This window comes from Phaethon aethereus (genome assembly GCF_964289735.1).
Source record: "Phaethon aethereus genome assembly, chromosome: 12".
Lineage (NCBI taxonomy): Eukaryota > Metazoa > Chordata > Aves > Phaethontiformes > Phaethontidae > Phaethon > Phaethon aethereus.
The window spans coordinates 11,490,027-11,562,115 of record NC_138588.1 but is presented as its reverse complement, the minus strand read 5'-3'; the positions used below and the strand labels follow the sequence as shown (position 1 = coordinate 11,562,115).

The window sequence follows — 72,089 nt, the reverse complement described above, 5'->3', positions numbered from 1 at the left end:
TCAGGAACAGTTTTCACAGAGCAGCTTTGCACAAATCCTATGTAAGTTCTGCGGGGGGAGAAAGTTCAGGTGGAGCAAAACGAGCAGAAAGTGGCTTCAGATTTTTTTTTTTTTTTAAAGTAGGCTGTGATAAAATCTTGCAAAGGGTCCCCATTATGGTGTAAATGTCCCCATGCTGTTCCTGGCAGCTACTGGTTTTACGCATGTAAATGGAGACATTTGGAGACACACCCTTGGCAGTTTTGTGCAAGGCTTCGGCCGGTGTTGGTTAAGCTCTCAAACACTGTTTTCTGAGCAGTAAGTAATGTATCATATTCCCAAATACAGGATATGCTTACATTATACTTTAGATGATGGGTTGGGTAATGTATCTTTTTTTGTACACTTATGGAGCATGTAGAAGGAAAGACCGCGCGTTCACAGCTACTGCGTGCACTCAATTATCTTATTAACTTGAATATTCCTTCCTATTAATATGGAATATCTTTAATGCGGATTTAAGAACTGGAAAACCCACAGTCTCATTTGCCTAACTTGGCTGTGACAAGATGCGCTGCAAAGCCAAACCCGAGTTACTGGTTTTGCACCCTGAGCTTGGCGCTTTAGGTCATCGGGCCCTTGGCGCTGCCACCAGAAAGCCGCTCTCCTTTCCTAGTGCTGCTGGCGATTTGCCAGCCCCAGAAGAACGGGGAAGCACTGCAAAACTGAGGAGCCTCACATAGCTTTCCCTGCATCTGCATTGCAAAGTAAATGGCTGACTTTGTAAGTGAAATGAGTGAAATAATGCTCTGGCCCTAAGTTAACAGGCTAAATGCAGTGGAAACACCCTGGTGCTGTTGTGAGGGGCCTCGGGTTAGAGGGGAGCTGAACTGCACTGGTTCCTTTGGGCGATATCAGCCGGCTCCCTTATCCCTGAAAGCATGCCACCTCCATGTTCCCCTCTTGTAGTACAGTAAGATGTCAACGCTACTTTGCCAATTTTAATGCATGAGCGGTTCTGTTACTTTAAAGATGTGCATTGCTTGTGAGATTGGAATCTAAATCAGTTACAGGGGATAATTTGTTTTATGCAAAATTAACTTTTTGTACATTATTTTTCTCTACCTAGATCTTAAATTTGCACTAGATTTTATGACCTATTTCTTGAATGTCCAGCTGAGGCACTAGTTTCCTTTGAGGGAATACATACCTTCTCAGCTGCTAAAAGTGAACCCATTGCTCAGACTAACTACTGGGTTTTGAAGAACCCTGGTGATAGTGTAAAAAGATTACTAAACCTATGGGAGCTCTTCAGAAGGTGTGTAACAGTGGAGTGTACCACATACCAACAAAGTAACCAAAATTTCTAAACAGTTGAAAAACTGTGACATTACAGATTTTTTTTTAGTTTTATTTTCCCTGGCTTCAATGGAAACAAGCCTCTTCCTTGTAGGTTGTACTTCCTAAGTGTTGTGATTAACAGCAGTAAGCTGTTTTCTACTCCATCCCATTTTGAAATAGCATATTTTGAATTGCTGACAACTTGTGTGTGTTTAATGTTATTTGGTGTATTGTCCGAGGAGGTATTGGGCAAAATATTTTCACAGAAACTCTGCAACTCCAGCACTAGAAAAACCTTTCACAAATAATGGAGGGGACTTAGAGATCCCATTAACCTGTGCTACCCTACACTTTTTTTTGCCCTACTTGACAAATTTCATGTTGAAAAAATGAGTATCTTCAGTGTTCAGGAGTAGCGGTCAGAATGTAAACTGGTGAGTTGCCAATTTAGCTAGACCACTGGTTTGCCTAGATAGATCAGAAATGGACAAACCAGAGGGTGTGTGGGTGAGAATTCACCCTTGTTGAAAGCATACAAAAAGTGAGTCAATAATACCTCTTTTCTGCCAAAGGTGACTTTAGTAAGGGACAGAAATGGTTTCTACACAGACTCTGTTTGATCTAGAGTAGGACATTAACTAGATGTCCTTATCACTTGGCATTTGCATCTGATTTAACTATATGAACGCCAGCATTATTTTGAACAACTTTAAAAGAACAGCTGCAGAATAACAGAGCAAATCTCTGGTAAAACTTATTACAGAGTCAAAAAAAGTCAAAACATTACTTTTATTTAATGGTAACTCATTTAATTTCTTATAAAGAGGAATGCTGTATTTTAATTTTTTCTTTCTGTGCATGAGTCAGTATTTCATCTACATGAGGGTGAGTGAGTAATCAAACAGCCTCATCCTGGCTACTGGATATTGCAATATTGAGATAAGGGCTTCCTTAGAGAGGTTTCTTGTAATCCTTTAGCACTTATTGCAGTGAGATCAAGTTACAGCTGGTTTAATGCAATGTAAAACCTATTAAGGTTGACATCACAAATTTTACTAGTTCTGGTGATGATTACATAACAAATAATTACTCAACATAAAGTGCCAGTGACAGACTGATAGTTTGCTTTGAGATATAAAAATGAGATACAGGAACCACATAGCAAAAGGAGTTTTGTTTAAACCAGTTATATTCCATTTCAGATAACAGAAGCTTGCTTCAGGTTAAAGGTCCTTAAATGCAGTAAGGTATAAAATAATGCTTCATTATTTCCTTCTAATTCACAGCTGACAGTTGTTGATCTGGAAGAAGATACCGGAGGAATTTTGAGTTGACTATTGGTGTGGTTGGAAGGTAACAGTTAAGGTGACAAGTAGCAAATACTTCTACTGCTTAGCCCTCTAAGGTTGAGGTACATTGATGAAAACAAGATTTAGCATCTGAATGTACAAGAATTCACTCTTTTTGGATGACTAACTCTGCTAGCTTAGGGTTAAATTACGTCATGTTCTGTATGGCTGATCAGCGTAATAAAAGGATATAAGGTGATTTCCTTATGCCATGTGCCATCAGTCCCAGGTCATGGGGATGTATTTCACTGTGCTGCTATGTCCTGCCCCCCACTTCACAACGCTCTTTCTGAAGGCTGACACTCCCCCAGACAGAGTGAGGCAGAGAGGATGTTGATGACTCATTTTCCCTTCATTTTCTTCACAAGCTGTTCCAGTGAAACAATGTGCTGTCTCTCCATCTAAGCTTATTACAAACAGTTTAACTCTCAAATAATTTGATGTCGACCTCTTTACATTTTTGCATGATCAACAGGAAAAAAGGCATGGAAAATTCCTCACCTCAAGCATGTTCTAAAACAATAGCTTGTACCAGAGAAGTCTCATGCCCAGGCTGGCCTCCAGCTAATTTTTTCCAATTCCTTTGCTCCTTCTAGCTCTTGGACTTACACATACTGGAGGCCAACATGATAACCATGTGAATCAAGTCAGTATAGCCCAAATACTGCTGTGAGATGAAGGACCTGGACATAGAATGACTTGCTCATTAACTTGATGTGGGATGTGAGGAGGTTTAGATTAATTGGAAAAAGGATGGGAGGAAGCAGGAACATGGTAGTTTGTCAGAAATACTTTGTAGTGTTGGAGGAATTCAGAAATCCCCCATTTTCTCTGCTTTCCTTTGGAAAGTTCTTGAACCATCTCCAGAAAAATCTTACTGGGCTTCCACTTCTCCTTCTGTTCCTGCTCTGTAAGTCAAGAACTAGCGCTGGCACAGGGGAATCCAGGTGGGAACAAGTAGCTGTGGATCAGCAGACTTGGGATTTCTTCTGCAGTAAGACAGAGAATTTAGCCAGTTAGTTTATTCAGAACTAATTTAAGTTTTCCCTGAAAATGCCTGATTTTCCTATTCTATGGAAATTAGAGAGGCCTGCGAGCCTAATTTTCATACCTGCGTAAAATAGCACAAATTCTTATGAAGTTAACTAAAAACAAGCATCACAAGCTCCCCTGCAGCTGAGGAACTCCCTGCAGCAAGTCTCTAATGTGGAGCTGAATGCCTGCAGTTGCATGGGTCTTCTCAAATTTGCGCCTATTGTTTGCAGCTACATGGGTTCTGCAACCAGAATTTACTATGGGACTTGCCCTGCTGAATGGCTGTTAATGCGAGGACGTTTTGTTTCTTGGTGTCTACAGTTCAGTTTAAACTAGCAGCTGCCTATTCCGCTGGGGTTTTTTCTTTTTAATGCTTGGTTTGACTTTTTTTGATCATCCCTTTCTAGTCGTTGGAATGGGTGTAGTAAATTTAGTAGCGTATTGAGCCTTAGACTCTCTCTTAAGAGACTGTTTCCGTCATGCTGTGGCTCACGAGTTTTCGGCTGTGCGCACGTGTTACCCAGCGATGGTTCAGGTGTGAGCACACACTCGCACGTCTATTGGCTTAGCCCCGCGCTGCACGGAGCTAATGCTGGCTTTTTGCAGAAAGGGGAGACAGACGCTACCTGGTTCAGAATAATGTCACAACAGCGCAGACAAATTATAAGGTCTGACCAACGAAAAACAAAGCCTTTAAATGAATTTGAACGTTCTGATTGAGTTTATACAAGATTACCGCTCTTGTATGGCTATGGTATTTCAGAAATTGTACCAGGACCTTTGAGTGAGATTTAACTCACTTTTGAACCATGTTTTTATTGCAAAGGAAACACTGAAATATGTCACTCCCTGTGTCTTAAATAAAAATTAATGATGTAACATCAATATTGAACATACATTTTTAGAGGAAAGATTTTTCTAGGAATCTTAGTTTTTCATATTTAGGGAACACCAATAATTTGAGCCAAACTTAATAATTTTTTCTTCCCTTAGAACTGCAGTTTATTCTAGCAAACAGTTTGTGGCAAAATACTGGAATAGGTAGCAGGAATTATTGTACGACACTCTTCATTAGTGATACCGATTCTCAGGTTTTGCTGACAAAAGCAGTCAAGGTTCCTGCCTTGGATCCCGGGTTACTGGGACCGGAGCTGACTGCGCTGTAAGAAATGCGTCCGAGCCCGTGCTAATGGCAGCACTACGCAAGACCGGCAAGAAAAGCTCAAGCGAATTTCAGCTACTGCTGTTCCCGGTTACGTAGTTTGCATCACGAATAACGCCGGGTTACTTCCTCGAGGCCCCGGCCCGCCGTGGCCCGCCCGTGCGCGGAACACTAGCGATACCTCCCGAAGGGACCCCTCCCTTCTCTGGGAAGCGGAGACCCGCACCCGGGCCCCCGCGCCCGGCTCTGCTCGCGCCTCTGGGGAGTCGTGAAGGCCGGTGCGAGGGCCGATGTTGTAGCAGAGCCCGGGCTGGCGGGAGCTGAGCCTCCCTCCCTGAACCACGCGTTTCCAGTCGGGACTGGTTTCTCCCCCGGAAAGCTCCGTTTCTAACGTCTCGTCCCTTCACCTCACCAGCAGCACGCGGGGGCACGGCCGCCTGCCCTCTGGCCGCCATTTACCCCTCTCCAGGGTGCTCCGGGACGCCGCGCGGGGGTCGCCCGGCCCCCTCGCCTCCGCCCCGCCCTGCGGCGCGGCACGCGGCGGGCAGGCAGGAACGGGCAGCGCGGCGCGGCCCCCTCCTCCCGGGGGCGGTGCGCGCTGACGCGGCAGCGCCGCGGCTCTCCGCCGGCCCAGTCGCACAATTATGAGAAAGAGCCGCCGGGCCGAGGCCGCCGCCAGCGCTAGGTCCCGGTGCGGAGTCGAGCCAGCGCCGTCCTCCTCGCCTCGCTCACCCCTTCGCCCCGGGAGCGCTGTCCTCGCCCGGTTTCTCCCCACCCAGCCCTCCACTGCTGCCGAGCTCAGCCCCGATAGATGGAGACAGGCCCCGCCACCGCCGACGCCGAACCACGAGCAGGAGCTGCCCGGCGCGAGGAGAGCCAGAGTCGGCGCCGAGACCCAGCCCGGCCCTGAGGAGAATGGTGAGGGCGGCGGCGGGGTGCCGTGCCGGCGGGGCTGGGCTCGCCCCGCCAGGGAGAGGGGGGAAGGGATACGGGCGCCAGCCGCCGGATCAGACCTGTCCCAGCCGGCTATTCCCGTGTCCCGGCTGCCGCGGCCGCCCTCCTCCGCGCCTGAGCTCCTCTCCCGCTGCGGCGGGTGCTCCCTTGCCCGTCCCGGCCAGGGTGCCCCGGCGGCGGGGAGGAGGGACCCCGCTGGGCTGTCACCTCTGGGCCGGAAGGGGAGGCGCGGGCTCGGGCGCCTCAGGCCCGTCCGCGCTCCGTGCCCCGGCCCCTAACGGCCGGCGGGGCGCCCCGGCGTCGCCCCCCCTCGGCGCCCTCCCGCCGCCCTGCCCGCCTGGACCTCCCCCCCCGGCCGGGGCTGACCCGAGCCGCCGGGGCGAGGCTCCCGCCGCCGCCCGGCCTTTCTAGAGCCTCCCCGCGTGGTGCCCGCGGGGCCGAGCAACGCCCTGCTGCCGCCGGCCCCGCGGAGGGGCGGCCGCTGCCCTTCGCACTCCTCCGCTCCTCGGAGCAGCGCGCCGAGGAACCGGTCCTGCGGCGGAGGGGACCTCGCTGCTTAGAAACGTGACCTTTCGTTTAGTGCTCTTTGAGTGCTGCCGTAAGCCCTCGTTATGGTTTTGTCGAATCCCGGAATTTATAGGGTGGACTGTGTAGTTCTCTGGGATACAGCTGTTCTTCCCTTCTAATCCCTCTATTTTATTTTTACCATTTCTACACGTTGTTGTATACAAAGGAGTGTATAAACTCTTACAAAGAGGTGTATGAGCTTCTGCAAAGAAAACACAGTTTTACTTCCACTTCCTCCTCCTTCGGTTCTTTATCCCTATAAGTTTATTCCTTAATTGATATTTACAGAATTTAGAGTGAGCCATCACATCAAGTAATTTCGAAAGTCTTAAGTGTGGAATGTAAATCTGTGCATTTTACCAGTCTGCTTGAATTTCTAGTCAGATGCTTTGTCATTTTAAATAAAGGACTTGTATTTCACAGTATATTGTTCAAAACCACAGCGATTCATACCCATGAATTTTCTGTTTCTGACTATATCTGTGAACTGTGTAGAAGTGTGGGCTGTCTTTTTCTAGAGTCTGTAAATCCAGCACTCTTCTAGGAAGAAGCAGAAAGTGCAACCTTCCGTTCTGACTTGATAGAGTGCTTGGCATCTCCCACTTGTGTGGTGCTTGCTCTTCTCAGCTGAAGTGTGGCGGTTTTTTTTATTTTTGGGGGTGTGTGTATTTTGGTTGTGTTTTTTTTGTAATTCTGGTGTTTTGTAGCCTAGAAATGTACAGATTGGTTTTAACCATTATAGATTTGTAAACTGATTGTTGCTTAGCAGTTTTTCTGCAGTGTAGCATGTTTGCAATGTTTTACACTTACTATGTGGTTATCAAATATTTTGAAACCACTATTTGACAGGTGTTTTGCCTGAGTTGAATACAGGACATTTTATGCAAGTTGATTTTGCTAAATATCTCCTTGCTGCTCCATGACTATTTAGCAGTTTTGAAGAATTGCTGGACACTGTCCAACATTCAATCAGGAATTATTCTAAAGAGTGAGTTGTTCAGTGTGGCAATTCCGGGAGTTGAGTCTTTTTTTTTTTTTAATGTGTCTGTGTGGGTGAGATAAGTGTCTGCTAGATCATCCTTCATACCTTCTGGTATGAGGCCATTCTTGACTGCTTTGCTATTTAAAGTGGGGGGAAAAAACCTTTGTGCATGTGGAACTGTTTAGGCTGGTTTTGGACTGTTTGTACCTTAGTTTCCTGATGTTTTACTTTGATTTGAATTTTTTTTTTTTTTTTTTTTGCTTGCCCGGGCTCAGGAGTGGAAGGGTAATTTTTACTTGTCATACAAAGGCACCTTGAAACATCACCTTACATTTAACAGCTATCTCACTTATATTTAAAGATGCTTTATCAGATTGTCTACCTCCCACGTGGACTATGTTGGAGACAGGTACTCTGTTGTGTTTTAAACTTTCACTTTTCTTGTCCCTTGAGGCTCTGTGTAACTCTAGTCTTGCTGCCTTACCTTTTTGCCTTATCACATCAGCCCTGCTTTCTTTGCTTTGCTGGTGATAGACTGGAGCATCCAAACTCCTCTCTTTTTCTCAAAGTTATCTTTACCGCTTGCTTTGCTTCCCTTTCCTGGAAGCTTTGCACCAACACCCAAACTTTTCCTGCTTCTCTTTCATGTCCCTTCATGAGGTGCATTTCTGTTAACTGTTTGATCCTTGTGGACAGTCATGACAGATCAGTATTTTCTAAATAAACCAATGTTGTTTTGAACTTAAATAATTGATGCTGACACAATAGGGCTTGGCCATATTGGTTTGTCAATTTTACACCAGTAATATTGCAAATAATCTCTAAGCAGACTTGTCAAAATGCGTGTGTGAAGGGAGACAGATGTTTTTATAGTCTGTGATCTTTCCCAGAAAGACGCTGATTAGCCCAATTAGGAGTTTAATACATAGTTATACTAGCAATGACACTTCCACTAAACTTCTGATACTGTCAGTGCATTGTCTGAAACAAGCCCCAATTTGAAGTTCCAATCTTTAAAGACTTGGTGTTGGATTTTAAAATTGTGGATTATGCTTTGAAAAATCAAGACAATGAATTGATACTTGTCATGCCGGTATATTTAACCTGAAAAACGTGTCTTTTTTTTTTTTTTTAAACAGATACTTATTTCTTTTGGAATCCCTCGTTTCCTTTAGCCCTGTCTACTTTGGCCACAACATTTGCATGCCACATTAATTTGCTGAAACAAGTAACATTAGTTCTGTTTTTTTGTCCCACTTTTTTGAAGGCAAACTGACAGTAAAATCAATGCGTGTGTTTTCCAGAATTGAAGTTTGTCTTTGAGGTCATGTTTCTTGTTTCTAATGTGGATAATGCTGTCTTGGTGCATTTTAGCTTCACTGGTTGAAATTCTGGCAGCTGGCTTTTCAGCAGATAAATTACTGAATAATCTCACTCTGTGTATTTGGATAAAATACTTATATGATTATTAAAGATAATGTCACTTCTTACGTCTGATATTCACAAGTAGTGGTGGCCTCTGACAAATGAGTCCATATGTTTCATTATTTCTACAAAAAATATTCAGTGATACTGAATTGACCTGTGGTAGAACTTGAATGAAGTTTGGCGCATGCTTTCTTCATGTTCCCTGGCCTGAAATCTTCTTTCTCCTCGTATTTTGTTCCTTGCAATCTTGTTACTGTCCTTTATTTGATTTAATTCCATCTTTTTTGCTCACATAATAAGAAAGTACAGGTAATGGTGTCATGTTAATGTATCATGACAGAACTTATACTGAAAATGATCTAATTAATCCTTGTATTTTTTGTATTTTTATTACTTTAAGCTTAGCTCTTCTTTTACTTGAATTGTAGATGTTTTCATATCTCAAGTAATAGAAAGCTCATCTAACAAAAGAACAGAAAAAGTAAACCCCAAAACCTTTGTACTGGCAAGCTTTGCTTCCTGACCTGGCCCAGCACAGGATTAGCTGGGCATAAGTGCTGCTACTCAAGGGAGGAGGTAGGATGTGCAGCTGGTGACTTGTCTTTTTGGTAACAGCCAGTCATTAAACCAGCGTCGCCTGGCACGCCACACCGTTGCATCTAACTGGATGGGACCACAGGCCTGAGCAGCAGTGTTTCAGAGACCAGTTTCCATCACAGCCATTGCACTGACAGAGAGAATGCTATTTTTTTGAGGAGTGGTGAGGTTTTTTCAGCCTTCTTTATGTCTATATTTTGCTTAGCATTAAAGTGGATGTGAGCTGTTTTAAAGTGGGAGTGTGAGCCACCTTCTTTAACTACCAGGTTTGCTGGAAGCGCAGTACAGCTCGAGTTTCTTTTTCCCTACAGCCACTGTAATTCTTGCATGGAAGTAGGGACAGCATAGGTTGTCGAACTGCCGTTAGGCAAGTAGGGGGAATTTCTTACCCCTCTGTTCTTTCCAAGAAGGAGTGGCCAGTGAACTTCTGGGATAATGAAATACAAAAAACAAGAGAAACTGGGATAAATAACATTGTTATCCTTAACTGTACAATTTTCCTTCCCAAGAATTGGGTGGAAAGTGTTCTAAACCTATGGGAAATACAGGCAGAAAAAGAACTGTGTTGCTGATTGTGGTGCTTATAGTTCCAAAAAGCTGCCTTATGAAAGGACTAAAATATTTCTTTGTGGAAAATGTTTTTACAACGTATGGTATTAGGATGTTGCAGGAATAATCTGTAAGATAAATGTAGTGGTTGATTGCGAAGGAGAGTTTAAAGTATGCTAACAAACTGACAGCACGTTAGAGCGGATTGAACTTGCTTTATAAGTTATGCAATTTTTCCCTCTTAACTAAAGCAAAGTTCAGATGTTACTGAGTTGGTAGTCTTGAATTAAACCTTAATTCTGGGAATTTCTGTGCTTTTTAAAAAAATCCCAGAAGTCACATCAAAGTTACACATTATTTAATACTTATGTTACTAAGAGCAGTATAATTTTTTTCATAAAGACTCTTAAAAATTCATTTTAACTCGAGCTGTTTCACGCACATTCTATTGTCAGATTTTCTGAAATGTTTGAACGCACTGTGTTTACAGCAAATGTACAGTTTCTGAGGTAGTGTATCCCAACCCATCTTTATTTTAGCTGAAAGAGGATGGCGTGTGATACGTGTGGTAGCACATCTGTTGATTTTCTACTGCTGCAAAGTCAGAATTTTACAGGCTGATTCAGTAATAAAGTTGGTACCCTGTGTAGTTTGACAACTGATGTTTTCAGAAGATGATCCAACTTGAGAAACAGCTATTGTAAACTCTTGGCGAAGCTTTATTGCTACTTCATCTTCAGCCTGTCCCTGGAAATCACTAGTTCACATTTAGATACAGTCCAACATAAAGTGCTTATTTTGCTTAAATGCACATAATGTGTTTTGCAAAGAGCATGCAACTGGCTAACACACAGTTTCAAAGAATAGGTGTGTGTGTATAGTTTGTCTACATCTGAAAATCATGCACGTGTGAATCTTATCAATGCCTAGACTTACTGCTAGTAATTGTAATAACAACAATTTGGGGAGGCCTCTTTCCGAGTTGGAGAGCTTTGGAGCTGTTTCAGGGTCTGTGGCAAACCGATCAGGCTTTTTGCTTCCTAGTCGTGGATCCCAAAGCCTGGTGTGGGTGACTCCCACTGCTATTGGATTCTGCCTTTAATTGTTTACTACTAATCAAATGAGATTTTAAAAAAAAAAAAAGGTTCTGAGAATTGACATATTTCTATTAGGTTCTGGCTTGCTGATTTCTGGTTTTTGTTTTTATTTTTTTACTGACAACCTTTTGGGTGATTATTACAGTGTATTTTTGCTGTCATACACTAACACGTTCCTGCTTGCGTGTACTTTCTCAGTTACAGCTCTAGATTAATTTAATCTAGCTGTTCAGTCTTCCACTATAATATAACTCTGTAATCTTCAAAGCCTGGGAAAGTGTCTGTTACAGCTCAGTCAGTCTTGACACAATGGTTATTGCAATTGAATACCAGCCTTTGTTCCATGCATTGTTCCCACTTACCTTACCCAAAGAGGTACTTATTTTCTTAATCTTATCTGCTTGATTCTTGTCACCTTTGCTAAGAGACAACAGAAATTATGTTTTCACTTTGTAGTCCCTTGACTTGTGCTGGGTGGAATTTTGCAAGCCAGGGGCGTCTTGCAAAAAGAACTTGTTCTTAATCTATATACCTGCTAAGTTTTTCTCCTCCTAATACTGCAAAGTGATAATCAGTTTTTGTGAAATGTGACTTGACAAACTTGACTTGTAAAATTTAAAATTTAAATTTAATAAATTTACATTTATGCCTTCTGCAAATGAATTTCTAGTTGCTCTGTTAGGAATACTGTATTTCACAAGCGCTTATTGCCTAAAAATTTCTAGACTCAGGGAACTTTAGAACTAGTATCACTTAGCAGTCCAGGTCTTGCCACTTACTCGCTTCATTGACAATGTAACTCCCATGACTGACCTGGAGTGCTTGAGGTGTGGATGTGTATGTTGCAGGATAATAGCCTCCGATACAGGGCAGGGTTGATGTTCCAGTCCATAGCATCTTTTACTAGCCGCTCCCGAATCTGCCAGAACCCTTCTTAAAGGTGTGGTTGTAATCCAGTCTAAACTCACCTAAGTCCTGGCTGCACTCTTCCCTTTGTGCTTCCCTCTGTGCTCAGTCACTGTTTTGGGGATCTGAATTGAATAAACATCTAATCACTTCTTTTTTTTTTTTTTTTTTTTGGATTAATTATTTTGTTGGTCATTTCCCCGAATCCCCTTTCCACATGGCTGCATAAATGCCAGTGCTGGTATGAGATAGAGTGGGATCATATGCGAAGACTTAGGAAGATGGGATTGTGTGACTCCAAACTTCACATCAGCTGTGAAGCTGGTTTTGAAGCTTGCTCCGAGGTGCTTGAGAGTTTACTTGTGCCATCATATGAGTAAGTGTTCAGTTATTCTGTGTATCACCTGCTCTACATGAGTGTTTTTGAAGTCTTACAGCCTTGCATGCAGGCATGGATGGAGCTGCGCCATCATAAGTCAGGTTCTGTAAGCCTCTTCAAAGTCTAAACCAAATTGCATTGCAGGCCTTGTCTAATTGTACTGCAGGCACGTAGCAGCTATGCTTGAATACTTTTGTATCTAAATTCGTGTTTACAGAGGATGGTTTTTCTTGACCATCTCGTCTGAATGTGTGCTACCAGATGTGAAGATAACTTTTTTTATGAGCTATGCTGTGCTGTAGTCTGTCTTTGTGAACTGAGCTGCATCAAGATGAGTTTGACCCCTCTCATCAAGTTATTTCTGTTGGCAAATGATGTGCTGCTGGTAACTTGTCTCGCATAACAAAATATTGCTAGATTGTTTTTGTTTTCTCCATGTTCTTAACATGTTTCTTGTTTGCTTTTTAGTGCTAGTGCCATTCCTGTTTAACTTTCTCAAGAAGCTGAACCTGTGCCTTTGGGGTAGGAGAGAGAGAGTGAAGCTGTGTTCTACTGCTGTATCTGCTAGAGCTCAGCACAGCGGCCATGTGGCCAGGTTCAAAGACGGTTGTGCTGATGTACAACATAGCTAAAATTGCATGTATACTGGCTTTGTGTCCTAAGCGCAATGTGGTACGCTAGTTTGTGGCTAAAGCCAGTCTGAAAAAGCTCAGTTTCCTTTCAAAGCCTGTCCCAGTGGCTGCTGCAGGCATGCAAGTATTTAGTCAGGTATAACTTCAGTCACCTGAATAGGTTAAATTATGCATATGCTTAAGTGACACATGATTGGAGCCTAAAAATACCAGTTGTGTAATTACAGAACTGTTAATCAACTTTCTCTTCAATTATAAAAATCAGTTAATCTACAAGAGTAGGTGCAGTTAATGATGTTTTAAATGCCAAAGTCTTACCGGTTTCTCCTGTGTTCCCTGGCTGCAGCATTGCCTGAACTGTAGTTTGCCGAACTCTGCTGAACAGAAAATTTATTAAATCTTCAACTGAAGGCATTAGAAGAGGGCATGGCTGAAGGTGATCTGGCCAAAAAGTTTGAGAGTGATCTTGAAAGAATTCCTGCTCTTGGTAGTAATCTTGCACTAGGGAAGAGTAATGAATCACCGATACCATAGCTGACAAATATCCTAGAAAACTTTCTAGGAACTTAGCATTGTCTGGTGTTGCAATGCCTCTGGATGCAGAACTAGTTGGAAGAGGTTTTGCTACTCCTAATTTCACAAGCTATAGTTTACTGACTCCGTAATTGTTCTCCTGAAGATGTTCATGGGGTTACACTGCAGATGAGTCCATGGGGCAGCCCTGCGAGTGCTTACCTTGGCCTGCGTGACGGGCACTAAGCAAAGATGTGGAGGTTGGGATGGACATTAACCTCTTAAACTGGCATTAACTGGCTTCGCAGCCAGAGGCATTGAAAAGCAGAAATACCCTCTTAACTAACCTTTGTACTTTTAATTTGTGCCAACTTCGGAAATGCTGTTGATGAGGATTTATGCCTTTGCCTCGTTAAGCAATTGGTCTGTCTTATTCTTGGTTTCTTTTATAAAAATCTTATCCAGAAAACCCCTTTTTAAGTTTTCAGCTGTAGTAAAAATGTGGTTTGTATGCATGCAGTTTTCTGTGTAAATCCTACCTCTGTGTGCAGAACTGGGGGCTTCTTCACTGTTAAATTCTCTATAATTGTTTCAAATTCATTAGTGAAACAATGTGGTCATTTTATGTTGCTTATATAGGGAAAGAGGGCAGAAAACATTCATCATCCTTGTCCTGGTTTGGGCTGCGAGCTAGTGTTACAGGTGAACTTTTGCTGTGATGATGAAGGCTGATAACAAACGAGTCATTGTTTGAATGCATCAGTCTGGTTGTGCTTTGTAGCTCATGAGAGAAGTACTTGGTATTAGTATAATCATAGTAATTTGCTGGACAACATGATACAGTAAACTTTGGGCTGTGCTTTCTTTCTCTTACAGAAAATGTGCAACACTGAAGCTTTTCTCTGCCTTCAGAAAAATCCTGGGTTTGGGTTGTAGAAAAATGTTTTCTGGTCACATGCGTGTAGACAATCTGCAGAACACAGGTAGACGTTGCAGAGAGGGGGAGGATTATTTGCAAAAGTCAATTAGGCAGTGAATCCCTAGGCTTGCTCAGTGGAGACTGAGGGGGATTCAGAGCAGCTCTTTTCTCGCTGCAGAGAGGATGTAGAAAAATTAGCACTGCTAAGATAAGGTTAGCCTTTCTGACTATCCTCTTGGGTGTCATTATTGGGTTTTTCAGGGGTTTTCTGACAAGTGTAAAGATCTTGCATGTAGGACAGGAAAAATCTTTTGTAATTAGTGCGTTAGGAGTTAGTTGGGTTTTAATTATACCATGAACTAGGAAAAAACATCCTCAGTGGTAGATGAGAATGGATGCTATTCTCAAACCCAGGGTATCGGCTCACCTAAAATGTGACCTTAGGCAATACGTTCTTGCTTCATTGGCAGCTCTCCAAGAAATGAAGAAGTACCGTCTTAGCTTCCTTTCCTTCCTGAAAATCAGGATACAGGTGCTTAAAAAGAATGCCTTTTTGTGTGACAGATCTGTAGTCTTTTCCTGGATGCCTAGAGCAAGTGTGCTTTGGGGGATTATTTTTATGTATCTTGACAGTATGCTTAGATCAGCTCAGCTGTTTTGCTAACCCAGAATCTTACTGCTACTAAAGGGGATGTCCTGCTTCCCTTGCTCCCACCCTGATCATAGCCATGTGGTCCTTTCCTGTGCCTTAGTTTTCTGCCCAGTTTGTATCTGAATCAGTTCATTCTGACATCAAAGCTACCTGCTCTTTTTTTTCCTGGAAATAATGTGCTGGTTTGGGGAGCTCAGTCAGCTCACCAAGGGGCTGATGCACAACTGCTGGTGGAGGGAAGTGGCAGGAGAACAGATGGGAAGGCAGAGTACTAACTTGTCCAACTTGTCTTCTCTGACTGAACCCTCACTGAAAAATTTGAAGAATTGCATCTGTTAAAGCAAATATTTCCCCTGTGTACCCTGTCTTTGCTGTTGCCAGGACGTCCACCTCCTTACTGTTGTCTTTTGTTTCTCTAGAATGATAGTTTCTCTTCACTCCTTTCCCCCAGTGAGCCAGAGAGGAGCCTGAGGTGTGTAAGTTCAGTACAACTCCAGTCAGGCCTTTGTGCCACATAGCACTAAGCATTGATGAGTTTTACTGGAAGTGAGTATGCGGGAAGAAATTACAATAAACAGAAAAGATTTATGAAGTGTAAGTGGTGCTGTGATCGCTCAATATAATTTAATTAGTTGTTCTGCCACCCCGCAAAAAAAAAAAAGAAATGTTACTTTATTTGTAAAAATAGTATATTTAATTTCTGAGTGATTATTTAGGCTTGTGGTATTTAACATAGATGTGTTGCAGGTAGTTCAATCCTATGGGTAACCTGTAGTTCTGCATCAACATTTGGTAGGAGAGCTGAAAGAACTGTAATTTTTTCAACCTGCTGAAGTAGAGGATACCTATATCACTGTGCAGTAACCAAAAATTAAGAGATAAGATCGAGACAGTAGATTCCTAGAGAACTACCTGCATTGCTTCATTATGCTTTCAGTTAGTGAACATTCATTTGGAACGCATCTCTTTTTTACGTTTCAAATGTTTTTTTCTTCCTGAGTTGATCTTTCTTTTATCAAATATATTTAGTTTTTCCCTGCCGGAGCAAAAGGGTATATTTTGTCCCCACAGATTATTCTGCTTTTTAGTTGATATTGATCACCTTGATGAATCGGAGTATTTGAAGTCCATGCAAGTGTTTGATAAGAGTTTTGTGCTTTTGATTTGAGATTTGAATGCTCAGCTTGGGGACTCAAGCTTGCTGAGGCAACCCTGCAAGACTAGGATGAGAGAAACACTAAAAGACATTCTTCTGTTTCCCTCTGCGTTAGAGCTAACCAGACCTAGATTTAAATCAGTAGTTAGGAATTAGGATGTCTGTGCTTGTATCTTAATTAGCAATGCTGTGTGCATGTGAAGGACGGTGTGATAGGAAGCTTTGTAGTGTTTTTGGTAAATGTGCAGTAAAATGGTACCTTTTAGCAGCCTGAGTATTGGAGATAAAATGGATGACTTTAAGCTCTCTCATAATACATTGCATTGTGTAGGTTTTACAGCTATAATATTAAAAAAAAACATTCATGAAGAGGGATGGAATAGTGTAGTTGAGACTTTCAAAACCTGCTAATAATAAAATGATTGAATGCTAATGGGAAAATCGGTGTAAAAGAATATTTCGGCGGTCAGTATCAGGTTGTGACGGAGAGCTCAATTTTTGTGTAAGACTAGCCTCATGAGGAAGCAACAAAATAAGTCACAGTAGCTCAAACAACTGTTCCCCTCAAAAACAGGGGGGAAATTTTTAAAAGTGCCTGAATAAGCATTATATATTTCAGACTAATTAGCTGCTTTCACAGTTGCCTAGACTAACCCAGTTAAGTTTCTTCTTTGTGCTTTTCTAGAGTAAACAGAAACTACTGAAATAGTTTTAGTGGAGAACTTTGTCTTCTGGTAAGAGATTAGGTACACGGATGTCTCTAGAATGCTGTCAGGCCCCCCGAGATGAGGGCTGTAGTCAGCATGCGCTCTTGAGCAACTGCGGACCTAGCTAGCTCTGTTAGGAGAGCTAGTTCTCCGTCTTGACAGGCGATGAAAATGTAACTGAATCCAGTAGCTCTCTGTTAGTGAGCCAAATTTACAGATGTTTAAGTCTGTAATTCTACAGTAGGTGAACTATACTATACTATAGCAAATTCATGGTTTGGCTTGTTTTTCTCCCAGCTCATCCTACTATCTCTACCCTATTCTAATCTCCCAAGGACTCTGATCACTGTAGACAGTTGACCAAAATGTTCGCTTCCCCTGCTGTAGCTAGCAAATACTGTCACATCGGTGTCCACACATGTACAGCAGGGAGAATGTAGAGAACAGGAGCTAAGACAACGTACCCCATCATACCTCCACAATCCTGTCTGTGAGTAATGAACGTATTCCCCTCGCCAAGGAAGTGAAGGCAGTTCAGGGGTTGTATGACTGAGTTCTGTCTCCCTCACGCATCAGGTCCAGTGCTGATATTTTAATACTAGCCTGGAACCAGCATAATATTAATTTTCTGCTCTGAGATGACTCGCATATCTTATACGAAGTGGATTTTTTTTTTTTTTTTTAATGGTACTTGCTGTTAAAGATTCCAGATCTGTTTCAGGTGGTTCTTTGGTTGCTTGTTTGCTGACCAGTCTCTTTCCTAATATTAGTAGTTTTGATTATAAAAATAAATTGTTTTTCCCTGATACTGTGTCTAAAGATACGTTCTGTGAAACTTCATCATCCTTAGCAGTGATTTGGTGCTGTCACCTATTTCACATGCTCACTGATATGTTCTCTTGCTCTTCCCTCTCACCCATGCTATTCAGAGAATTATTATTGAACTGTAAGAATTTAAATGCGGGCATAAGGCTTTCTGGGGTTTTTTTGGTGGGTTTTTAATTCTGTTTTTTGTTCTTGTTTTGTTTTTGGGTTTTTTGGTGTTTTTTTTAATATATTCAAAGGGTTGTCTGAGGCTAGCTATGTCAAAAATCTTGTAGTGATAACAAGTTTCCATTGCTCTAGTGAGTTAATAATAGCCTACTTAAGTCAGCAGGCACAAAAATCTTTGCTGTGATGATAGAGAAGTACCTTTCTTTGTATGACATTAAAAAAATTTAAGTCAGATCTATAAATGGAGCAGGCTAAGAAAGTGGTAGAGCAAGACCAACAACATCCACCCTTCCAGGTTGCTTTTGTAGTTGTAATGTACTTCAGCACATAATGCATTAATTGGATGTTCAGGTACTTCATGAACCAGAAAGGGAGGACCTTCTTTCAGTCTGCAGCGCAAGCTGAAGCAGATCCTTTGCACTGCGTGAAGTGAACTTGCAGCCTGTATGCTGTCTATGAATAGCAGCTGCCAGAGCTGAGCTTTTTTCATCTGGGAACAAATCGGAAACAAATTGAGGGTAGGATGTATTATTGGGCTAGTGGCAGGAGCCCTTTCCTACTCCATTCTTGCACTCATGATTTGTATTCGCTATGTGATGGGAAAGGGACTGGAAGTTGCTTGGGGAGGACAGCCAACAGATCCAGGCTACCTGAATTGTTTTACCTCTAAGAGCATGCCCCAAGTCTCATTCCTTCCAAAAATAAACCCAGAATTTATAGGATTGTCTGTTCATACACCCTGTGTGGCATGTGTGAGGTGAGCCCAGCACTTGCTAGAAATGTGGGGTATGAACCAAACTAACTCTTTTGTGTGGAGTAAATCTGGTCAGCCTTGTACTGCAGAGGTTTTGGCAGCCCATGCAGAGTGTGTCCCATTGGTCCCTGCGGAAAAGACCAGGTTGAATGGCCATCCCTCATACCCACAGAAACTATTTGACCCACTTGAAAAGGCTTGGCCTCGTTTCCGTTGTGTGTGGGTGAGTAGGTATGCTGACTCCTACCTTTCTGCTGGTCTTATTTAAGAGAGTGTGTAGGCTTGCAATCTGTATCAACCAAAAGGCTGCAGACTGCAGCTATATTGTTGGTATTGAGAGAGGTGGGATGCAGACTATACAATTGTATCACTGTAGATAAGGAAGGAGAAGTGGCCTGTGTGTTTAAAAATGTAAGAAATTTGCAATTGCTTTATATTGGTGACTTAACATAATTAAAAATGGGTTTTGAACGAGGGACCCTGGCAGAAAGAAGCAGGCACTGTATGACAGGTTTGAAAATATTCCTATATACTTTTGCCATATATTTGTTTGGAATCTCTAATTTGAACAAAGTGGGTATTAGAGTTAAAAATGTTGTCTGAAAGTCTGTAGCTGTATTTTCCTTGCATTTACTTCCACATGCTCCCTTTCTATCCTTTCACCCGTGGTTGTAAGTTTTAGGGGGTTAACGAATTATTTTCATCTCCTTTGAAAACTCAGTGAGCTAATTCCTGTTCCATTTCTTCTAGATCATAGCTTTGGTATATGTTTTGAAATATTTTATGGAATGCATCAAAATTTGATTGGTCTGTGAGCTCATAGAAATTAATTTATGGATTCTTTAGAAGGACTAAAATTTTTTAGCTTAGTATTTCACTAATTGGGAGGATTGCAAATGTAAACTATATTGAAATCCATTTACTTACTCCAGTTTACAGCAGTGAAACTGGTTTACTTTCTTTTCTGTTTCCTTTTTCCTACCAAAATTCCAAATTCTGTTGACAAAAGTTGGGAAATAAAAAGCAAAATACATTCCTCCACGCTTCCTAGGATACTCTACTTTTCTGAAGGCATGTTCAGGAACAGTGTGCCATCTGCTGTCTCTAGTTTTGGCAAGTCTATTTAATTGCTGTATCTGTTAATGGACATTTAACTCTGAAGGCGTTGTTATCTCAGCTGGGAGAAAGCGATTTTGGAATTGCATCAGTGTGCACATGTCTTTTTAAATCAACTGATGGTTTATTCCAGTGTGACCTGAGGTATTTCATACTGTAGAATCAGTTGTGAAATATTTTCTGGATATATTTTGTTTTTTATCCCTTGTATGGATGGTGTATGCATTCTAAGTTTTAATTCTTCCTAAAAATGAGGAGTTATTTTATGACTGGTCTAACTGCAGAAGAGCATGCACCTTCATATCGGTGTTAAACCAGCAATTCTTTAAAATTTATTTTAAAATATGCTGGATTTGCTCTGAGCTTCCCCATGAAAGACCTGTATTGCAGTTAGAAGATAATTTTCCCAATATTGTCGGTAAAGTGGATTGAGTTTGAATGTGATAAAAGCGTCCCAAAAATATTAGGTCTGTGGTTTTATTCTGGTTTTATTCTGGTGCATCAGGATTAAAAATAATGACTTTGGAATGTTAAATTCCATATATGAATTTATAGTTTTCTGAATTAAATAAATATTTAAAAAAAAATCCCCAAAGAACTTAGTTTTATGCTTTGTAATAGTTTGGTGAAAAAAATCCCACAGAAGCAGTGCATTCTCCAAACAGCACATAGGAATCATATTCATCAAGTTTGAGAGATCTGACAAATCCCAAGTATTCTCTGCATCCAAAACTGCACATGGATTTAGTGGGTTCGGTGGTGACTGTGTTACGTCAGAGAAGAACTGGATGAAACAATAGCTACTCTGTTAGAGACCTGGATTGCTGTGAAAACTGTTCAGAGCAAATCTCCTGAAGTGTTTAATAAAGAATAGGATTGTCGAAGGTTTGTTTTCAGCACTAAGGGAGCCATTGATAGGAAGATTCGTATCTTTGCTTGCTGACTCATTTGAGGTCTGCTTCTGAATATAGTGTGCAGGAGAATTGACAGAAGCCTTTCTCTGCCTGCCCTTTTTCCTTCCCTTCTTCCTCAATAGTTTTTATTTAAGATAAAACCAATTTTTTTTTTTTTTTTTGCTATTAAACAATGTATTTTCAGGACTGTAGCAATATTTTCACTAGAGAAGTCTTTCAACCCAGAAAACTAGAACTGTTTGATTTCATGAGAGTCAAGTGAAGCCAGGTGAACTGTTCTGCTCAAAACAGGATCTTCAACATAGCAGAGACACATTTTGTGCATGATGGGTCTGTCTGTCTGAACTGGTCGGGTTCTGTGACAAGAAGTGCCCCAATGGGTTTTGGGAAAAAATAAATGAAACCACTTTTCCTTGCAGATGAGGCTGGTAGTTGTTTCAGAATAATAATGAAATAATTCTGCTGTGGACAGCAGGTTGAATATCCTTGCAAAAATTTTCATTTGTAGCAGATTAAATAACAAGATTAATGTACAATCCGTCTCATTTAGAATGACATACCTCACAGGGTTATATTAAAGCACTCTGTATAAATATCATTTGGCATTGTGATAATATTTTGGCCTTTTTGTCTTTCTGGTATTGCACATGTCCATACTTTCTGTGGAAGTTACTTAAAATTGGTAAGGTTGACTGGTATTCTAGTTACAGATTCAGCCACAAATTTTGTAGGCTTTTTGTGCGCTCTGTATTCTTCGGACAGACAGCACTGTTATTCTTCAGCAGAGCGCCTTTTAAATATAGTTCGTAATACTAGCTGACTAAATACTTTGTTTTCTTACCCCCTTCCTTTAAAAAAATAAACCAAAAAAACTCCAAACAGTAATTATAGAGGCATGTAATTTTAAATTGCAACGAAAGTAAGCAAATTAAATGCCCAGAGTTTGCTGGAGCCAAGAGTTTAAAACAAACGTTAGCAAATATATGGCATGAAACTGCCTAGCTTTTTCTTTTTTTTCTTCCCATCTGCTTATTTACTTAACATTATCTGAAGTTCTGAAGGCTTTCCTCAAATGATAAATGTTTCCTTGAGGAAATGAGTTGTGCTCTGCTAGCGTTTTTAATACAAAATTTTAGGTATTTTCTTTGGGAAATGTAGGCATAATTGTCTTTTCAGATAAGTCTCCACCCCATACACAGCAGCTTAGTTACTTAGCTCATCCTGGGATGCACGTTTTCAGTATCATTCAGTTAACCTGTACTAAGACCAAGTCCAGGTACTTTGCCTGGAGCATGATTCTTACTGTCTTAAGGGTTTGAAGCCCCTGCTGGAAATCTTTGCAGTGAGCGCTAGCATGCGTTTTACTCACGGCATCTCTTCCCACAAGGAGTTTTATGAATTCTAAACTACTTGATATGCATTAACTTAACTGGATATCATAGTAATCCTGGTTGGTTGGCTTTATTTTTATTCAATGTATTGAGTATAAAAGCGATAAGATAAAGGTTTGTTTGGAACTTCTGCCTTTCAGCTATAGCTGCAGGAGCCCAGCGCTCAGTTAGGGGTTAGCTGACTGGGCAGGGATCGCAGTTCAGTCCCATGGTACAGCACGTGTTTGGCTAACGGAGTGGGTTTCTTGGATAAGAGATCCTCTTGTAAATCATGAGAAGAGTGTGTGCAGCATGTATAGTTATATAAGAAGCAGTAACTTGTCAGTGGACATTTCCTTCAATAGGCAGGCTAAAGGACTTTCGTAGTACAGAATGTCTGTTAGAAATGTTTGAAATTTATCTTGTAGTCTGTAAGTTATCTAGGCAGATAGGACTGCTCTACAGCGGTGCTAGCATGAGTATTCCTCCTGCAGATAGTTTCCACTGTATCTTCTTGTTTTCAGGCTTGCTGAAACTTTCCATGTATTTTCTTTAGCCCAAATGGAAACTTAAACTTTTTGGGAAATTGGAGACGGTGGGGAAAGAATATAGAGTCTATTTAGTATTAAATAAAAGACAAATACAATTGGAAGATCTTTTCATTTAAAAACTAGTGCATATATTGAACTGCCATATGGTGTAAGCAGAGATTTGAAAGATGAAATATGAGATGCCATAGAAAGTGATATGACTTCTAAATTTGAAACTGAAGTCTATGCAATCAGTAACTGAAATCTCTGTTATCAGCCTTCTGTAAAAGTCACAGTTTGGAATATTATTTTTTTAATCCAGGTCAGTTCCTGATTCAGCAGGTCAGCTTTATAGAAAAGTTGTCAGCAGAACTGCTAGGTTGGTATGCAGTGTTGCAGGTTCGAGAGCGATATATTGCCTCCAACAGTATGCAGTATCACAAATGAGTAGAAGGAATAAACTAGGATCCTTTTATACATGAACAAGTTCATGATCGTCAGCTATACAGTATATTATACCTGCTATATTTGTGTTCATTGAAAGTCATGCAAGTTATTTTCAGATCTTGCCAGATAGGAAAGCTTACTTTCTATGCAGAAAATAATTCAGACCAAACTTATTGGATAAACTCAGAGGATTTCACGATAGTTTGATAAGGCTTTGCTCTACTGTTGTCCATCAATTGGCTGCCCTGCTAGAACTCAGTTGTCGTATTATTTTAAGGTGTTGAATGAAAGGCTCTTGTAAACACTTATGCGAGTTGAAGGGGGGGGAGTGGTAGGTAATTGTTTTTTTTTTTTTTTCCCCTGAGACCTGATCTCATACTGTACTTCAACTGCTTCTTTTCATTTGTAACCTGCTATATAAAAACCCTTAAATTATAGTTAACTTTATGTTAAAAGTTTCATTCTACAAGGAGACTTGCCAAAAATAACCATCATGAATTTCAGTAAAGATAACATAAGAAATTCCTTGCATCTTGAGCCGGTACACTTAAATAATTTCTATTATTGGTGCTTTGGAGTGCTAATGCTATTGCTGATTCAAAAATAGTTAAAACAGCTATGGTAAAACTTCCACCTGTTGTAAAAGGCTCTGGGATTATTTTGGCATTTAGATACTTCCAGAAATCAGAAATACTGTGGTCAAGCACATTCTCTTTGAGTTTATAGTTCAGCAAATACTTGTATAAGTTTTGTTTCAAATAGCAATTATAATTATTTCAACACTTGTGAAACTGTTATGAAAGGACTTATTTATTGGAAATAATTTAAAGCATTTCCTTTAATCATGATCCTAGGGTGAGTATATCTCTTCTAGCTTATTGAATCAAATCTATGTGCTTTTTGTTTCCTGAAGTTCTTTCAGAAGTTCTGAAAGACACAGTGAACTTTGTCTGCTCAGAGATCAGTGCAACCAGAATGAGGTATCTTGCATAACCCTCTACAGCTTAAAGACTGAGCAAAAGCTTTGTCGGCCACTTTGTGACTAGGAGTTATTAGTTACTGTAGTACTAAAACTTAAGGGTTTTTTTGGTGTGTGAGATCCTGCCAACATTGACTGATAGAGGTCTTAATGTGGTGAAATTTTTATAAATAGCTCACCTGTAGGAGAAAGATATGAAGGTAGTTCTGGAGTAATGTTAACTATATTAACATTTTTCTTGTAAGTCTTAAATTCTGTTTAGCTTGAGAGATTTGAAATGCACAGGAGAAAATCTGGAAAGCTATGGGGTTTTTTTCTTCAAGATTCAAGTTTGAAAGGAAAGAAAGTAAATGGTTGAAAAGAAGCTCATTATATGTTGATACTACTTGTGCTTTTTGTTCAAATCTGACCATATGTTTTTGGGGGAGGATTCATAGTTCCTTTTTTCCCTTTTCTTTCCTTTTTCTTGAATAGCAGCACTACAGAGCTCACTGTATTGAGAGCTCCTGATGTGTTGCCTGTAACCATCATGTAAGGTACTGCCTTCTGAAATATATTAGCAAAACAGATCATCACTCCCATCAGCAGAAGTTGCCCCATTACTGGAAGCAGAGTTTAAAAGGTGTAGTTGTGTCTACTGTAGAGATGGTTAAAAAGCTTTTAGGCAATTTTTTAAAAACAGTCTGATAACTTGCATGTTGATTTTTGACTACTGACTTGATCTCCTATTTTAACTTAAACTTTAGCTGACAAGGAAGTATTCCTTAGAGGTAATTGCTGCAACTAATTTGTTTTAACAGTGTCCTCATGTCATCTTCCTTTCTCTGGTCATCACAGGAACATCATGTAATAATAGTTAGTTCTTACAGGGAAGGCAATACCATGTGTCAGTTCTTCCTACATTTTTTAATGAGACCTTTACCCGTTTATGGGAAATGTCTCTCATTTACTTTTTTCTCTTCTTGGTTTGCTTTTTTTCTTTCTTTTTTTCCTTTTCCCTTTTCCTCAACTCAAAACAAGACTCTTTAATTAGCAAGTTCTGTATAAAATCTCTTGCAATAAAGATTAATCAGCATACAGGGGTGCTACTGGAGAGAGTCTTATTTTATGAAATGAAGAGTTACAAGTATGTTTTAATAACACTACAGAGCCTCTTCCACATGATGTACCCACGTTCTACTGAAAATACTTTCACTACTGAAGAACAGAGAGAAATCCTTGATGAGTGGTTAAAATTGTACATTCTTTAAATTTTTTTTATTATTATTTTCAGAACCATTTATTGTGAAAAGTGGTGTTGCACATTGTGAGCCAATGTTCCTTGTCCCCAGCTTTGATCAGCACTTAATGATAAAACTATATTGCATGGAGCAATTGACGCAATTACTTGTGGTTTATATACTTCAGATTTCAGTATCTGGCATGTTATGCCTGCGATAGCTTGCTTCTAGGTGTGGTTTTAGCCAGCTGACTAAAACATTTAAATATTACATTACTCTTCTTTATCTCTTTATATTCTGGAAGATCTGCAGAGTTCATATGTAAGCTTAATAACGATCTATACAAGACCTCAGTTTTAAGAAATGAGGTACAAAAATGCATACCCATATAAACCGTGGAGACAATGAGCTAAGCAGAAAGCAACTTGCAGAACTGGGATTCATATCACAAAGGCTAAGGCTTAATAGTGTTAATAAAAAATACTATGAGAGGAGGAGGCTAAAAATTTGTACCACCTACTATACGTATATACATACAATATGTATATATATGTATATACATACAGTATTGATATAAATATATAAATGCACATATATACATAATATCAAATTTATTTTTATAACACTGCTAATCTTTTGATAAAGGTAGAGAAGAAGTAAAGCTGTTTTGAGCCCAGCTCATGTAAGGCCAGGCATCCTAGGAAATACCTAGGATGTGCTTCTCTTTTCTTATTCAAGAGCTGAGGAGAAAGCTGCTGAAACATTAGAGATAAATTTTGAGGACAGAAGAGATGTTCTCTTTCACAAGCCTGTTAAGAATCAGTCACTTTGATCTTCTGCTCCAGAGGAGAAGGGGCAAAAAAAGCCAACCAACAATGAAGAGGGAAAAGTGTCATAAATGTAATAGAATCTTTCATAACACCATGTTTGCATATGATGTTTAATATCCTGCTTTTCCCTTGCTAGACCTTCTTTCTTTCTCCTTTGCAACAGCATTGTTTCCTATGCATAGGGAAAGGAGGTAGGACAGTAATGAATAATGGCTTTGGCTATTTATTCCAGGTGTTTGAAATATTAATTTAAATGTAAAATATATAGTATGAGTGCTCATCCTGTTGTTCACAGTTCCTCTTCCCTACCATGATTCTTCATGGATTGTGCATCTGCCTTTCTTCTACCCTTCCTTCTCACTTGGGAAGTGCCTGTACCCTGCAACTTTCCATTCTCCTTGGAAGAGACTGGTGGCCCTCTTAACGTGAAGACAGAAACTGGAGCAGCAGTCTGTGGCTGTCTTGACATATTCATAGTTGAAGTCTATGAAAAGAAAATATGGGAAAGAGTTCATGATGAATAATGTGGGAAAGATGTGCTGAGTCTGGGAAATGTTTTGAAAGAGGGTGGGCAGTTGAGGAGCAGTTTTACAGGGCTCTATGTTAAAACTAGCTGGTTTTATTTCTTGTAATAATTTCTGTGTATTATCTTAAACTAATCTTGAAATTGCAGTGAGTGAAAAACCATCAAATTTACTGAATCTTCTGTTATAATAGATCTGGACAAAAATGCTAATTTCTTCACAGCTTCCACAGACCTCTATTTAGATACTTGTGAATTATATACATCAGTCCTTTTTTTTCCCCTCATTGTACAATAGAACAGGTATGATATTACTCAAATTTTTCTAAAGGTAGAATGTAAATGTAAGACAGGGCGTGCTGTTAGCAGTGGAGAAATTTTAATGTAATCTTAATAAAGGTTTAAAGCAATATTGCATAAGGTACAAATTGGCATAGCAAGGTTTTTACTTGTTTTTAATTAATAAAAATCATGTCTGAGTTCCTTTCCCAATGTATTGCTGAAATGTGATGTAGACCTTGGGCATTATGCATATTCTTTAGCATGTAATCCTCCGATGATCATGTAAGATAATGTTACATGGTTGTTTAAAGCAACTGAAATTAAATTATGTCCAGCTATTACAGTAGGTAAACATTTGAAGAAGTAAACAGTGTTTATTTCATGTTTCAGAATATGTTTCAAGTTTGAGCTTAAAACACAGTTTAGAGATGCTAATTAAACTTGTTTATTGAAATGAAAAGTTTCTTAATGAAGAACAAAGGTTATGACCTATTTATTGCTACTAGAAAAAATTGCCAGTGTTGTTAGAATACTTCCTTACCTGTAATTTCAAGATGAAAATTTTACTTTAAGAAAGAGGTAAATAGGTTAGATTAAATTACTGTTATCTCAGTGTAGTGCAGTTAATTTTTACAAATTTTAACGTGACTTTTTTTTTTCCTAACAAGTTAGGAAACTGTATTGTGAAATTGAGGCGCTTTTTTGGTACCTTTTTTTTTTACGTATTGCAAATTTTTGCTATGTAAATGTTAGCTTTGAAAAATATTACTCTGGATTTTAAGGGATTTGTGTATAAAATAAGTTACGTAATGATTCTGATTATCTCAACTTTTAGGCAGTGTGAGACGCTTTTATAGGGTCATATATGGTTTTGTTAGTTTTTGAAAGACCGCAAAACATAAATGACAATTTAACTTCCTTATGTTAGACACTGCTTGTCTTCGTCTTTAAACAAAAAAAAACTTCCCTCATTTTTTAATTCTTGTTTCCTTAAAAAGCATTTTTCATTGCAGAATTACATAATTTGTATTTTACAATACAGTTACACTTTTTATTTTTCAGTCCCAGAAATCCTGGATAGAAAATACTTTCACGAAGAGGGAGTGTGTGTATATTATACCAAGTTCAAAAGACCCCCACAGGTAAATGAGAAATGATGCAAGAGTTCATTGCTGCTTTTTAAAATTGAAAAAGTCAGTATTGTAAAAAGAGCGTACAGTAGATTTTTGCACTAACTACTTTATATGTATAAAATACTGTCTTGAATTCAGTCTTTCATGACTGGGCATTGTCACTCTTTGTGTCTAGCTTGGACTTTTATTTTCTTTTTCTGAAAGTACTTTGGCATCACAGAATTCTCTAATAAATGTTTCCCTGTTGTCTTTGCTGCTCATTACTAGTCTTCCTAGTCATGTCTGGGGTGTGTCTACAGGGGACGGTGTGTGTTGTAATTTTTTTTGGTGGCATAGTTCTGAAGTCAGAAAGTCTTGTAGAGATATCCTCTATTGGAATTTAAAGAACAGCAGTGTGAGTGTAGGGTGAAGTGTAAAAATAAACCTGACAGTGCAGGAAAAAGGGATGAGGAATTCATAGAAGAATAAAGAAAAACAAAAATCATGGTGGGAGGAAAACGATTATAAAACAAGGCTGAAGAAATATTTGTTTCCAGAGAAGATAAATAAAATAAGAACAGTTAGGATATCAAAAGTTTTCATGTGGTAGCTAGTAATTTTTCATCCTAAAGTTCTGTAAGGAAAAAATGAGGCTGAAAAATGGGGAAATACGTTTCTATCGGGAAGGCTGAGACTAATGAAGAATGTTTTGCATGTCTCACATGCTGCTTTTGTCTTATGCTAAATTAGAGATGTGAAATCAAGCAAGTTAGTGATACCTCTAACATATCTAATCGGTAGAATTTACCTTCACTAAATATTATAATTTAAAAGTTCCTGCAATGATTTAATTTGATATGTATAGTCATGACATCTATGTTAGAGATTAAAAAGTCAAATTGAAAATAGATTCAAAATTGGTGTTTTAAGGCACTTTTTTTTCACCAAAATGTTTACTATTGTCATTATAGATTTCAGATCAGCTTTTTTTAGCTTCATATGTTTGAGAGCAGCTGAAAAACCTTTTCTTCTGAACTTCAGAAAACTTCTATTTCAGTCTTTTCCATAAAAAAAGTTGTAAATCTCTTGTTCTGTTGGGGTAGAGTATCATTTTTAAGAACTTTGTTTTTAGGCAGAAAAAGAACAAAGTAAATGCTGTAGAATTTTTAAGTTACTGTAAATAATTCACCATGTTCCTTGAAACCACGTGACATGAGAAGCTTTTAGAATTTATAGCCATGATTGTAGCGCATGGAAAATTTGCAAATGCAAACAAAGTAATTAGGAAGCTGTTAAAGTTTCCAGAGCATTTCACAAGGAACAAAATGATCTTCAACACTTGCCCTTTTAGTTTAACCCATTTGTAGCATACAATGGACTTTACAGCTTTCCCATCAGATTTTGTCCTTCAGTTTCTAAGAATTGCTTACTGTTGTTTGTGAATTGTGCATAAATGAACCAAATGTAGACAAGGAGTATTTGGTATGTTTTGTTTATACTAAAAACTATAGATCATTATAATTTAATAACTGTTAGAGAAGATCTAAAGCTATAGGTCAGTATTAAAAATATAGATGATTAATAGCAGTGTACCTTCTATAGAGGATAAAATTTAAAAAATTGTTAATGCTTAAAGTCTGAAAACAGTTTAAGACTACTGTATAACATCTGTATTTGTATGCTTTTGCATACTAGCTCTTAACCATTGTTGGTTAACATCTGCTTAGGAAGATTATGGAAAACAGTGGTATTTATACCAGATAAATAAATTTATATGTATAATTAAATTTATCTGGTATAAAAGAAATAAATATAATATTAATAAACAATAATAAATTAATATACTATAATTATATTATATATTAAATAAATAATACAACAAATTTATCTGCTATGCTAATTTTAAATGTTAGAAAGCCGTTAGCAGGAAAACATGGAAAATATTTAAGGTGGAAGAGGGTAGAGATGAGGAATTCTTTTTACATAATAAACTTCATGTAAAGACACTACTGTGTGAGGTTTGCTCAAATATATCTTATTTTTATACATGCAACTCAGAAATTATCAAATAACCTTCCCACATAGGCAGTTCAACTTGGATGTATGGTAGAAGGATGAATTTGTAGAACAGATGCAACAATGTATGGTTAGAATGAGTCCAAAAAATGCTGGTCTGTGAGTGACTTCTTGGTATGTAGCAAAACATTTTCAGTTGGAGTACTGCACATAATCCAGTCTGAAATATTCCTGGGCTCCAGATACTGATGGCTCAAAGCCTGAAAACCCATCTGAAGTTTCAGAACTGAAGCTTTTGCATATTTATGTGTTTTTGTTTTACATGACTGTAGTATACTTGGCAAGTAAAGACAGACAAGTTACCATGTTAAAAACGGGCAAACTTCAACAGCATGTTTTCCACTTATTGGGGATCTCTTTTGTTCAATAATCTTCCTGTAAGCACATGAAGCGGTGTGAGTGGGGTGTGTCTCCTTACACACAGACACCCCCGCTTAAAATTGAAGCTGAAGTTTACTCATATATTTAAATATTTCTTATAGATGCCTTCCAGGATGTCAAATTTGTCAGCAACTTGTCAGGTAAGACTTCTTTGTAATACCGTATTTATTAATATTTTTCCATTAAATAAGTGCTTTCATAATAGAGTTTTAAAGCGTTTTGATCAATATTGCAAATGACAAGTCGGTGAAATGTTAGATATAAAATAAATATAACTAATGAATAAAAGACCTGTCTGCAATATGCAGATCACAGATTTATAACTGTTATATAAATTATTTGGCTTCAAAGAATCAATTTTCTATGTCCTGACTACTTAGTTTCTTCTGGCCTCCAACTTGCTATCTCGGTGAGCTTCAATATTTTGCATAATAATTATGTATTGTAATTAATTCTTTCTATAAATATTTATGGCAACAAGCCTTGCTCTGGAAGAGATGTTTATATAATAATTAGAATCTTTCTAAATCTGATGTACCTCTACTATAGATAAAAGAAGTTCTTCTCTCTTGTCTTCTAATAATATTATTTACTCAAGTATTCTAAATGATATGGTTGGCTGCAGGTGCTGTTGTGGCCGCTTGGTCAGACAACATGCTTGTTTTACTGCAAGTCTTGCTATGAAATACTCCGATGTGAAGCTGGGTGAAAACTGTAATCAGGAAATAGAAGAATGGTCAGTGGAAAAACATACAGAGCAGACCTCTACTGATGCTTATGGTGTCATCAACTTTCAAGGTGGCTCTCATTCTTACAGGGCTAAGGCATGTATGACTTTTTTTCTTACTCTAAACATGTTGACAGAGATGGTGGATGCTTAATTTAACTTTTGAAATTGAAGGCTGAAAACAATGTCACCCATATTGTGACAAACCAGTGCCCTCCGCTATTCTAGTATTATGGTCTGAATTCTTTCTAATTTCTGTTTTAAATTTATTTTTCATAAAAGAACGTGTTCATATCTGTTGGAATTAGTTGTATTGATGTACAGGCTTACTTTCAAATCGCAAACGGTGGTAAGAATTCACAATCACTTAAGCAAAAGTTACATTAAGAATTCAGTGTCACTGTTTCAGACTTCATGAAAATATAGCTTACCTATGCTGCTTGCTTGCTCACTGTTAAATTTTTATAGGAGCTGTTAAGTAACATCTGCAGTCTTAATCCTCTATTCATAATTTTCAAACTCTGAAAAATCATTTAAAATTATGGTCAGATGTGGAATATGCTTCTTTAGTAGATTGTTCAAAATTATTAAAGCACAATTGTACTGATCAGAATAACTAAGTTTTTTGGGAGAGGAGGTTAGTTAAAAGAGAGGCTAGGAGACTGGAAATTCTGACGTACTCTCTAACCACTTTGTAAAGGATTTCTAGTTGTGGTAGAAACAATTTAATGCTCATGCAGTTATAAGCTGCAAGGAGTTCTGATACAGTGTGGCTCCTACGGCCAAACTGAAGTGCTCGAATGAGGGAGCTGTGTTTTTCATGCAGCTGGTGGAGCCCCCAAGGAGAGTCTGGTGCTCTAGGTTAGATATTTCTCTGGAGAGATGGGCTCTTAAAGGAATTCTTTCATGTTCGTAATAGCAGTGTATGTGTTCCTTTGTATACTTAGTATAGCCTAAAATTGCTGCGAATCCTTTTCTAGGAGTACAGAAATAGCAAGCTGCCTATACTCATTTTTGTGCTTGCTTCTGCAGAGTGCTAGTGAGGTTGCTAAAACCAGTTCATTGGAATAGTGATTTTTTTTTTTTTCTTTAGTCATAATTTGATTCAAGTAGGGCTTAATTTCTGTATAATGTCCTCTCCTTAGTTGAATAGCTCTTTTTAAAGATACAGCAGTATTTCTAACTGATCGACCATCTACTTAATCTTATGCTGTTAAAAAACAAGATAAAAAGCTGTTAGTTTTGAAGTATTCTATTAAAGAATATAGCTTTCCTTCCCTCCAGGAATAGGGAAGGAAGAGCAAAGCAACTCTTTCTGTAAAACTTTTCACAAGAGATGTGCAAGCCTGTCTCCAGTAGATGGCAGAACTTTTTTAATATTTCTGAATTTCATCTAATTTAGAGATCATCCAATGCTTTCATAAAGACTGTTTTTTCTAGGTCACTGTGCCAGTAGGATGGAATAACATAATCTTTCTATAGCTGTTCCCTTTCCAAAACTTGCTTTCAAAACTGTTAAATGTCTTGTCCTTAATTCTGGAGGACATGAAGTAAGCTTGTTCGTTTATTGCATCTGCAGTGTTTTGAGAAAGTGAATTACATTTTCTATAGCCAGGAATAGGATAATATACCTTGAAATACCTCCTGGTTGTTCTTTTTACTCATTGATACTGCGGTGATTTCTTTTAAGAACGTTTTAACTCTCTTCTTGTGCCTGCAGTATGTGCGATTGTCATATGACACTAAGCCTGAAGCTATTCTGCAACTTATGCTTAAAGAATGGCAGATGGAGTTGCCGAAGCTTGTTATATCTGTACATGGGGGCATGCAGAAATTTGAACTTCACCCACGCATCAAACAGTTGCTTGGCAAAGGTCTTATTAAAGCTGCAGTAACAACAGGAGCCTGGATTATAACTGGAGGAGTGAACACAGGTAAAGAAGTACCAATGAATGTGCACAGTTAACTGGATTGTGGTTTATAAGAGGCAAAAGATTTAATGTATGTGTAGCTTCATCTTAAAGCAAAGTAAATTTGAGTGAGTTTGGTCAAGTGAAATTAAAATAATACATTTCGAACCTGTAGTTGGAAGTATGCTGCTTTTTTGTTCTGCAAAGAGAAACAACACAAAGGTGGGGTTGGGTTTTTGGGTTTTTCTGTTTGGTTGGTTTGGTTTTGGGGGTTTTTTTGTTCGTTTTTTTGTGTGTTTTGTTTTTGAAACCGCAAGAGGAAAAATTTAATGTGATGAAAGTAACGTACTGGAAATTCTTTAGTTCTTACTAGGCTAATATTTATTTTGTTGAATTACTGATACATAGTGCTTTGTTCCCTTCTAGTAGATGCAGTATGGTGCTTTTTCTTCGGTATTGTGTCAAATAAGTTCCCAGATCCTTAAAGACCCAGTTAACTAATAAAACAGTTGTGCTTCTTAATAAGATGCAGCATTCAATACATTGAAATCTTTGTGCACCAACAGGTGTTGCAAAACATGTTGGTGATGCTCTAAGAGAACATGCTTCCAGATCATCTCGGAAGATTTGCACTATTGGGATTGCTCCGTGGGGAGTGATTGAAAACAGAAACGACCTTGTTGGAAGAGATGTAAGGATAAATTACCTAATTGAAATAATGATTTACCTGACTTATTTTTTGACAAATCTGTTCAAGCGTGTTTTTTCATTTGCTTTGCATCATTGGAATACTTGCTTTGCTATGAAGATACGTTGACATCTGTGACTTATGCAAGATCATTAGTGTAAACAAGTTGCAAAATGCAAATGTGCTAGAGGAGGAGCTTGTTCTCAAGTTCTTAATCCTTTTCCCACCCCCTGCTGATACTACTGAATCGAATAATAAAAGTACTAAAGTATTACAGAGAATTCACATTTACAGAGAACAATAAGTAGAAAAATTTTCATGTGGAATCTTCAGTGCTCCTGTTTGCCAGAGCAGTCACAAGTTTTCCCCAAAGACCCCTTTTCAAAGGATCTTTTTGTCTGTTATCCTTCAGAACAGAATTCTTTTGTGATATAGTTACCTGCTTTCCTACACAAAATTAAGAGCTACAGCTGTTGGTGTATCCTGACCGAAGGCATGCTTGTATGTGTCGGTGCTTCTTGTTGAGCCACCAATTCTGGTGTCTAGACAAAAACTTAAGTTTCACAGTGGCAAATTTGAATCTTTATAAGTAAAAGATGTTGTTGTGTGCTTATACTTAGGTGGTTGCTCCATATCAAACCTTGTTAAACCCATTAAGTAAACTAAATGTCCTAAATAACCTCCATTCCCATTTCATTCTGGTGGATGATGGAACAGTTGGAAAGTATGGAGCAGAAGTTAAGTTGCGGAGAGAACTGGAAAAAACTATTAATTTGCAACGGATCCATGCAAGTAAGTAATTCTGATGTCTGAGGGCTGAGTGTTAACTCTGCTTCAATGAAAAAAGATGCTTCCACCAAACATCCAAATGAGAAAACAGAAAAATTAGTCTTTTATGTTTCAAATGCTTGATTGATTATTTTGCAAACTTAAACTGCTGCTTTGGACCCTAGGTATTGCTGGTAGGTTTAGGATTTCTCTGACCAGAGGGGAGGGTTCTTTTGAGTAAAGTTGTCAATTTGATAAAGCAAGTGTATGTCACTTGAGTTATTAGTATGTTGTCAGCCGTTACTGGTCTGATTGATTCATGTTTTTGACACTGATCACTTGCAGTTTCACAGTAGGGCAACTTGAGTTTGTAAAACATCATCTGTGTTTGTGCAAAGCCATAACTACTTTTGGTGTTTTCCCAATTACGGAGCAACACGTGTATTATCTAGGAATGCTTTTGCAATGTAACAATGCTTTTCCATGTAACTATTTTCAAACTGTATACATGTCATCTTTAAAAACTATTTGGGGGTGAGGTAGAAAGGGAGTTCCTTAAAGACAAAAATGTGCACTTTTCTGCATTAGTTCAGGAATATTTCTATGAATAATCTTCTATTTTGTAGATTGTATTCCATTGTGTTTATCAGCTTCTTTGCTGTGCTTTCCCCCAACCCAAAGTATAAACAGTGCTTGAAACTGCATTAGCAACAGTTAAAATGTCTGGCAGGCAGCATTTTAATTTTTATTCAATAGAAGGGACATACTTGGTTTATTAAATATGTAAAATCAATGTTAACATTCCCTATACACTTAAAACATTGTCTGTTTTCCATTATTTATTTGCGACTTTATAGGAATTGGCCAAGGTGTGCCTGTTGTGGCACTTGTATTTGAAGGTGGCCCCAACGTCATACTCACAGTTCTAGACTTCCTTCAAGAAAGTCCTCCTGTGCCGGTGGTAGTATGTGAAGGAACTGGTAGAGCTGCAGACATACTGGCATATGTTCATAAGCAAACAGAGGAGGGAGGGTAAGTCCTAACACTGCTGGCCAAACTGTCCGTTGTACATAGATGGCTTTTGAGACTATTCCTTAATGAATTTGTGCAAGATTTTTTCTGTGGAAAGACATAGGCTAAAAGCAGAGAGTGTAATCTTGCCTGTGATGCAGCTTTCCAGGTTGGCCGCAGTAAGTAGCTCTGGCTACAGACCAAGATTTCTTACCTAGTTTTAGGTTCCTTCCACGTACCTTGTACCAGTTGCACCAAATTCTGTAGCATATGCCTGCTTTAGCAATACTTAGAAAAAGGATAAGGAAAGTATACACACCTATATCCAAAATTAAGAGAAATACTTAAGTTGTAACTTCAGTTATGTGAGTTAGTTTTGTTACACTATTGTAACTAGAGGACCCAACTCTCAGTTTAAATGCTCTGTCTGCCTCAACTTCAAATTTTAACTAAGCCACAGCAACTTAGATGGTAAATGTGACTGTTCTTAAGTGTGCACAACAGAGTTTTGGTCAACAGAAATCAGAGCTGACCAGACTTTCCAGAGATGTGAGAATGACACAGAAAATAGTATGTTACCAAACTGCTTGAAAATATCGCTTCACTACATTGAATGGAAGTATTTTCATGCAGTTAGCTGTTGCATAGTAGTAACTTTTCTGAAAAGGGATCAGAAGGAGTTTCTATAGTGTTTCTTCTGAGTAGTCTTAAAAATGAACTTTTTGCACACTTTAGTGTAGGAAAGACTTGTCTGTTTTAATGTAGTTTCAAATAAAAGGGGTGTGCTGGGGTTCCACAATACTTACTGATTTCTAGTTAGTTGTCAGACTTCCGTAAATCCTTCAACATACTGGGTCCTTGTGCAGGACTGCCTCGGAGGCTGGGGTCTAGCGTATCAGCAAACCAAATAGCTTTGTCCATAGTAAGATCAGAAGCAGATCTTATTCAGAGGGGTGAGTACTTAGTATTTTGTGTCAAAATCTTTTAGCTGAGAGTATCTCAGAACTGGGTATGGGAAGGAAAAGGAGAGAAGCTGAGTTACTTTTAGGAGGCAGTAATAGAAAGTTGTAGATTAAGCAACCTATACTACTTTCTAAAGGTTACCCAGGAATTTGCCACTGAAACAGTAATAAGCTTATAGATAGCAGGACTTTGAATGGACATGTTGAAACTAATTAAATGTGTCGTACTTACTGTTCATGTATTTCATGTTGAACAATGTATATTCCTTTTTGTTTGTTTCTTTCAATCTTAGGAATGTTCCTGAGGGTGCTGAGCCTGAAATCATTTCAACCATCAAAAAGACATTTAACTTTGGTCAAAGTGAAGCGGTTCATTTGTTTCAGACGCTGCTGGAATGCATGAAAAAAAAAGAACTTGTAAGTAGATATTGCTATAATTCTTTATGCAAGGTGCATGCATATGTGGGTATGATACTAAATTGTATCTCAATGTTGTATATGATCAAGAGTCATTCAGAAATCTTATCTGGGCATAGAGGATCTTCCAGTTATAGAAGATAGTCAAATACAATTTTTGTGTATACTTTATCTCACGGCCAAGAGAGACTTAATTCTTGTGATTATTTCTGGTGATTTGAGTTTGTCACTGTTTCCAAACCTATTTGTTTTCAAAGGACAGGATTCTGGTTTGTTCGTAGTGTGTATGTATTTTGTATTTGGGTTGCTGTCCTCTGTTCTTGCTTTCATGTTTTTTGAAAGCCTTGGGACTTTTTTTGCTTTGGTTTTTTTTTTTGGTCTTTTAATTATGACTGTACTAACAAAGATCTACTATCACTGCATGCTTAAAGCAAAAGCACTTTATAGAGCTTTATATGTGGCCAGAGTTCAGGTACTGGTGTCTCGTTTGGACACCATATTGTGCTGTTCAAAGGTTTAAAATTGTCATATTCAGCTAGGCATGTTTGGTAGGTTACTCTCATAATCTGGAATGAACTGGAGGAGTAAACAATACTGTGTGGTGTTTACAGACAATAGAGAATTGGAATCATAGTGGGAAAAGAAGTTGAGATTGATTGAAGAGTGGAAAAGGGTTTCTGCTATGCTTTTGTCTCATAAAGGATTGGGTTGTGTGGCACACAGTTAGGTAAACAATACAGAGTGCACACTAAAGGTGTGTTAAATTGAGCGTAGGCTTAAATTGCATTGAAGATGTCTTTTTAACATATTTCAATTCTTGACCAAAAAGACTGGAGCTAATCACCTTTGCCTGAAAATAAAATATGTTTTCCCTAATCTACCATTTTGGACAGATTACAGTTTTTCATATTGGGTCAGACGAACATCAGGACATTGATGTTGCAATACTTACAGCGTTGTTAAAAGGTGAGATTTTTAATTTTCAGAGCATTTAGAATCCCCAGCTACTGTTGTTTAGTGTTTATATAATGCATTATTTATCAAATACTGTAATCTGTAGGAATCTTTAGTTTTTAAGCAAATAATTACTTACTGTGTTTTCTCATTGTATAATAACTTTAATGTGTCCTAAATGATGAAATATACTGTATAACTTTGTGGTGGGTTGCTTGATTTGGCCTTTTTAGGAAGAAAGAATGTTTATTACCTATTTTAATTAATTTTAAATTGTTTTCATTGTTTTTGCTTCTTAAGGCACGAATGCATCTGCATTTGACCAGCTTGTTCTTACGCTTGCGTGGGATAGAGTTGACATAGCCAAAAATCATGTTTTTGTTTATGGGCAACAATGGCTGGTATGTAATGGTCCGGATTAAGCAGAATGATATTTTCTAAGAGAGAAACTCAATTTACTGTAAAGAATGAATCTTTTGACTTTTGTAGAGAGAGACTGTAGAATACTGACTACTGACACATTTATTTTGAGGACAGTAATTTTTGCATACTGCATAGTGTTAGAGCTGTTGTTGTATAGTTGAAAATTGTCCAAAAATTTTAGAAATGTGCTAAGTGCTCTTAATAACTAGAGGAGAAAAGACATTGCAAGCGCTGGAAGCTGAATTCATGTTAGTTAGATGCTCTTTCTTCCTTACAGTTGCATGGTCATAGGAAGTTCTTAAGAAGCATCTAGTGAAACGTATATATTAACTACTGTCAGCAGCACTGCAGTGTCTTTTGAGGAGGAGGACAAAATGTCTGTTCCTTGTAGTCTGCAAATTAGCTTGAATGGATCTACATTGTGGATCTCACCTTTTTCCCGTATTACTGTAAAAATAAAACACAATCTTACTTAAGTGTGCAGTCAAAAGTACATACTGTAAGGCTTGTTGATAGCAACGATGGTTCTGGGCATTTGTCTTTGAAACAAATTGTACTTTAAATGTTTTATGTCTTTGTGTTTCATCCAGTGTCAATCTATGAGAACAGCTTAACTATGTTAAACCAAATGTCTACTTGGTGTCACGTACTGTGTCAATAGGAGATACCTATGGAAGAGCGTAAGACTTGCTGATTAAGTCTTCAGAATATTCTTTCATCCTGTAATTGTGTGAAGTTCAGGGGATTTTCTGAATGAAGGGTGACATCTTTCTATTTGTAGATATACAAGGTTTCCCCAGCCCTGTAAATGAATGAGGATGATAAGTAATCTAAGTACACTTACTTTTGTGATGCTCAGTTTTAATGGTTCTCTCAAGGCTTTACCTTGTTCCTTATTTGTTGTAGGTTGGCTCTCTGGAACAGGCTATGTTAGATGCGCTTGTGATGGATAGAGTTGCATTTGTGAAACTTCTGATTGAAAATGGAGTAAGCATGCACAAATTCCTTACAATTCCCAGGCTGGAAGAACTTTATAACACAGTAAGTGAATGATTGCTTTTGAACTACTTTTTAGTTGCTCAGCGTGTTGTGTACTGGGTCATGTCCACCATTCTGAAGTCCATGGTATGTCAATAGGGAAGGCTCTGTGGCATGAGGTTAGAGATGAGAAAATAGTTGTAAAAAATAGTTTATTTTGTAAACCTGCATAGTTATAAATATTACTTAGAGAAATTTTATTGATGTAAGTGGTGATTTAAGAGTTTTAAAGTAGTTTGTTAAAACTTGTCTCTAATACTATATTTTAATAATATAAAAAACTCATAATGCTGCTGTTTGCTTTCTGTGTGGATTGTTTTTGGGCAGACTATGGGTGTATTAATTATGTCCCAAACTAAAACAAATAAAATGAAACAAAAAAGGAAATGGTCTATAGCTAATACAGTAGTTTGAAATATTTGTATCTACTTGATGGCTACTGTTTGTTTAAAAACTAAGGATTTTTTTTTTTTGAGCCAACATGCAAAAATATTTGGCTACTACTGTAATCTTCTCATGTTGTCATTGCACTCTTAATTTCTCATTCCAAATTTTTCCCACTCTCTTTTTTTATAAAGAAACAAGGCCCAACTAACCCAACACTCTTTCATCTTGTTCGGGATGTCAAACAGGTATGCTGTAAATGTAAAAATCTGTCAAACTAGCAATGTTAGGGTTTTTTATTATTTCTTATGTTTGACTGTCAATTTAATCTTAGGTTTAATAATGAGGTTTTACTGTAAATAATAAGCTACCTCTGCAGTCATTCTGTTTCCAGTACTTGCTGTTGTATGCTTAGTGTCCTCCTGCCAGACAAATGTTAAACCCTTTGAGTCTTGTCTTTTTCATCTTATTTGTGACTGTTTTGCTTTGGGGGGGGATTTGAAAGTTGATACTCCCACCTAGGAGTAATTTTGGCTGTTAAAACAATAGACAAAAACCAGACCACACCACCCCCAACAGAATGATTTACCCTGCTACGGGGAATCATCCAGAAAAGAAACTATAACCTTGTCTTTTTTAAAACTGATTAATAAATAACCATGTAGCTTTTTTTTTTAAAATCATGCAAGGTTTAATTTGTTTCTGTTTAGAGCTGTGATGTGACATGTAGAAATACTAAGCAAATTTAAGATTATAATTTGAAAAACTAAAAATACCTTTTGTATTCCTAGGGAAATCTTCCTCCGGGATATAAAATCAACCTGATTGATGTGGGGCTGGTTATTGAATATCTGATGGGAGGAACCTATAGATGCACCTATACGAGAAAACGCTTTAGAGCTATATACAATAGTCTCAGTGGGAACAATCGGGTATGTGGCAGCTGGGTAATACGACATGCTGATTCATATGTTCTCAATTAAAAAAACTCTACATGATCTATATTGTTTTGTTCTTCTTGTCAATGGACTGGTTCTTTTAAAGGCAATAGTAGGACCTATGAGGGCAGTTGGTAGCTGGTTTGGGATTGAGGACAAACAAAAGGTTTTGTTCTCCTGCTCTATATTCTAGCACATCTAAATTCCTTCTATGTTATTCCCTCTTTACCTACTCATAGGGGAGGAATGGGCACTAAACATACAGATTCACCAGGGCTTGGGTTGCAGATATCTGAGCTTCTTGTAAAGCAACAGGTGTAACTACCTACTTTGTGACTTCCTAAAAAAGAAAAATAAAAATAATAATAATAAAAAAAATGTTAAATATCCAGTGAAAATTCTGGTTGTTGCTATTACATAAGTGCATCACTGTTTCAGTAGCAAAGTAGCTGTTTGAGTGCTCAACTCAGTATCTAGCTAGAAACAGATGATTTTATAATGCCTAGTAGGGTAAGAGTAAAGAAATCAAACCAAACCCCTTCCTCCTCTTCTTGTTACAGCGATCTGGGCGGAACCCTTCAAATACCACTCCTCAGATGTGTAAAAGCCATGAGTCTTTTGGTAATAGGGCAGACAAGAAAGAAAAAATGCGCCATAATCACTTCATCAAAACAGCGCAGCCGTACAAACCAAAGGTACAGATGTGTGAGGAGAACATGGGGTGGTTATTTTAGGTAGTTAAGAGTGGAGAACCTGGTTGAAATCCAAGTGTGCTACTCGCACTGAAGTGTGAGTAGCAGCAGTTTTACTGACTTTGGTAAAGCTGGAATTTCAGCCTTGCTTTAGTACTTGTTTATAAACTGGCTATCATGCTTACAGGGTTCTGTAAAGAGTCTTTGTCTTCTGTGTAGTAGTCTTCTGGATAAGCTTATCCCTTATGTTAGGGAGCAGAAAGCTTATCTTTGGGCCAGTTCTAGCAGTGGGGGGCACTCACATGTCTTTGTAGACGGAGCAAGATTTGCTCCTGTTACTATAACCAGTCACCATGAGTTTCCTTGTTTGTATATAGGTACATTAGTTACTGCTTTTCTTTTGATCTATAAATCAAAGTAATTTGGTCTCCCAGTTATTAAAATGAGTTGGATTCAACTGAAGTTTTTGAACGAAAGTTCCAGCTGCTTTTCAAGTCTTCAGAAATGCATTATTCTTTTTATAATTATATATAATTATAATATTGGATCACTCAGCATTTTATTTCAAGTTACGTAATGACCAAGTTCAGAGATGTAAAATGTAACTTTCTGATTTTATTTTAAAGATTGACACTGGTGCAGAAGAGGGAAAAAAGAAAAGAACCAAAGATGAAATAGTAGACATAGATGATCCTGAAACAAGACGTTTTGCTTATCCTCTCAACGAGCTGTTACTTTGGGCGGTGTTAATGAAGAGGCAGAAGATGGCCCTCTTCTTCTGGCAGCATGGGGAGGAGTCCATGGCGAAAGCCTTAGTTGCTTGCAAAGTGTATCGTTCAATGGCATATGAAGCAAAACAAAGTGACCTTGTTGATGATACTTCAGAAGAACTGAAACAGTATTCCAAGTAAATTACACTTATATCATTAAACATCTTTTCTTGAAATTCACAGTAAAAGTAGTGGGCTATACAGGAACAAACGCCAGACTTTTCTATTAGCACACTTGAAGACAGTTCCTTTTTGCAAAAAGTATTAAGTGGCACTCTTGTGGAAGTTTTAGATTAGCTATTGCTCTCTCTTGAGAGCTGTTACAAGTCATAATCTATGACACTGAACTACAACTTACTTCCATGTAATTTTCTTGCATGTTTTAACAGCTGTTTGTGGCCTGCATAAGTTTTTATTAAAAGTCATAGATTAACATGTTGTAGTTACAAATTACTGTACAGTGTATCTGTATAGAAGGGACAGGTAATAGTCCATTTGAGTTGCGCTACTGGGAATTTGATTGTACAAGAAAATTCGACCTACACTCAAGTTCATTTCCATAGATACTAAATTTTGTTTTGGTTTTTTTTGTTGGTTTTTCTTCATTCTAGCGAGTTTGGTCAACTGGCAGTTGAACTGTTAGAACAGTCCTTCCGACAAGATGAAACTATGGCAATGAAATTACTAACCTATGAGCTTAAAAATTGGAGCAACTCAACTTGTCTGAAGTTAGCAGTGTCATCAAGGCTTCGTCCGTTTGTAGCACATACTTGTACGCAAATGTTGTTATCAGATATGTGGATGGGAAGGCTGAACATGAGGAAGAATTCATGGTACAAAGTAAGCATTGTTGCAGTTTTTTGGGTGTGAAAAGGATCAAAAGAATGTTTAAATGTAAGGAAGGCGTGTCTTTAAATGCTATTAGTTTAAAGCTTTCACAACTATAGCTTATGTTAATAAATCCTGCAAAAGTCTCCTGTAACGTAATCAAAACTGTAAGTATTTATTGTTAACTCTTTTGACACTCTATTATCTTTTCAAATAAGGTACGGAAATATAGAAGGCAAAAACCAGGCAAGTAGCCTTTAATCAGAGGCTTAAAGAGATCATGTGAATACTAATCCACTACTAAAAACATAGTGGTAAAAAAATGTTAACAGACAGGAAACCTGCTGTAAGAATATAGTTTCATGCATTTTGGCTTTTTACAAGCAGCACATAAGACTTGATGTAGAAAAGCTTTGTGTATATCCTATTTTGGAGGATGAAACTGAGCAAAAGCAGGGCACAGAATGAAACAAGAGTAGGCAAATCAGGGGTAGGTTTTCCAGTGGTGCCCTTTGTGATATAGATAATTGAACTAAAATGAGAGCTCCATAGTTCTTTGAGATGATGTACCAAAACTTAATTGTTACTAGGAATGCAATGAAATAGAAAATATCTACAAGCATCATTTAACTTGTGACCTACTAAAATCCTCTTTCATAACTGATTAACCACCTGCTTTATAACAGGCTAATGACAATAAATAGCTTTCACTTATTCTCTTCATCCACAACCTTAGCTCATTTTTCTACCATAAGTTGAAGAAAAACTGAAAACCAAACAAAACACTTCCCCCCACCGCCCCCACCCCCCTCCATTTTTATGTGCTATTTAAACCCACCTTGACAGTACACAGTTCCAGAGTTTCTGGGAGTGGATTAAAGAACAGAGTGTAAACAGAACATCTCTGGATATTCAGGCTTGGAGTATATTCTTCCTAGTGGCTTTTAGTTTTGGGATTTGTTGATTCTTCCCCTTTCCTATATCTTCAGGTCAATGAACACTGTACATATGCAATCTTAGCCTCTTAAATGTGTATATAAGTAATAACAACTAATTATTTTCTGCTCCTTCCCCCCCCCCCCCCCCCAATAACAAGCAAGTGAAATTTGGATAATGTATTTTTGGAGAAGATTTTGTGTGTTGGTGTATCCAGATACTTCAATGTAGCTGTGAACTATTTGCACTTGGTCTTCGTCTTTTCCAGGTGATACTGAGTATTTTGCTCCCTCCTGCTATCCTGCTGTTGGAATATAAGACCAAGGCAGAAATGTCACACATTCCTCAATCTCAAGATGCACATCAAATGGCAATGGATGACAGTGAAAACAACTTCCAGAATGCAGCAGATGAAATACCTATGGTAATGTGGGGCAGGGGGAGATACTAAGAACAATATTTCTAACTTAAAATAAATAATTACATTTTTAAATCAAAGCAAGAGTTAAAATGAGTGTCCAAAAGCATGTATTTCTGTATGTGAAGTTAACTGTCCATTCATTTTAGGAGGTGTTTAAAGAAGTAAGAATCTTGGACAGTACTTTAGACAAGCATGATATGGAGACTCCAGCAAAACCTAAAAGACTTCCAATTACACAGAAATTTTATGCATTTTATCATGCACCAATTGTGAAGTTTTGGTTTAATACGGTGAGTTTTCTTGTGTGTAACGTGTATTTTATTTTGAAATCTAGTGCCAATTTTTGGGTTATTTTCCCAACACGTAGCTTTGTCACCTGAATCAAAGTTTGAGCACTTTTTAAAACAAACAAACAAAAAACCCCTTACAGTGCTAAGCTGGAAATGAGAAGTACTCAATTTTGAAAAACTGCATATGCACATGCAGTGCTCCATGGTTTGGGTGTGTTTTTTTAAGTTCATGATGTTGACTTTGAGAAATACGTTGTGTTTTGTTTTGTTTTGTTTTTTAAACTAAAGAGTAATTAGCATGAACATTTTTATTTGGCCTGAGTAATTAATTTCTTCAGTTGCTAGCAGGAATTCTGTAATAATTTATTAGGCTAAAATGTTCATACACAGCTTTGTTTAAATTACTGTACTAGAAACTAAAATTTATATTAAAGGAAAAATAGCTGTAATAAGAACAAAGATTTGCTAACAATAAATAGCTTATTACAGCTATTTTTTCTCTTCTAAGAAGAAAATGTTTGTATCCCCTTATAAATAATAACTTGTCTGCTTAGAGGGGTAAATATAGTGCTGTAATCCTACTTGAAGCTTTTATTGTATACCACATCAAAAGATTCTGTGCTTATCTATAAAAAACCTTTCAGTAATTATAGGTATAATTTTCATTGCTTTTTTTTTTAGTTGGCATACTTAGGATTCCTCATGCTCTACACATTTGTGGTTCTTGTAAAAATGGAGGAATTACCGTCCGTTCAAGAGTGGATTGTTATTGCCTACATTTTCACATCAGCGATTGAGAAAATTCGTGAGGTACACCTGTAACAATCTGTGATTTTAGTTTTCTTTATTAGTTAAAAGAGTATGCTTTAAACTGTGTTTGTAAACAAGAGAGCCTAAGAATCTTCAGGCAGCAGAGTACATGATGGTAATACCTTTATCTTAAACTTTGGTATAGGCTGCTAGTTTCAATATCACTGTTTCTCGACTTACTGCTTGGGCTTAGCTTGCTTTTCTTCTGTTTCCAATGGGGAAGAGGTGGAGGTCTGTTAAAAGGAGGAACTGACAATGACATCCTGGTCTGTTTTGTGGGTTTTTTTAACACCCCCACCCCCGATTTTTTGTTGTTGTTGTTAAATCTGTAATTCACTGTCTACATGTTGTAATGAAATAACCTTACTTTTCTGAGGAGTGAAATAAGTATTTATTTATTAGTGGTAGTCAAACTCTACCACGATGCAATGTCTGAGATGACGAAACACAAAAAGCTTTATCGAGACAGGATAGCTATCGTAACCTAACAATGTTGCTGGTCAGCGAGAGACTTTTGAGAAGTTTTATAAGAATTTTTAAATGAAAGAGAGGAAATTAGTTCATTAACCTGGTATCTCAGGCCCAACTGGAGGGGCAGAAAGTTGGGCTCATTTTTGTAACAGTAACTGCCTCAAAAGAAAAAAAAAAAAAATTACCAAAAAAACTCCAAAAGCAAAATTCTGTCATAAATTGTTTAGACAGAAGGAAACTTACAACCTCCTTGTCCTTGTTGTGAAGCTGACACACTTAAATACTGGTTTTGATTCCTCAGTGTAAACCAGTTATCCATTTGAATAGATATTTTATTTTTGCAAGTATAAAAATATTACCGATTCATATATTTCAGTGTTGGTCCATATACAATAAATGTGAGCAGACCTGACTCTTATTTTTATTGCAGATTTTTATGTCAGAGGCTGGGAAGATTAATCAGAAGGTTAAAGTGTGGTTCAGCGATTACTTCAATATCAGTGACACAGTTGCCATTGTCACTTTCTTCATCGGATTTGCATTAAGATTTGGAGCAAAGGGGAATTTTGGTGAAAACACTTACAGAGAAAATTATGTCTTTGTTGCTGGACGAATAACATACTGTCTCAATATAATTTTTTGGTATGTGCGATTACTGGATTTTCTAGCTGTAAATCAACAGGCTGGCCCTTATGTTATGATGATTGGGAAAATGGTAAGTACTACTTTTGCAACTGGTTGTTTTTTTCCCCCCCCAATTGAAATACGTTTTTCTTGCTGCATCCATTTACAACTTTCTCAAAGTTTTATGTAGAAAAAGGTTGTTTATCCAGGTGTAGTATATCAAGAACTTGATGGGCAGAATTAGCTAACTGGAATATAACTTCCTGTGTTTCAAAACAAGCACTGACTAGAAGGCTTCCTTTTTTATGGAGCTTTCTCTATCACATATCTGTAAAAAGCTGGCAAATCTTCCTTCTCTGGCCTGTTTTGTTCTTAGATGTCAGAGGTTTGAATGAATATGATGATGATGATGCCTTTTTCTTGATTCATCTAGCGTTGCTTGCCTTTTGAGTCTGAGATTTATCTATAGTCTTGGTTTTCTTGTCTTTGTGCTCTTTAGTGCAAGACTTTAACTTGTTATGAGTCCTAAAGCACCTTTGTATTCTGGGCTTTGGAAAACTGGGAATAGATTGTGGCTCTGTTCTTGTATTCTCTCACACAAAAAATATTCACATTGTTTAAATGTAAAAATAAATAACTTGGCTTTACTGTCAGTGAGCTGTTCTAAATGTTAAAGGAGACGTTAAGGCTTGAGAACTGTATATCTGAAGGTGGAAGGAGTGTTTGCGTTTCTTCCCCTTATAAAATGGTTCCTACAAAGTTGAACCCTGCCATTCCTTATAAATGAGGGCATCAAGTTGCTCATTTCTCACTTTGATCTCTTGCAAGAGGCATAGGTTCTGTGTTTCAGTCCTTGAAAAACAACCTCTGCATTTTGTGCAGCTGTTGGGTGCATTTAGGAAGGAATGTTTCTCTTTATCAGCTGCTACTCATCCACATAATAGGTATTGGAGTTACAAAGGAAGTACTCTCAGTTGCCTTTGGCGGGGGATACTAAATGTGCTGGAAGAAAGCACAGGAAAAAGCCAATTTTTTTACAGGGTTTTTTTAACAATTTTCTGACTGAAATCTAAGTGTTGTAGACTTTTCCTTCTATAATACATAGAGTTCATCAAGCTCACACTGTCACTATAGAAGTGTTTAAAATTGTGAAATCATAATTATGACCTTATGAATTAACTGACTTCTTTGTGTTAATAGGTGGCCAACATGTTTTACATTGTGGTGATTATGGCACTTGTACTACTTAGTTTTGGTGTTCCCAGGAAGGCAATATTGTATCCTGATGAGGCACCGTCTTGGACTCTTGCTAGAGATATTGTGTTTCATCCATACTGGATGATTTTTGGTGAAGTGTATGCCTATGAAATTGATGGTAAGACACTGCAATTTTGAAGCAAATAAGGAGAAAACTTACTTTGATAAGATCTTGTCAAGGTTTTATGAAATTCAAATTTTATGAAATGAAATTTCCAGTATTGTTGACATTGATTCCATTCATTGGATTATCTCCTCTTTGTGCGTTGCAGCTGTATAACTTCTTGACTTGACATTTTCATTATCCTTTACAAAGCTTGAATGGCTTAGAATGAAAACTCTACTTAATCACAATTTCTCACAAGGCTATTCCTAGCAAGATTTTGGAATTTTTCCCCAGACCTGTCATGCCAAAATTTAGGCTGTGGTGCTGCATTATGCTTTTTAAAAAAATCTGATAATATGATGATATCATAGTATTAACCAGAAACTTTGTATCCTGTATTTTTCTACTGTATTCCTAAATGCATGGAGGCGTAATTGCTGAACCAGTGCATGATAGTTGGTTGTTGCAATCTTTGTAAGTGATCTCTGTGCCCTCCCGCCCAACTGGTGGGAGTTCTAAAAGTTGCGTGTATTTTCTCTGTGTCTTTTTTTTTTTTTCCCCAACACAGTATGTGCAAATAATTCTGATGAAAAAGTTGCTCATCTCTGTGGCCCAGGAACATGGTTGACCCCATTTCTTCAAGCTGTCTACCTCTTTGTACAGTACATAATTATGGTTAATCTCCTTATTGCATTTTTCAAGTAAGTATTTGGATAACTGTTAATTTCTGATAATCCTTTGATAAATTTCTATTTCACTGCAATAAGACAACAAGATAAGAACAACTGATGCCAGTTCAAAGCAGTCCCATTTGCTGGAAGTATTTTCAGGTTCTAAGGCTGGTCTTTGTCTTTTCCTCACTGCAAGTCCGTGATTAAGTAGGGAAGTGTGTGATGTGACTGGTACATGTCACATCTATGAGGCCAGGGGAATTGGAAGTTTTAAGAGAATTTAAAAGCATTTTGTAACACCTCTGTGTTGGAAAGCAAAAAAAAAATGTTTCTTTGTGTAGTGACTGTTGTTTCTAAATTCATTTGATGTTGTCTAGTTGGTTGACTTGAATTGTAGTAGAGTAATTAGTCTTCTACACTCTGCAAATGTTTGATTTATGGGAATGAGCAGCTCAATGAGAATGGGAGACTGCAGAATTCACAATTCTGATATTAAAAAAAAATGGGTTTAGTTAGAAATAAGTTTTTTGGGTTTTTTTTTTGTTTGGCAAACTGGATATTTAATCTCACTGTAACTTATTTCTGAGGAAAGGTACTGAGATGTTACCAGATGAGAGAATTTTTTTAACCCTCTCCTTGCTTTGTATCATGGTGTTTTCTTGACTATGTTTCCAACTTCCACTGAAATAATTTTGCAGTAAAAGACAAGCATGTGCTTTTGTCTCTCACTTAAATAGCTTCAGAATTCAAGTTTGTTATCAAAATGTAAAAAAAACCCAAAAAACAAACAAAAAAAACCCACAAAAACCCAACAAACACCCCCCCCCCCAACACCCCACACGCGCGTGCACACACCCTCCCACCATCCCAAAAACTACTTTCATGTGTTAATGCTTTTCTGTTTCCTTTCAGCAATGTGTATTTACAAGTCAAGGCAATTTCAAACATTGTGTGGAAGTATCAACGTTATCATTTCATTATGGCCTACCATGAAAAACCTGTTCTGCCTCCACCACTTATTATTCTTAGCCACATGGCTTCCCTGTTCTGTTGCATATGTAAAAGAAGAAAGACGGACAAGACTTCAGATGGGCCAAGTATGAACAGTTTTTATCCCAAAAATTGCAGTAGCTTTTTTGATGTGATTAAAGCAAACGGTCAGAAAAGTGCTATATTCTTGCTTGTAATGTATATTCTCAAGAAAGTCAAAGTAGGTCTTAATTTTCCATGTTTTAATATTGAGTAAGTCTGTAATTCTGTTCAAAGTCCCAGTGTTTTAAGAAGGGTATAATGCACAGCCTCTAGAAATCTCCAGTCAAATTAACTTATGACAAAAATAAAAACAAGATTAGATTTGTTGTTAGTGTTAATGGGGGAAGAAATTTTTTTTTTTTTTGCTTTCTGGAAAACTTCTGTTCTTACTGGAAACCATTTGGAAACTTTTAAAGGGAAAAAAGAAGTACCACAGATTATAAGACCCCGATAAGGAATGTAGCTTCTGCCTCAGAGAAAAAGGGATTGGAGGGTAGGAGCATAAGGAATGATAATATTGTGCACAGATCCTCTTAGAATTACTATTCTGATTTTTATTTTAGTGGAAATCTTTGACCTTGAACTTTTTTCTAGCAAGGAGAGAGGAGGAGTCTTAGGTGGCACTGTGTTTTTGTTGTTTTTTGTTTGTTTTTTATTTTTAACACTAGCACCTGTACTACTTCACTATATGTGCATCTTCTTAACTGTTTAATCTCTCTTTAGAACTCTTCCTGACAGAAGAAGATCAAAAGAAACTTCATGATTTTGAAGAGCTGTGTGTTGAGATGTATTTCAATGAAAAGGATGATAAATTTCATTCTGGAAGTGAGGAGAGAATTCGAGTCACGTTTGAACGGTAGAATATTTACACATTAAATTTCTGAATAGAGACGTTTAGAACTTTTGCATTTTTAAATGGGCTTTAAGGGGGGGTAAAATGCAGCTCAAGAACGCAAGTATGTAAACTGTAGATGATGTCTTTCCATTGGTATGCAGAAACTAATAATGTGATTGGTGTTTCCTGATCCATAGCAGCACTCAGTAAGCTGAGGCAATCATATTATTTAGTTTCTCATGATGTTTTAATAAACTGAGGAATTTGGAAAAGTCCTGTAGGCCCTCTTATTGATGTGTTTGTTAATTCTGTGATTCCAAAGTATGTACAAATGTTGTATTACAAAACAGTCCAACACTATAGTGTATGCCATCTTGAAATTTCAGAGGCTTTTTCTTGCTAAATGGGCAGAAAGAGTTGAAAAGATGTTTCTTTTGCATATTGAGAAAAATACCTTTCATAGCTACTTCATAATTTGATTTTTCTTAGGGTGGAACAAATGTGCATTCAGATAAAGGAAGTTGGTGATCGTGTCAACTACATAAAACGGTCATTACAGTCTTTAGATTCACAGATTGGCCACCTACAGGATCTCTCTGCTCTAACTGTGGATACTCTGAAAACACTGACTGCACAGAAGGCTTCAGAAGCTAGCAAGGTTCATAATGAAATCACACGGGAATTGAGCATTTCAAAACATTTGGCACAAAACCTCATTGAGGATGGCTCTCTAAGATCTTCTGTGTGGAAAAAGCACAGCATTGGAAATGTCTTTGGTTCTTTTCCACAAGGAGGCCTTGAAAGTAATAATGCTTTACTCTGTAACATTTCTATACGTGATGAAAAAGAAGTCCAACACAAGACAATTGGTCAGGAGTTAGCTCCAGTTCCCCGAAGAGAAGAAATAAACTTTCAAGAGGCAGGTTCCTCCAGCAGTGCCTTATTTTCAAGTGCTGTTTCCCCTCCAGAACTTCGCCAACGAATACAGGCTGCAGAGACCTCAAAATCCATTAGTAAAAGTAAAAAGTTAGGCAATTCATCCAACAGCATGCCACATGTAACATCCCCAACAGCTAAATTTTTTGTTAGCACTCCATCTCGGCCCAGTTGCAAAAGTCAGCTGGATTCTTCAGCAAAGCATGAAGAGACTGTTTTCTCTAAAGCTACAGAAGGAGATAATAATGTAGAATTTGGTGCATTTGTGGGTAAGTATAACAAAGTAGATTCTGAATGTCCTGAAGTCATTATTAGCTGCTCTTATCCTCTTGCTTCTGGCTCTGCTTGCCTTGCTTTCACCCAACCGTGTGTTGAAAATGGAGGATACATTAATTGTGGTTTTATTCATGATGAGAGTGACACTAATGATAACTACAGCTGCAGAGTTGACAAATGTGATCACCAGTCCCCTGTCAACTTACTGAAGAACAACCCCCAAATGAAGTTCTCTCTGTCAACTGGCAACTTGACGTCAACAGTCAACTGTGGTGGCTTACATGGAAAATTGAATATTAAAGATGAACTTTCCAAAAATCAGCATGTCCATACAATGGAACTACAAAACCAAGATTTATGTTCTAACATCCTTATGGGACTACTTCATAAACTGTGGACCAAATCTAAGCCACAAGGTTTGACTTATCAAGAATTGTATAGTATTTTGGGTGTATTCCGGTTGCAGGTGACTTTATTCTACCATTTTGCTCTGCTTTTTATTGCTTTTAACATCTCTAATTTCCCTATGATGCTTGAATTTTTTTTTACTTATATTATCATTTCTTTATAATTCTGTCACATAGACAATATTTTTTTTGAAAAACATTCGCGTTTTTGTTGAGTTATAGCAGTTTTGTGCAATTAGCAGCTCTACAACTTGGTACGGGCATTGTAGACAAATTTTTTTGTGATTCATTGTAAAGCTCTTACCTTCTCATTTCATAAATTAAAAATATTGTCTATTTCTTGACGTAATTAGAGAAGACTTCTTAGGCTGATGGAATCCTGGACAAATACCTTTGTGGTATCTGTGTCAAGCTGAGGGATCCTCCTATACTATGTTTCTAAACACTGTTATGACTGGGATCTTCCACTGTTGCCTAGGCTAATGTATATTTTGGCAGTCATTTTAGAAGCTTCGAAAGTCCTTTTATTAAATACAGCGTTATGCCGCCCCTCAAGTTTTGCTTAACAGCAAAAAGGTGCACGTTTTTGGTTATTCACCTGCATATTTGAATGGTAAAACAGTGGCAGATTCATTACAAAACACAGGTGTGGGTTTACTAACTGATTTCTGTGAAGTAGATAATGCTTTAAGTACACCTAGTGTATAGCAGAAGATGACAATCTGGAATTGTCAGGTTGCTTTCAGAGGTGTTGTCATGCCCCAGTTGTTCAGGGATGTCTCTGTTTTCCAAAGGCTTGTTTAGGATGCAAAAATACACATCTTTAGAGAAGAGTTTATTCTACTGCTGTGAAACTTGGAGTTCAGAGAAGTTACCTTCATGCGGTAGCATTTTTAGATTTGCATAGGAGGAGTCTCTACGTGTTTGTACACTCACTAGCAGTTTGTTTATAATTTCCTCATGGTTTAAAAAAAGGAAAACGTTTTTTAAATTCAGAAAGCAAGACTAAATAGAAATAGTGGACAGTGATTGCGTAACTCTATCTAATCTTTAAATGTACTTCACCACTAATAACTTTGAATACTAACTATACTTATTTTACTGGAGCCAAATTTTTAGTGTGTGGTCGTCTGACATCTGTAGCATTTAGAACATACTCTTCATTCTTACTGTCCGCATTTTATAAAACTTCTGATACAGTGCAGCTTTCCATTGTGAATCCAAGTAGGTTTTCATTCATTAGAAAGCCACATGCTTGGTAAAATTCTGAGAAGTATTTCTTGCAGCTGGGAGGATGAAGGGTATATTGTAAAAGCTGCTTCAAGAAAACTGTCTGCTTTTCCTTCATTCATCATACCTACGTAAAAATACTATAATTTGGACTGCTGTGTTCCTTTTGGGCGAGGAGCATACGCTTGAGTAAAATTTTTAACTGTTAGTTTTACTTTTTGAATTGTGGCAATCCACGCCTTAATGTGGGAAAAGCAATAGTTTCACATTAATATTTTGTTACACTGATTTTTACTTAAGTGTGTTTGGAAGGTCTTCTCTAGTGCAAACAGGCACCCAGGACTTAGATGGTTTGTAATCCTTTGCTATGGTGATGCAGATTATTGGCATGGTCAGAACATTGGAGGATGCCTTTGATTTTTGAATACTCTTTTTCAATTCACTGTGTCAAAGGTCACAGAGACAGCATGGAGTTACAGCGGTTTAAAGAGGCAGCAAGCAAAATTAAAGAAAGAAGTGTTGATATTGAGGTAAGCATGGAAGACTTTCTGTCAAATATATCAGCGGAGATAACTTTTTTTTTTTTAACTGTAACTTCACAGTATGTTTAAAAAAGTCTAAGAGCAAATACAGTCTAAGAACTTGCAAAATGCAGGTTGGAAGGAATGCGTATCTGGTTTATGATTTAAAAAAAATCGAGTGAAAACTTGTGCAACCTTAACTACACATCACATAACTGTTGCTTCATAATATGATCCTAATGAAATATTAAATAAGATCTGAGGTTATGAAAGCTGAGATGACTACAACTGTGAATTAAGATAAAATGATATATCCCATAATTAGTGTTTAATTAAACGTTTGACACTCATAAATTTCAAGAACAGCATTTTGGAAGACTTCAGTAATTTACATGGTATTTTATAGAGCAAGATGATAGCGTGTAAGATTTTTAAAAAGTGACATTGTTCATTATGCTTCCAAGAAGAAAAGGCCTTTTTAATACTTGTCATAAACTAAAATAATAATTTCCATTTTCTTAAAGAATAATAGAAATAACTAAATGGAAAGTGATTAATTGTAACAAACCTGTCCTCCAAGTGCTATGATGTATATATAAAAAAACCTAGTTTCCTCATTGTAGCTGTTAAGGTAAGTTAGTAAATAAAAGTTACCATTTGCAGTTACCCCTCATTCGGGGGAGAATCTGATTTAAGAATTGCATTATGACCATTTGCCATGTCGGTGTTCTGCTAAGTTGCTCCTTCTGGACTTTCTGATAAGTATAATGTGTGAACAGAAAGCATTTTATGTGTTTGTATTTTTCACATGGGTTTTTTGGTAACAATGTTTGCAATTTGTTTGGTTTTTGTTTGTTTGGTTGGTTTTTTAATAGGAGCAACAGGAGGACTTCAAAAAAGCTATATTAGAGGGTATAGAGACAACCAGACTTCAAGTAAGTAAAGAAGGTTTACATTTATTGGAGACATTATTTTCACCAGATACAGAATGTATTCTTCACAGCAAAGACAGGGAACTCTGTTTTGTTATATCGTTATCTGTAATTAAACCCTGATCGTGATTTTTAAAAAGGAAAAAAAAGAAGTTGTACAGTTGAACCTTCCTACAAATACAGCTGGATGTCTCCTTGACATAGGTCTAAATAGTTCCAGTGTTTGGTACTATTGGGTTACAAACTCCAGCAGCATTTCCAGACGGTACTGCTGTTCTCAGATGTGTAGTAATAGGGTTGTCCCATCTTGACTGGTGGGACAGGTTTGATTCTTAATCTTTCATGTAGGCCATACAGTCATTGATTGTAAGATGCTGAAGATGAACACATACTGAACACTGAAATGCATATAGACCTAAAAAATGGGTCTTCAGAAGACACTTTCAGCAGGTGCATTCTGCGTTGCATTCTTGTGTGTACACACTTTTTTGTATACGATGTATACGCGCATACACACATGCGTGTTTAGGTGTGTGTGGGTGTATTCCTTAAGAGGGAAGGGTGAAAAAGGGTGGTGACAATTTCCTAACTCTTATAAATCTTGGAATTAAAATCAGGGCATAACATTCCAAGTTCTTGGGGTTTTATTCTTCAAAATCTTAAATTTTTACATTTTATTCAGCTAACCATTGGAATTAATAGGCTGGTTGTGAGGAACGTTCCAGCCCTATGCCAGTCTATGTGTAATTCTAGTTTATGGTGAAACTGCCTTTCTCCTCCTTTGCAAAACAAATATTTTCTTGTCAAAAGCTCAGTAGATACTCAGAAAGTATGTAATTATTACTCGGGAATATATCCATGAGGAAATTCCATTCATAAACTAGGTTTTTAAGTGGCAAGACTTCTCTAGATTTTGTTTTATTTTCAGTGGGTTCAAACTGAACTTTAGTTTCTGCCAGAGCCATGTTCTTAAATGAGAATTGATAGTTAACAAAGGCATGTGACAGAATAGCTGAACTTGATGCTTGTAGAGATCCAGTGTAACATACATTTCAGTAGTTGTATCCTGTTGTAACACTCTCTTTAAAAGAACTCTTCCAGTATGGGTCAGTAGTCTTAATGTGCACCTGAAAATGTTAGAGCTGATGGTTACTGTGAAGAGCATTTTAACCGAGCTATGCGCTCAACTTGTGCATTTTTGTGCAGCAAGGTGTTTGAGGTATATCCAGAAGTTTAAGGAAAAAAAAATCCTAGGTAGTCCTAGAAAAGAAAACTGGGCAGACTGTGTGCCAAAAGAGTAGTAGTTGAAAATAATGATAATGCTGACTAATGATATGTGTGTATTTTTTTTGGTAGGGTCTTCAAACTGACTGTGGCCTAAGACAATCTAGTTCTTGCGGTGGGTTTACTGACCCTCTGGCAGTCCATTCAGAACAACGTAAGTGTGTCATCTTTTCAAATGACCTAATTTTATCTCTAAATTGTGTTGATAATGCATATTCTTGTAACATACAAAGAAAACACAGAAAATTCAATACTTTCATGATTGATGCTACTTGAATCTACTCCTGTGTCTCATTGTGTCTCTTCTAGTCATGCCAGCTTAGGTCTGTTGCCTTGTATTTGCCACAGATAGCTAGAGCCATAAAAAGCTAAGTGATCTAGTCAGGACTATGGTGGAAACTTGTAAAGATCAGATAGTTGTGGATCAGGCTTTTTTTTTTTTTGAGAGCCACAGTAAGCTGTCTAGTTGCTGACCCTATTAGGAAATAGGTAAGTAACAATGACACATGCCGTTCTTTGTTCAGTTACAAATCTCTTTCATTCATAGTATACAGCAAGAGTAGAAGAGCATCGAGTGAAGACACTCAGCAAGTAGACTCTAAAGCAGCATTACTCACGGTTTGTATCCTCCTTTTTTGTTGTTAAGCAGAACTAGAAACTGAACAAATAAAGGAAAAGAAACAGATTGTGTAAAGAATAATACTAATTTGTGGACTCATTTGTTCAAGGAGGCAACAGAAGGGGATCTGTTTTGACTGAGGGAAGAAGTTGTGCACGATCTCTACTGCATATTGTGAATGTTCTTGCTATGAAAACATGCTGCTTCCTGTTTATGGAAAAAAACCAACTTTTTGTTTAAGAAAAGAATTATTTATATAATCCATAAAACAGTAGTGAATATATAGCCTCATCTATTCTCCTAACTGTAGCTACCATTCCTCAGTTGTATTTGAGTCTTTCCATTCAGCTGCAGTTCAGTACAGCCTGGTGAAATATTTCTGATAAACAGGCTGTACTGCAGGATCTTAAAACACATTACTACCCCACCTCCAATTAAATATACTATGTTTTCCTTACAAAACTGAAACCACCTTTGTTTTTCTTCTCCTTTGTTTTAAAGGATTGGTTACAAGGTAGACCTTCAAATAGCAGTCAAATGTAAGTAAGCTTTCTACTAATGGAGCAATTTTATTAGTCCATATTTTGATTTGGTTTTCTTTTAGGTGGTTGTCTTTGGCTATAGTGGTATTCAGTTGTGTTTAATAAAAAAAACAAGATTTATTTTTTTTTTCTCTAATAAATAACTGAGTGTGTTCACTGGAATGCTTTGACAGGTTCTATTTAGATTAATGGGGTCACATGTCAGAGTGCAAAACATGCCCTTAAATGAAAATGACTGTGTTGACACTTGTTAACGAGCTAGCTTCCTGGTAAAGGTCTTTACCCAACCTTTCAAACTGTAAATGTTCTCTGAAATTGTGCAGACATTGCTCTTGTTAACAATTATCCCCTGAGTTAACTGTTAAAGCCATTACCTTATTAATCTGATAACAGAAGGGTAAGCTGTTGTGGACAAGTTTTAACTAAAGCACCTCTGTGGGAACGAGCTCTTGTGATGCAAACTTTACATAATGTTGTGCGTGACTTGGTGGTATTTAAAGTATAGCTCAAAAAACATGAGATTACTTAACAGCCTTCTATTACTGTTTTGTAATTAAGAAACCTGTACTGCCCTTGAAAAATAGAGTAAAAGCAGTACTGTGAGGTTAACAAGGTGACCTAGGATGTGTCAGAATCCATGAATACAAAATAATTTTAGAAGAACCAATGACTCTTGGTTTTGTGACGTTTCACAGGCCGTCTGAAGAAGATACATTGAATGGTAAGTTTGCCTCTGCTATAAAGAAGCTGGGAGCTTTTCATATGAGCAACTGTTTCAGTCTTGCATGAGAATGTGTTTAACTCCTGATAATTTCAAACTTAATGGCTGCATGACAGTGTGGGTTTTTGGGGTTTTTTTTAAGTAAATAGCCTACTATTCAGCACTACCATTTTAAAATTTTTCCTCCTTGGAGGTACTGACGAGCTAAGCATGATACTTCATTTTCTGCACAGCAAATCTTTTTCAAACTGTAGTTCCTAGTCAGGTGTTCTTTGCATGTGGTAATTGTAATACACAATACAGGTGGCAAGCAGTGTCTTTTTTTATTTATTTATTTTAAAAATATATTTCAGGTATTGCTTCTCCTTTCAAGCCTATCATGGATATCAATTACTATTACTCAGGTCAGTCCCTCTTAGGAACTAATGTTCATATTTTTAATGACACTTATTAGATCCCTAAACTTTAACGAATGCTGTAATTTTCCTCTAGCTGTAGAAAGAAATAACTTGATGAGATTATCACAGAGCATTCCATTCACTCCTGTGCCTCCGAGAGGTAAGAATTATACTTCTTGTTGCTGGTTCATTCTGGTCTTTTGGGGAAGAAAACAGAAGTAAAGCCTGTACAGATTCCTTATAATATAGAATGATGAAGCCAAATTTTGCACATGCTCAGAGCAAGAAGTCTAGTGTCTGTCTTGCAACACTCAAAAATATAAATAAGTATGACACCTTTTCTTGGGCAGCTCACTTCATTATGAAATCGAGGTTTAATTGTAGTTGTCCTCATGGTGATACAGCGATGGTAGTATTGTACTAACACTTTTTATAATAAACCATTCTGGAAGGATTCCTTTAAGTTGTCTTGACTTGTATAAAGTGTAAACAGACATTTATTCAGTGTTCTTAATGCTGTTTGAACAGTGTCATTAATAGTTCTAATTAGGAGGACAAAACTGCTGTAGAACTGTATGAAAGAGGTTGGAGAGGGGTCTTCCCACTGGGTAGTTCAAATTTTTTTGTTAATTCAGGATGTTAGTAACAACTTACACTGCAGCATGTTGAAACCTAAGAAACTAGATTTTCAATGCTTTTGATTTTAAACTTGGAAAATTAAATGCAGTCATTCCTTTTTGTGTTGTAACATAGGTGAACCAGTCACTGTGTATCGCCTTGAAGAAAGTTCTCCCAGCATCTTGAACAACAGCATGTCTTCCTGGTCACAACTAGGACTCTGTGCTAAAATTGAATTTTTAAGTAAAGAGGAGATGGGAGGAGGTTTACGTCGAGCTCTTAAAGTAGTATGCACATGGTCAGAATATGATATCCTGAAATCAGGGCATCTTTATATCATCAAGTCTTTTCTTCCTGAAGTTGTGAATACTTGGTCAAGCATTTATAAGGAGGACACTGTGTTACATTTGTGCTTGAGAGTAAGTTTTATCCTTGTCAATTATTAAACATAGACAGGTATTATATGTTAAACAGCATTTCCTCTTGCTGCTGCTGATGTCCCCTCTGCCCCCCAGTATATACTCACTAAAAAAAGATTAGTTTGGGGTTCTGTATGAGCTAAAGGGTTAAAAACTTCTTCAGTATGGTTTACTTAATCGAAGAACTTAAATTCTTAAAATGTAGACATAATTTAACAATCAAGTAATTTGTTACACTGTCTTGGCGGAACAGACACTCACTGTTCCTGCTGCCTTTTTGGCTCTTTAATGTTCCCTGTCATATAATGCAGTTAATGAACTTCGGGCTTTGAATTGTAGGAGATTCAACAGCAGAGGGCAGCACAGAAGCTCACCTTTGCTTTCAATCAAATGAAGCCCAAATCCATTCCGTACTCCCCAAGGTGAGTGTATTTAAACTTCCATTATGTTGCATGCTTTTGACATGGAAGAATGTCTACAGGGTTTTTAACAGATGGATCAAATACATTAAGGTACTGATATGTGGATATACATCTCAGAACATTACTATGAATGTGTCAAGCAGAATTATCCTTGGCAGTATTTTCTGTTGATACTTTTTGCACCAATTCTAGCCCAGTGTGATAATATAAATAACTTTGTATAATAGTTTCAAATTACCTAAATTATTAGCAAATCAAATAAAAATCTAGTAGTTATGATATATATGATATATTTATTTTGGAAATATATTCATTAAGTATGCTTTTTACTAGGTTCCTGGAAGTTTTTCTGTTATATTGCCACTCTGCTGGCCAGTGGTTTGCAGTTGAAGAGTGCATGACTGGAGAGTTTAGAAAATATAACAACAATAACGGTGATGAAATAATTCCAACTAACATGCTAGAGGAGGTTATGCTAGCTTTTAGCCATTGGACTTATGAGTATACAAGAGGAGAATTGTTGGTACTAGATCTGCAAGGTAATGTCCTTATTTTGAAATAGGGATTGGGGCTTTTCTCTTGTGGATTTTTCTCTTGTGATAGCATTTTATTAAGAATTTCTATGCCTGTAATAAAACAAGCATTATTTAGTGCAGCTTGGTCTAGTTAATCCGAATCTATGGTTGTCTTATTTAATCATAGAATCATTTAGGTTGGAAAGAACCTTTAAGATCATCAAGTCCAGCCATTAACCTAGCACAGACAAGTCTACCACTAAAACATGTCTCTAAGCACCACATCTACACGTCTTTTAAATACCTCCAGGGATGGTGACTCCACCACTTCCCTGGGCAGCCTGGTCCAATGCTTGACAACCCTTTCCATGAAGAAATTTCTCATAATACCCAATCTAAACCTCTCCTGGCGCAACTTGAGGCCGTTTCCTCTTGTCCTACCGCTTGTTACTTGGGAGAAGAGACCGACACCCACCTCATTATAACCTCCTTTCAGGTAGTTGTAGAGAGCGATTAGGTCTCCTTTTAGCCTCCTTTTCTCCAGGCTAAACAACCCCAGTTCCCTCAGCTGCTCCTTGTAAGATTTGTGGTCTAGACAGTTCACCAGTTTCATTGCTCTAATATAGCATTAGATCTTACAGCAACACAGGGAATATAAATATATACATAATTTCCTAACGATATGCATCATAAAAAAAATCCATTTTTTTTGGCACATTCGTGTAGTGCCAATATGGTAAGCTGTATTTATCCTAAATTGTGTGTCAGTCTTTCCGGCTGTGAGAACTATATAGGAAACATCTTTCTTGTGGGTGAAAACTAAAGTTAGGAATTGCAGGCGGATGTAAAAACAAGTGGAAGAAATCTGAGAAGTACAAAGCACTTGTTTAGTTTCGTAAGGGTAGAGTAACACATATCATTTGGGTTGGTTTTGGGTTTTTTTTTTTTCCTGCTTTTATTCTTGGGGAGGCTGAGAAGTCATAGCTAAGGATACCAAGGCTTTTCAATATTAATGCATTTATGTAATGTATCAGATTAACTTTCTCTTCATGTGCTGTCTGAAGGTGTTGGTGAAAATTTGACAGATCCCTCTGTGATAAAAGCTGGAGAAAAAAGGTAAGGTTAAAGAAGGATTTAAAGAAAAGTATTATGAAATTTTCATCAGAGAATACATGCAACCCATGTTTATGTCCACTTTTATTTCAAAGGTCATATGATATGGTGTTTGGTCCAGCCAATTTGGGAGAGGATGCAATAAAAAACTTCAGAGCGAAGCATCACTGTAATTCCTGCTGCAGGAAACTTAAACTTCCTGGTAAGAGTTGCTGTATTTCTGCTTCTGAGGTACTCATGTCATGAAGTGTTGTATGATATGTAATGAAATAGTTAATGTCATGCTGTGAAAGTGGGAGTAAGTAATAAGTAGCAGTTCTGTAATTTTACTTTTAAAACTATATGCCATTTTAAAATCCCAGATGAAGTAATTAAGAACATCTATGTATTCTATATCCATATACACAGTATTTGAGGAAGGTAGAATAGATTGATTAAGACTTAAGAAGGTAAAGTAAAAAAATGATAAAAGGTTGTAGAAAAAGTAGGGAAAGCAGGTCAAGATGATTGCAAATCTTCAGGCTTTTTAAACAAAATGGTGCATGTGTTTCTTTGTTGTTTTTGGTTTTGTGGGTGTGTTGTGTGGGGTTTTTTTTAATTATTTGTGGTGTTTGTTTTTGTTGTTGTTTGTTTGTTTTTAAAAACATATCTAGATCTGCAGAAAATAATTCTGTTAAAAACCTTCAATTCCAGATATTTTTGCTGCATGGACTACAGTACACTCATCTCAAACCTTGAAATTGTTTCTCTGTATCAGGCTTTTAGACTCCAGCAGAACAACATAAGGAACTCTCATGATTCCTGCCTGTTTCACACTTCTCTTCCAGGTTGTTTGTCACATGAAGAGAGGTCATCTGTTTTAAATCTGAGTTGTAAAGCCTGGTAACATCAAAACGCATTGTGGAAGAACTCGATTTCCATGGAAAGTTGACTCAATACTGTAGTATCTATAAATAAAATTTTGAGGTTTCCATCACTTTTTAAAGCAGAGCTTTAGGCTTCCAATTACTCATATGATAAAAACATCCTTTTTTGATACAGTCCATAGTGAGGAATTCTTCTTTATAAGTACATATCCATACCCTATTCTTTGAAAGACTTTTATGTCCAATTGATTCTACTATCTCAAGAAATTGTTATCAATATGACTTAATTTTGTTTGTACAGATCTGAAGAGGAATGATTACACACCTGACAAGATCATATTTCCTCAGGATGATTCCCCTGAATTGACAATTCAGCCTGGAAGCTGCACCAAAGAATCTGATTCAGCTAATTCTATTCGTCTGATGCTCTGATGATGTGACCAAATGAGTGGCTTCATCCAAACTTCATGGAATGTCACAAAGTTGTCACTTATCTTTCCTTCACTATAATTAAAAGAAAGATATGTCAAACCAAGGATTTCTGTCTTCTAAGTGGAATTTTGGCTGGTCCATAATCTGAGGACCTAACAACCGTCTACAGAGAACAGCTTGGCTGCTGATCATTTTAAAGGTGGAATAATGACAAGTATTTAAGATATTTTTAAAGGGGCTTTTTAGCAGAAGGTTTATTGTTTGGTTTGGTTTGGTTTAGTGGAGGATTTTCTCTCTGTAGTCCTGTGGGTGTGCAATATGCCTTCAACCAAAAGGTTTTTGGTAGTTGATGTTTTAAGGTAAAGCATTTGTCTGTTTGGCAGCTGTCTTACTGTTAATCAGCAAAAGACGGGAGAAAGCACCTACCTCTGTAATGCCAGAGTATTCTTTGAGCGTTTTTGGAAGTATTCCACTAATCTTTTCTCACCAGATGTCTTTAATCTGGCCTTTTGAAGAGGACAGAGCCAAATGAGGTGTATATATGATGCCAGTAGGCTGAGGTTGAAGGTAGGAACTTGATCTGTTCCGAGAGAGAGAGAGAGTCTCCTGAATCAGGATTCAGCTTCATGGCTGTAAAGCTTTTGTTGTTATTGTTGTTTTTTGGTTTGTTTTTGTGATTTTTTGTGTGTGTGTGTGTGTGTGTGTGTGGACTAGAGCCCTAATTGTGCATAATGAAATTTCTTGTTTTATACATTTCAATTTTATCAAGTCACTGTCAAATAGTAACAAAGCCATGATAGACTGGTATAATCATATTTAATAGAAGAAATAGTATGTACTGGTCCAAGTAAGTTGCCTTGTAAGAACACAAGTTGGAAGTGCTTTTCCTCGTATGTAGTGACTGCTTCAGATGTTATGCCTTCCAAAGATCTCGTAAAACCAGTATATCAAAACCGAATGTACACATAACTTTTAAATGTATTTAAAATTGTGTAGAAAACATCTTTAATGTTATGTTATTTGTGGTACTTATTTAAAAGAGACTAGGGTTGGATTAGCATTATGTAAAGTACGGGAGATTGCAATGCACCTTCATGCCAATAAAATGTAATTTAAGTGTCCCAAATATTGTTGAGCATTCAGCAAGAAAAACTGTTGTCCAACTGAAGTTTCATGCTGCGATTTTTGTTTTGTTACATAGGTACTAATTTGTAATTTTTAATTAAAAGGGCAGCATATAGCTCTATAAATTTTTTTATTCAGTAGTGTATCTTATAGATACAGACCTAAGGCACGAACACAATAGCTGTTTAAATGGTGTTTTATGTTTGATGGGGAAAGGTAAAATGTTATAAGGATATAATACTGTATACATTTTGTATATCATTAAATCTTTAAAGAATCTAAAATAAATTTATTCTTGTTTACAGACTTCCGCTGTCCGTCTTAGTCTGAAAGGTTATTTGAGTGAAATTAAATAACTCTTTATGTGGAAAAGTAGAATTTGCCATGCTGGATCAAAGCAGTTGTCTGCGTTTGAGGTATCTCAACTTTGGCCAACACCAGAAACTAGGGGGGGTGGGGGAAGTGCAAACTCTCATAGTAGACAAACGTATATGATGGGGTTAATGAATGAATGAGACAAAAGTGTCTTACAGCTCTTTACAATGTTTGTTTTGAATTAAGAACTGCTGCCTGGATGCCTGACTGCATCCCCTTCTGTTGCTGTGAGGTAATGGGCAGTTATTCAAGACTGACTTCTACCTTTTTAATGCTAGATTCTTAGCCAAGTAACAGCAACAGTTAATCCTGTAAGTGAGGCTGGCTCTTCAAATTGAGAAGGATTTCTAGAGGAGCCTCAGGTGTTGTGAAAGTGTGACCAAATTCAGCATATGAAATAGGAAAACCGTTCTGGGAAAATTGTAAGTAAAACTTAGGAAAATTTTTGTTTCCTGACAAATACTTAAGGCACAGTTCATTTTTACAACCGTGATACCAGTCTTCAGTAGTTTTGCCTGTGACTCCTTTCTTAAAATACACAGATGTGACTTGTGTGATAGGGGTGTGTGGTAGTGGGGAGTGTTCCCTCTGCTCAGTGTTGCAGTGACTGGGGCCTGACGCCTTTCCAAGACCAAAAGGGACAAACGGGGCTGGGGAATGTATGCAAGACTTGGAGAGGTGAACACTGTACGTATTTCTGTACATCTCTCTGGCATAAGTCCTAGCTTACTCTGTGAGACTTACAGCTAGAATTATATGAGAAGCTTATGTCTAAGTTGAGGGAAGGGAAATTAAAGCTTTCACAAATTATCTTCTCCTTCACGTTAGCAGAAAACAATCATGAATTTTAAGTATCCTTCAGGGAACTCATGGGAAAAGTGTGGTGGCAAAGGAAAAAGACAAGTTGGTTTGAAGAAGTACCCTGACTGTTCGGATAATACCACATCTTACTGATGTCAGGCTGTAGGAACACGAAGATTACCCCACGTAATTTCATTTGGCCGAGAACATCCAAGTGTCGCTCCTCTGCTGAAACCTCATCGCTCTTGAAGTGCTCTATGAATCGAGAAGTGTCGCGATCCTTTAGCTTTTAAATTTCCTTTAGATCACTGAAGAGAAGGAAAATAGAAGCAGCACCGGAACTTCTGTTAACTATCCGAAAACAAAACACCAGCGTATCTTGTTATTTAAGACCTAGTTCTTAAATACAGGAATATAATTCAAACGTTCTCTAATTATTTTTAGCGAAAATCTGAAATTCTTCGGTGACTTTCCTGCTAAGAGGGTATTTACAGAATCTTTGTCACATAGGGGAATAGGTAAGATACACTATTTTCCTTGACAGATAGTTTTGATTCCCTACCACCATTCTCAGGATATTTTCATTAGAAGAAAAAACATTGAATAATACAATCAATAACAGATTAAACTGAATCTCATGTACTTGTAGACTAGTGTTTGTTGCTTATGTAACTTATGCTTAAAAATGCACTTTTATTTCTTCCAGCATCATAATTTCTTTATGCAAAAACCTCAAATACATGTGTGCTAATTTAATCTTTTAATTAATCCAGCAAGTTCAGCATTGTTGGCTGCTTTCTTGCAGTATTTAGGTGGTGAAACATTTCCAAGGAAACCAATCCCAAATACATTGTGGCAAAAAACGCAGAGGTGAGTCTCCTGGGGAGCTGGTTTCCTAGCTGCTGCTCAGCAGCCATGTGATTCAAAAAAGGAAGGGTTTGGTTTTTAAGCCTGTGGCAGTGATTTTTTTTACACTGTAATTCTTTGTGTTTGCATCTCATTTAATGCCATAACACTTAACACGGCAGGAATTTGGGGGGGGAAGACTACAGCTAAAAAGCTGGTAGTAACAGTTCATGTTAAATGTTCCAAAAAGATCAACTGAAAAAACCCCATACTTCTATAAAATACAACAGTGCTTCTAAAAAGACTTCTGATTATTTAATCTTTCTTTTTACAATTACAACTTTTCCTTGCAAGTAATCCATTTTGTGGTCAGAGTAATGGTAAGTTAATTTTCAGCCCCTGAGCTTGCAGTAGGTAGCAATGATACGGATTTGTGTAATTGCGTTATAATAGTAAATCAAGGTCTTGATTCGGATTCCACAAAAAGTAGGAATAAGCATATGCTTTTGCCTTCTTGAATGATGAAATGTTAGCATTGCTGATTTTTAGTACTAAAATTCAGCTATATGGATTTATAGTCTTTTTAAAATACTGACAATACATTTAATGACTTCAGTGATTTCTAGTTTTCAATAAAATTTTGTCCTACCTGCATGACAGCTATTATAAATTCAATTTAACTTATTGTTTCCCAATAACTTTCAAAAAATGCTTTTTAATGCTGCCATCAGCCTGTATGTGACCATAGTACTTGCTTTTCAATGTTTCTTCAAGTTATCTTCCATCTTTTCTTTAATGTGTTCCCCTCTGTAGGAAGGCAAGGACTCTTCCTTTTGGTAAGAATATTTTTAAGAATTAGAAGTTGAAACAGCCCTTTTTAATGCTGCCAACTGCTAAATAGTTTGCAGTGTCATTGTTCCGTCCCGTATGAGAAAAACAAATTACTTGGTTCCTTTTGCCTACTGTTCTCAGTACGTTTTGCAACATATCTTATTTGGTGCTCTTGCACTGAATAACTAGTTGGCTGTGCTCATGGAGCACACTGCTTGCTCATTAATGGAGTGAAATCAAGATACAATCCCTTCATATCAGCTACACTGGCGCCAGAACTTAAGTGTATCAAATTACTCTAGAAAATACTGTCATTGCATGCACTAGCACATCACCGTAAATGTGAAGCTTTGTGAACAATTTGTACCTGCTAAGCCTCTGGGGGTTGTAATTTATTTTTGTGCATTTGCTTTTTTTAGAGTAGATGATGAGAGTATTTAGTCCAGTAACAGGAGCTTGCCAAGGGGCAAGTGCCTGATGTGGAGATCCCAGATGAAGTGGGCAGGAAAGGTAAGAGATATTGGGGGATGTAAGACTAATTACTGTTTCATTAGCAATAATGAAATACATCTCAGTATTATTTCACCATGTAGAAGGGTGAAGACATGTCAGCATGTGTTGTTGAACTACACCAGAAGTTAATTTAAAAAAAATAATAATAATTCCAGGCAGTGGTTTTCCATGTTTGTGCCATGCTGCTGTATTGTTGGGTTTATACTAAATGTGAGATACAGACAGGGATGTAAGTAGTAGTAAAAGTGGAAACTAAGCCACAACAATTGCTGAGGGGTGTTGCAGAGCAGAAGAGGAGGATTAGGACAAACTGCTTTTTCAAGAGTATCTGAAAAACTCTTTCTTGCAGGGAGCTTTGAAGTCAAGAAAAATGGTGAGCTGAATATTTTCTGAAATGGAAACTTCAGGCTTTCCCTTTTCAGAAGATGTGAGTAATGACCATTGCAACCAGTGGCAGCCTTCTCTCATCTTGTTTCCACAAAAATGCAATTAACTATGAACGAAAGCTGCCCTTGGAAGGCAACATGAGGCAGGAGGAAGCTTCCTCATCCCTCACACCCTTGCTGCAACTGAGCAGATCTGTTGTAGAAATTTGCTAGGATTTTGTTTCTTCGAGTGGGATGTTTGTGGTCATTCCTCAGCCGTGGCCTTAGCTCAGCCTTTCCCTATGTTTGCGTAAAACATCTGACTTCCTCCATCCCCCATGAGCATCAGTCAGTATGTTCTGGTAAGCCCATGGTAGAAAATACGATATTTGCTCTAAGAAATACTTAATATCATCTGGCTCCTGTCCCACTTGCGCGTGGAGACTGGGGAGGGACATCCCCTGAGCCCGAACAGGCGGCGGGAAGAGAGCAGCCACATAGACCAGGAACCGGGATGCGACTGTGTGAATTGAATCTGCCAGCCGCGAGAGAGACCAGAGGTAGGAAAGGCGTGCCAGGAGCAACTAGGAACATAGATAGACGAGTACTGGAAGCCCTGATGTCATTCACCAGGGACAAAATTGGTTCTTGGGAAGACAGAAGAATAAAACCAATTTATATTATTGGTTATCTTTCTTTGAAGGGATATTTATAACTGCATGACAGGTAAGCTGGTGACAGAAAGCTTTCTTAGTCCTTTCTTACCCTAACAAGATGTGAAGTTATACATCTCATCATAAGAATGTTGCAGTTTTGATTTTTACTTTTTTTGGTTTGTTTTTTTTTTTGTTAGAGTGGAAAAGCTTCTAAAATGAAGGATAAAGGAGACACTAAGAAAAATCACCCAAAGCGTCAAAAATTCATTAACCAGGAGAAGAGCGCAAGCTGCTGGCAGTGTACCCTTATTCCAAACTGGGAATGGATACTTACCGTGACTGTTTTGACAAAAAGAAGATAAAATCAGGAAAAACATGGAGAGTCATCCCATGGAATACAATTTATCTAAGTGACTGAATTCCAATAAAGTAAAATGAATTCCTTACTGTTCTTGTCCTTTCTTGATATTTTCACAAATCTTGCAACTGTCCTAATTCCCGTTTGAATTTTATTTCTGTGTTAGTGTATGTTATTAGAAGTTCATTCATACTCCCCCCTGACCCGAAGGGCTGCAGGAATAAGCAAGGGACCTTGGAATCACAGAAATGTTGGAGATGGTCTCATAGAAAAGAGAATGAAGGCTCCATCAGAATGCTTTCAGAGTCCTATAGCAGTCCTATACTTCTGTACAGACTACAGATGTATTACAGGCTTCAATCGATACCTACGCAGACATACGGATAAGAGCACATAATTACTCTGCACATGTAATGGAAATGTCTGGTGTATTTCAGTTATCCAAAGCAGAACAAGTCAACTGCAGTTGCTCTGCAGCCGGCCTTTCGATAAATCTGCAACATGTACTTGTCCCTGCGTTTTATCTATAGCCCTTTGACGAAGTACCTCCATATAGATACAAACAATCACAGCCCGGTGGGGGAGAATGCATTGCATTTCAATCTCCTGTTTTGCATATTTGAACCGGATAAATTTGCATTCCTAGCTAGTTGAGATTTGTTAACAAAACTTTAAACAAATATTTCAGGGCGGAAAAAAACCCTTGAATATACTCGCTTGTTGGTGTACGTATTCAGGCATTTGTACATATTGTTTAAAATTTTAGGTTTAACCCATGGGACTATAATTTAGATTTTAAAACATCTGAAACTCTTATGTCCAATATTACGGTTCCATTTACAAAAATGTAGATCAGATTTTGAATAGTGGCGGGCGGGCTGTGTGTTGTCTTTGTATCAGTTCACAGATACACAGTTTGAGAGATTAATAGCAGTGACAGCAGGTAAGCTGTCCGAAGAGTGCCTGGAGACATCTTTTGCCTGAAGCTTAACAAGTAAGATAATTAGGGATTTTTTAATGGCTTCCTGGGCCTCTTCTGTGGATACTTGTTACTTCCCAAATTGTATGTTAAATAGGGAAAACGTGCTGCTCTTCAGTGGTGTATGGAATTCAGAGATCAACTACAGTCTCATTAGCTAATTAAAAGACACTTCTCTGCCACTACCCTTTTTCTCCCAGAAAAATTTTCTAAACACCGGTAAACTAAGTCAGCCTGCTGTTTTGAGGTAGTGCCATCATTTTGTGGCCAACACCCTCAGTCATCGCTGCCCTTTGGTCAGAGCATGGCAATAACGAACACTAATACAAATATGAGCAAACGTGAATAAACGTGGGTCAGGCTGAGACAGACGGGTGCCCGTCTCTTCCCGAGATTGTTTTGGGTGGCAGGTAGGAAGGAGGTGGAGGCACTTCAAGCCGGGTGGCTCCCCTGGGGAGAACAGGCGGAACAGAACGGCATCACAAAGCCATGGGGCGAGGGTAGCCCAGGGGATGGGACGGGACACGCGGGACCGTGTAGTCATGCCCTGAAACTGGATGGAAGAGGTGATGGTATGAAGGAGAGGGGGCAAGAGGCAGCCGCCCTGAGCTGGGGCAAGCATGGGCTCCCTGCGAGGCTGCCCACGGCTTCCCAGCCAGCTCCATACCCGCCGGGCCCGGCGTGTTTTCTCCTCCAAGTTGGTGTTTCTCAGAGATGGCTATAAAAGAGGGAATTAAGCATTTTTGTAGGAGGCTGGTCTATAGGTAGAGCTGTTTGGAAGTGTTGGCTCTGCTGTTACTGAAATTTAAAAGGAAACTGTTTTGTAGTTGTTTGTAGCTATTAGATGATAGAAAATGGCTGTCGGCCTGGGAGATCTCCAGAAACGGGAACTTGGGCACAGCTGAAGGGAAAGAAATGGCTTTCCTTGTTCTACAGAGATTGTTGAGGTTTCAGAATGTTTCCACGTTCTGCATCAGAATAAAATTGCAGCCTTTAAAAATTCAAGAACGGCAACATCAGCGAGTACATCTGGCTTGTGCAGGGTCTGTGTTCAGACCTCTCCTGCCTAATTGGGGATGGGGACAGTGCGGACCAGGACAGACTTGTGCATCAAGAAAACAAACCTACTAAAATTTTAGTAACATGAATTAAATAGCATTTTATAGAAAATGTCTAAAGAGCAACCAGTTTATAGTAGCATCTGGATGGCAACCTATGGTTTTAGTAAATATAGAAGTACCAGATCACCGAGGAAATCGACTACAATATGCATTCTGTAGGGAGAAATAGCTGTTTACACCTGGTTATAGTTTTTGAGTAATTGTGTATGGAGTCAAAGACTGAGTGGAATTTTAGGAATAACTCTAAAACCTCAGGAATTTAAATAATATCTCTTAATTATCTATCTCGCTGTATTGGGAAGACCTTAGTGTGGGAGATAGAGAGTCTTTACCATGGTATTAGCTTGATAAAAATAAATCCGAATGTAACTTACAAAGAAGATCCTGAAACAACAAGGAAACGTCTCCTCGAGACAGTATCACTTTCTAAAAACCATAATACAAAAAGCACCGTAAGCAGTTTAGATTTCCACTGTTGTTTTTTTCCTAGCAGGGGGAAGTATGACTCCATTTGCTTGCAAAGTGTGAAGTATTGCTGCAAGGAACTGATGGAGGAGATGAACCAGCACCCAGGGCTCACTGGCCTGAGGAATCTGGGCAACACATGCTACATGAATGCGATTTTGCAGTGCCTCTGCAGCGTGCCACCGCTAGTGGAGTATTTCCTCTCAGGAGAGTACAAAGCAGCCCTGCGCAAGTAAGTTGATTTATTCACGCTACTTCTATTTTTCTGCTTGGTGCTGCTGTTTTCCCTCCAAAGGATGTGTGTTGCCACGAGAACGTCCGAGGCAGCCACCTACCAGCTCCCTGCCAGGCAGTTACAGTCAAACTGGCCACAAGCTGGTTTCCTTCTTCCTCCGAGACCCCAAGTCCTTTCCTTGCTGGGTAACTTAAGCATTATACTTCATTTGTCATTTTGATGGTAACACCAGTTACTGTCACCGCTGCCTCAATGCTGATTCCTACTACTTTCTAGTATCTGCAGAGTCACGCAAACCAAATGACAGGCTGTCAGAGCTGTAGTGTACCTGCGTATATTCTAAGTTATGTATTATGCTCCCATTTGAAGGTAGAACCACCATCTTTTCATACTTTACCTGAAACCTATGTTTACTTTTTCCAAGGGAGAATGGTGAGTCTGCGACTGCCTTTGGCTGTTTGATGTCCGATATGTGGCTTGGAAAGTTTGACTGTGTTTCCCCAGAGGTTTTTCATTCAGTTCTTGGGAAGCGGTACCCAACTTTTAGCAAGAGGACTCAGCAGGATGCACAGGAGTTTCTGATCACTGTGCTGAATGAGCTCCATGAGGCTCTCAAGAAGGTAAGAGCCCAACTGCAGTGTTTTGGGGACCGTAGCTGTTTCCTCTTTGCATTTCATGATTTAGCGTTCCATGTAATAATTGCCTATCCTCCTCTTCTGAACTATGTGATGTGGCTGCTAAAAATTGTCATTTTCTTCCTTTGTTTCATAGGCA

General features: G+C 37.9%; 2 protein-coding genes across 2 annotated transcripts in view; both read left to right on the top strand.

Annotated features, from left to right (window-relative positions):
• Positions 1 to 12,910: 12,910 nt before the first annotated feature.
• TRPM7 (transient receptor potential cation channel subfamily M member 7) lies at positions 12,911 to 62,645 on the top strand (the record flags this gene model as incomplete). The annotated part of the gene is made up of 40 exons (XM_082005066.1): positions 12,911 to 12,997; positions 27,925 to 28,004; positions 30,533 to 30,571; positions 31,057 to 31,255; positions 32,879 to 33,092; positions 33,635 to 33,759; positions 34,377 to 34,548; positions 35,382 to 35,556; positions 36,791 to 36,914; positions 37,808 to 37,880; positions 38,169 to 38,269; positions 39,198 to 39,332; positions 39,908 to 39,961; positions 40,505 to 40,645; positions 41,212 to 41,346; positions 41,970 to 42,250; positions 42,725 to 42,953; positions 44,146 to 44,301; positions 44,445 to 44,588; positions 45,270 to 45,398; positions 46,300 to 46,584; positions 47,694 to 47,868; positions 48,425 to 48,557; positions 49,440 to 49,624; positions 50,283 to 50,415; positions 50,884 to 52,022; positions 53,697 to 53,773; positions 54,640 to 54,699; positions 56,053 to 56,134; positions 56,528 to 56,598; positions 57,101 to 57,138; positions 57,837 to 57,862; positions 58,216 to 58,266; positions 58,355 to 58,420; positions 59,014 to 59,297; positions 59,637 to 59,719; positions 60,053 to 60,258; positions 61,299 to 61,350; positions 61,443 to 61,549; positions 62,515 to 62,645. 40 exons carry the CDS (start codon positions 12,911 to 12,913, stop codon positions 62,643 to 62,645), a joined length of 6,177 nt encoding a protein of 2,058 aa, XP_081861192.1.
• An 8,548-nt stretch (positions 62,646 to 71,193) lies between these two features.
• Positions 71,194 to 72,089, top strand: part of USP50 (ubiquitin specific peptidase 50) — a gene marked incomplete at its 3' end in the record, with an annotated part of 4,277 nt that continues 3,381 nt past the window's right edge. The window contains 2 exon segments of the mRNA XM_082005065.1: positions 71,194 to 71,312; positions 71,740 to 71,935. Coding sequence (XP_081861191.1) covers positions 71,227 to 71,312; positions 71,740 to 71,935 — 282 coding nt within the window. The 5' untranslated portion in view covers positions 71,194 to 71,226.